Here is a 57018-nt window from a genome sequence, read left to right on the forward strand (position 1 = left end):
CCTAAGCTTGACACACCTGCAGACCAGTAAGGGGGTGGAGGGCCCAGAAAGTTTTCTCTGCCAAGGCAGGAGACACCGAAGGGCACGTCCAATGCCACAGGAACAGTGAGCAGCACACCCTGTGCAGCGCTAGTCCATTATTTATTGTCACTATTTGTATTTTACTAGAGGTGAGCGCGGACAAGACATATAGCTGGGAACAAGGATGGCATTGTGCTTGGTACATGCCACCATTAATGGATTTGGCTGGCAAGGCGCTGGAAAACAATTCATCAATAATCCCCATCACCGTCATCCTTGGCCAGCTCTAATGACTATATTACTATAGCATAAAGAGCAATAGCATCGATGCGTGATATATGAAGTACAGAATGTGTTTTCCTAAACATCTGCGAGGCAGGCAAACAACAAATTAACTTGTTGTAATTAAGTCTGATAATGCGATGATTTAAGCACGACCTTTTTTTTGCCCTTTTTACAAAGTCTACCATCACTCATTAATGTTAATAAAGCAGTTGTGTCCTTTACTAAATAGATGTCCATCAACGCTACACTGGTAAATTGCTACACAGGTAGCTTTAATTAGTGCCTAGCAGGGCAGAGCACGCAAGGTTTCGGCTACGTAGAGAAGAAGAGTTCAGTCTCTGTGGTATGAACGCCAGCCAGGCGCTCGGTACTGTACTGAGCTGGCTCTGTAATCCACAACACCCACTAGGTCAAGCAGATTGTCTCAGAGCATCTTTACTCTCAGCCTTATAAATGATGGATTTCGTCCTTCTCTAATGCAGCAGGGAAAACTCAGGTTTTGCCTGTACGAGGTTCATAAATGATGCATCACTGCGATTCGTGATTCGCTTCTACACACCTTTCACACACCTGCCCGCCGCACCCAGCGCTGCCAGGCGCAGGAGCCGTACACACACGCGTACGTACCTGCATGCAGCCTCTCCAAGGAGTCCCCTGGGACTCCAAAGGTTGGGCAGCACAAACCACGCGGCAGCTTTGCCCTGGGAGCTTGTTCTTCCCTGCAGAGCCGTAACCCCAGCGCGCTGAGCATGGAGCAAAGGCGCAGTTTCCCAGCCCAGAGCTCAGACGCAGCTGCCCCAAAGCTCTGGCCCCAGCTCCCCCCACACAGACGTTGCCAGCCCAGGTGTTTGGGGCTAAGGGGCAACAGCTGTGACAGCTGCCGGGTAAATTATGCCACCTTTACATCAGCAGCATGTGAAGGGCATGCACGTCTGCATCGAGCTTTCCTCTCTCTTGCTGCCTTCCTGGAGAGCTGTAGACAGGACCCACACCATGAGTGTGTTTCAGGCTTGACCTCACTTGCCGGTATGACCAGCTTCCGTCTTACAAGCAAACCTAGACAAAACACCACACGAAGGGAGGGGAGGGGAAGGGAGGGATGCTCGCAGCTCCTCACAGCCCAGCCATGGCTCTGGATGCTCGATGATTGTTGGAACGTGGACCCAAGTAAGCCATTTCTGCAGGAAAGATAGGCCTACATAATTATTGCCCTTGCACTGCCGGGCAATGTATATTAAAATGTTTGAATAGTGAACATGGCAATGAGTCCAGTTTCCATTTATTTTTTGCCTTCCGGAAGGTGTGAAAAATAGAAGCGAATACAATAACCAAAAAAAAAAAAAAAAAAAGATAAAAATTCTCATCTTCCTTCTTTTAAATTGAAGTTTACCTAAGTTACACAAATGCTGCATTTTAGCAGCACCTTTTACACTTCAAAGGGTTTCTATGTTTATATTAAAACCTTGATCAGTGGAATTTGTTATTTAACTAATTCCACTTGCAGGAACTACCCCAACATACAGCAGCCTGCATTTCAGTGAGCTTCTCTTTATACAATGTTTTCTGCTTGGCAGCAGGGAGGAAGGGAAAGCACCCGCCACCGAGCCCTGGGGTTTGTTTGATCGCAGCCACAGGCTCTGATGGAGGGTGGTCAGTACCGCGCCGCTCCCTGCATCCCACCCTGAGAAATGCAAGTGCTAAAACTACAGAGCCTGCAGTGTCCGGCACCCGGCCTGGCTCACGCAGCAGGGCACGGCAGCCAGCTGCTGCAGCAGTTTGGGCTTTGAGACTCAGGAAATATCCATGGCTACGTGTGGATCCCCGACCACCGTGGCAGCACACGGCTGCACAGGGCAGCACCCACACCGGCCGGTCTCCGCCTTGCGGCAGCGAGGACCAACAGGACCGTCCCAATCCATCAGAAAACAGGCGTCACTTGGAAAGGATGTTTTAAAAGACAAAACAAAGGGTGTCTTAGTGTGAAATCGATTCCTGGAGAGGCCTCAGAGCGCGCGGAGCAGCCCTGCGGCTCCTGCCTTCCCGCAGAGGTGTGCTGGCGTGCGTCCCCTTCGTTGTTAACAAACGTTTCCCTTGTCCTTGAGATCTTCCCATTAAGCACGCCCCTGACTCCCGCAGAATGCAAGCTCGACCATTTCTATTGAATTAAGAGCCAATTTAGTGCATATTTTAAACTCATAATGAGATCAAAAGCGATAATGCCAGGATGACCTGGAGATCAGCCCAAGACACGAGAGGTAATTGTTCCTTAATTGTGATTCCTGCACTGAGCACCTCACGCCCTCCGCGCACTGGGACGAGGTGCAGGCGGCTCTGTGCCCCAGAGCTGTGACAGAGCCGACCCCTCGCTGCCGGCGGGGGGCTCAGCCCTGCACCCCTACACCCAGACGGCATGAAAGGACGGGCAGTTACCACTGCACGGACCCAGGACCGCAGGGAGAAGGGGGATATTTCGGGACAGGGAGGGCAATTTGCAGCGTGAGGCTTCCCGAGGGCCGCCGGGCTGCATGCGCCGCAGTGCTTCCCTGGCTCCGTCCCGCTCCTCGCTTGCTGTGGCAGAAGGAAAAACTTAACTTCTGTTTTCCCAAAATGCATATTTTCAAAGGCAATTCTGCACAACTTGTCCTGGTTCTTCCATAACATCAGTATACTTGAAACAAAATGATAATAACACATGAACCGATGAACTGCTACCAAAACCCCACTGGGCTCAGATCCACACGGCACAGCCCCAGGGGGCAGATCGACACTTCTGGGTGGTGGCCAGGGTCCCACCACGAGGCTGGCAGCACAGTTGTCCCCACCCAGCCCCAGCTAAGAAATTGGCTTTCCCACTGTAATCACCCCGGGCGTCTCTGGGCGTGCTGGCTAATTCGGACATACAATCTCTGCTGCACCTCCAGAACAGCAAGTCATTATTTACAAGGGGAAAAAAAAATAATTTAGTTTGAAGCTCCCCCCAAAATACAGATCGCATCACTGTATCCATTTCCTATGAGAAAAGCAATCATCTCACCGAAGGCTGCAGGCGTTTGCACATCATCACCTGAGCACGGGCTCTAAACTGCAAATCCCTCCCACAGGCGACCCCAGACCCAGGCTCTCCCCCTTTCCTCATTCAACCTCTGCTTCCTCGTTTGTCCCCCTGCACATCGCCAGGTGCCCGCAGGACAGGCGGCCCGCGGGGCAGCACCCGGCCCCGCCAGGTCTCTGCCCCTGCCCCTGCCCCGCGTGGGGCTGCGAGCGCCGCTGCAGGGCGGGTGACAGCCGCTGCTTCTCGCTCCCGTCCTCTGTCAGCGGCCACTTGCCAGCCGACCGAAGCAAAGTGGTGACTCGAAACCATTCACAGCAGACGATTAGCTAATACTTGTTGAGCCAGCAGTATAAAAATTGGATGAATCAGCCTCATATGGAAGTCAACTCTCTAATCAATGTGCTTTAGTTCGTGCGATTCATACTGAATTCCTAAGCACAGCGTTAACTGGTGAGGATTATGGTTCCGTACCTGAGCTCACAACAGCCCTACAGTAACAGAGCTGGGGATTGAATAGCCTTTTAAATGCAGCCCACTGCTATCCTTCTTAAGGAGTGAAGTGGCTGTGAGGAGGTCATTATTTTTAATCCGTGATACCTATTAACGATCTGCAGCACAGCAGGCATGCCGTGATGAACCACTCATCCTGGATGAACTGTTCTCTCCTGTCAGGGAGAGCAGGGACCACGCTCACCCCACAGCCTTTTCCTAAAACCTCACATTCCAGAGGCTTGTCGCAATTCATGGGGTGATGTGAATGACTTGGCCTCTCCCAAAATCCTGGCTTTCATTGACCAAATGTCCTGAGAGTGAAGCACGCACCCCAAAGACCTCTGGTGCCTGCTTTGGCTGTAAGCAGGCACTGAGCATTACTGCAGAGCCCTGAACGACATTAAAACCTTTGGACCTCGTCCCAGCTGGGTTCATCAAGAGTTTCCTCCAGCGGCAGAGCACAGAACAGCATCCTTATCAGGTGCCTGGTGGTGACTGCTCTGAGGTCCAAGGGGCTGCCAGTACTGAAGCAATCCTTTTGCAGAGGGAGCAGGAACATCCTTTTTGCTTCCAGGGCAGAAACACCTATCTCCCTAACCCACTCCCATTTTCCCTGTACAGACAGAAAGCAAAACTCCAGCTGGTTTCAACATTCACTGTGACAAGCGGCTGCTCCTGCCCAAACTTTCTCTTAATGGTGCCCAGGGAAGAGCACAAGCCTCCTGCGGGCACCCCGGCTGCCGTCACTCCCGGCGGGTGACGGTGACACCACCACGGCCGTAGGGGCAGCAAGGGGAAGGGAACACTTCCCGCAGCCAGCTTCACCTCCGCCCTCCACACTCAGCGCAGCCTGCTGCGTAAGGTGGGTACAGACACTGATATGCTTATAAATAATGTATAAAAAGCTGTGTAATAAGTGGTTAAAGATTTAGGGTTGTTATAAACATGGGCAAATGTGAGCAGAGTTCATTTCATATAGTTTGTAATAGCTATCAAGTGGGTACAGCTTTTATTATAAATAGCTTGCTGATTTGCTGAGTTCTCTTACCTGCAAAAACAATTGATCATTTAATAAAAACATTAATGTGAAGTGCAACTGCAAGCTATTAACCCGAATATGAAAAAGAATTCAAACCAAATAAGAAAGCCTAATTAAAGACAGAGGAGACATAAGAGCACGTTGCTTTATTTTCAGCGTAGGCGATGCAAACACCAAAGGATTAAAAGATAGCACCAAAACAACTAACGTGCAAACTCTTGCACAGAGCAGGCTCCAAGCTCACCCTGGCCAGAGGCCAGCTCAAACCTACAAAAACACATCAGAGCACACCTCGGCAAGGGCCTGGCCCCAGGTGGAGGCAAGTAACTGCATATACTTGTCCTGATGGTGGTGGGGCGCTGGGGGATGAAGGCTCGGGTGGAAGTTGCGGGGTCAGGTACAGCCCTGCTGGGAGCCCGGCGTCCCTGGGCTGGGTGGGGAGAGCCGGGGGTGTTTTTTTTGAGAACACAGCCATAAAGAGCTTATTCTGAGTAACTTAGTGTCCTGCAACCCCGCCGGCAGCTGGCCCATGGAAGCGCCAGCTTAGGAAATACTAACGAAAAATTTGTTTCCTCCCCTCGCCCTGGGCTCGCACAGCGCAGCATCTCTGGAAGCAGACATGGCCTCGCATCCTCCTTGTTTCCATGGTGCTGTCGCCCTGCAGAGCAGCAATGCGGTCGGCTCGAGGGAAGGCAGCAGCGCAGGAGCCACCGGCCGGCAGCACGGCGTTACGGGGCGAAGCGAGCCCCCGGGCAGGTGCGGCACAGCCCAGAGCATCACTGTGCTGTCAGAGCTGGGAGAGCTCCCCCGAGCAGCCCCCTGGGCTGACTGCCCCGCTACACGTCACGCTTCACAAGTGCATGAAATACATCTGTAAACTGGAAGCCAGAGGTGCACGAGGTTTCCCCTCCGTAGCCAGAACGGTGCTTTTATGCCTTTCCTCTAGCCAGAAGATGGTTGCACGCACGCTGCAGGGGGAGCACACACACCCGTGCGGGTTTTACCTTCCCACCCACGCCCGCTAATGAGAAACCGTTCGGATGGAAACAACGAGATTGTGTCTCACAGCTAACCGCGCGAGTGGCAGGGAGCACAGAAATATTGAATAATAAACCCGGAAGCAAGGTACAAAGAAGGATGAATATCAAGTAAATTAAAGGTTTTGCGGGAGGCTGACCAGAAAAAAAAAAAAGAAAAAAAAAACAACACTCAATTATCCTCAAAAAAATCCCCAGAGCCTCTCTCTGAAGTCCAGCTTCAGCAACGGAAGATGAAATCAAAGCACAAGGCAAGATCAGTGGGTGTAAATGGTGGAGAAATCCATTACAAATCAGATAACGAGGCCGATGTCCCCAGGAGGATGCTGTGTGCTAGTTCACCTGCCGCCAGGAGGGAATGATTGCTCCGGACGAGGTCGATGCCGAGCGCTCAGACGATGCCGCCTGTGTCACCACGTGGAGCCGCGCGCCCCACAGCCAGCACCAGGGGAGCCGGGATGTCCCCAGTAGGGCTCAGGCACCTGCTGTCAGGTCACTGCTCGATGGCACCGACGCCGCTGCTCCTGCACAGCAAAAGGCAACTTCAGGCTTTGGCCCTCCTTCCTACAACAGCACGTATAAAGGCACGAGGACTGAAAACGAACGCCCCCAGCACAGGGAAGATGTGCGGCTGTAGCAGTCGTGCGTGCACGTCTGTGGTCACAGACTCTGTCTTTGCTTTTGCAATGACACAAGAAAAAATGCATTTTTCAGTGGTTTTGAATGCTTTATTCCTAGTGTATAAACTAGCATACACACTCCTGTCCCCGTGCAATCATTTAAACAAGTCTTCTCACTCCACAGAGGACCAGCTCCAGCCAAGTCTCCTAAGACCTAAGCTTCTTCATTGATCCCACTGTGTTACAAATAATTTCCATAGAAACTGGAAATATTCCCTAAACCAACAGAGACCTCCTTATTTCCAGCAATTATCTTAAGGTCTGATTTGCATTTTAAATGTCACCTGTATAAATTAAAACTGTTTACTGCTAACACTGTCATTATTCTGAGTCATTTGGCAATAGCCAGCTACAGGCTTTTTTTTGTTTCCTCCAGAAAGCTCCACGACACATCCCCAAAACGCTCATGGGAACCCTCTCCTCCAGACTCCAGCGCCCAGCCCTCTCGGCAGGCAGCTCGGCGATCAAACGCGCCATTTTTCACGGGTCTCCTGCTGGTTCTGGCAGTACTGCTGTCAGAATATTGCTTCGGATACATTTTTAAGCTGTTGCTGCAGATTATACAGCAATCTTCACTGCTGAACAGACTTAAAGGGAAATACAGACGCAGGTACTCTCAGCCGCTGGTTTGGATTTTCCTACCCTCTTTTCTTTTTTTTAATGAAGTCATTTGTTCACTTATTTTTCCTGCTACTGTTCTGTAACAACAAGCAGCTTGCAAAGTTTGAAAACCAATTAAAATAAGCTAGGCACCCAAGCAGCTTTGCTCCTAATGGACCACTGTCAAACTGGCTGGCTCCCAGTTCAGACTGGGAGCCCCCAGCTGACCCACAGTGCAGGTAGGTTCACTAATCCCCGAGTTATGCTCACGTTCCTTGCCCTCGTGGCTTCTGTACCACAGTTCGTGCCCCCAGGTTGGGCTCCGTGACGGTGTTGCTTTGAACTTCAAACACTAAAATCAGCGAAAGGCGAATCGTGCATTGAAATCCAAAAATAAATAAATAAATAAAATCATCTGCAGACCTGAAAGAGCTTTGTAAAAATGAGAACATCCTGCCACATCCCTCACAGAGCAGGGGAAGGCCAGAAACGCAAAGCCTGGCTGCCCGCAAAGACCCCCTGAGCATTAGCTGTTAATCACGTTCCCCCTGATTCTTGTCGTATCATTGTAATGACCTGCAACATTTTCACCATTCTGTTTTTTCCACCCTTCAGGCAAGCTCCGACAGTTTTACCCATCGCACACAGGACTGAACACCGAGCAGGAGCTGCTAAAACAACAAGTCCTTACGCTCACTGGAAATTAAATACTGGGAAGCAAAACGCGCTGTCCTGAAGCATTCTCAAACCAACCCTTCCAGCCCCTCGCAGCACAAGTGTCGGAGACCTGGGGACCCAGCCAGGCCAATGCAGCGAGGTGGATCCTTCCCCCCCCTCGCCCCCAAAAGCCCAGGGCTGCACCTTCCCCTCCCTCCCCTCCGCACCGGGGTCCCCCAGGGTCAGGGGCTGGTGCCCTTCAGCATAAAAGCTCAGGGAAATTATTATTCTAAGGGAGTTTATGGAATGATTATTTTGTCCAACTCTCCGGTTCAGCTTAGAGATCAATCTAGGTGAACTAATTTCTTCTCCCTAATGATTAAATGCTTCATATTAATATAACCCTGAGGAGGCAAGTTCAAGAAGGCTGTGTTTCCATTCCCTGGAATAATTATATCTTGAGAATAATTTTGTACCTCCTTGGCTTTCTCCAAATTCATTATTTCTTAAAAAGCTTTCCTTCACCTTCTGTTCCCATCTGTCCTAACAGGCAAAACAGCATTGTAACTCTGCCGAGCAAAAGCAGGCGTGGCTTTGCAGCCCAAATAAACCAGGTGAGCAAGGAGCAGCTGACCTACAGGGCTGGGAGATGCTCACAAACACAGCCCGCTCCTCAGCGGCCACTTAGCACCAAAATCAGGGTGGATTGCTTTGCCATGAAAACCATCAAGAGGAACACATTTCATTTCCCAGTACCTGCAAGGGCCCAAAGTACAGTAAAGTTCAAATACACATTGATGCTTGTAGAAGATCGTGGGACTAAATAAATGTGAAATTGTGCCAAAATTCACGAAGCTCCTGTAAGGAGCTGGAGGCTCTGGGACCCAATGCAGAGCCTCTCCAGTCACAAACGCCATGCAGGGAGGTGGCCTCGTGGACTGCTTTAGTTGATACAAGAGGACTTCGTGCAAAGCCCTAGCCCAAAACAAGTCCAGTCACAGCCATTTATTCCCCTTTTCCTGAAGCTTACACTGTCACTTTGCACCACAAAGTCTCCGAATTTTCCTTCTTGGGAAGGATTTAGCCGTGGTTGTGGCAGGGGACTCTGCTGCGGATGAAGAACATTGTGTAAGGGCTGATTTGACTCAATTCTTCAATTCTTTGTCGCTCCCATTCCTTCCAGCACCTTAGTCATAAGGGAGAAACGCAGTTTTAGGTAAGAAAGCTGAGAAAAGGGCGGTTACTTCAGCACAGCACTTTTTAGTTTTCTTTTTAAGCTATTAGAACTGATACAGCAGAAGTTAATTACGTCTTTGTTTCCTTGGAGGGCTCTCGGCTCAGTTAATTCATATAACGCCCCGAGGCTCCAGCTCCACGTTAACAGCGAGGCCTCGCCTCACGTACCCCGACTCCCGCCAGCCCTTCGCTTTGAGGCCTGACCAGGAGGGAGCAGGCCCCACGCGGCCCTGCCCTGCCCCGGGGGCTCTGTGGGGGCTCCTGGCCATGGCCACGGCACCAGGCCCACCCCGTGCTGAGCCCCACGGCTCGCAGAGCCCGGCCACGGGAGTCAGCACCCGCTGCTTGGCTTTCGGCAGCGCTGGGACTCGGTCCGTGTGGGGCACAGCCGGGCAGGAGCCCCAGCCCTCACACCAATCGCCGCGTTTCTTCACCGTCTGTAGGGCAAGGACTTAGGGTATGTTGGTCGTTAGGGGTTCAGCCTGGTTTGGTTTTGGTTTGTTTGTCATAAAGCCGGGCTCACAAGCTCGTTACAGACCCTGCTTAGGCCTTGCTGTAAAGCTAATTAGGTTTGTGTTCATTGAGTTTTGCCGAATGATTAATATAAACCAGGATTTGCACGAATTGCGGGAGTCGGGGGTCAGAGCAGCCCTATCGATTGCAGACTTAGCGATAAAACATGGTTTCACACAGACATACCCCGGCCACCCCCCACAGTGGGTACCAGCTCCAGGCTGCACCCCAGCAGCGCTCCTGACCCTATAACACCCTACAACGCTCAGGGACCGCCTGGGTCAGACGGGATCTGCTCCTGCAAACCCCAGCACTTGCGCTTCCGCACGAGGAGCTCATCCCAACCTGCAGCCACAGCTGAATAACAGAGAGGTGAATACCTCTCTGTTTCAGCACAACGTGCCCTAATACGTTTTTGTTTAATTTACCTTTCATTTTTACTATTATTACAAAGCAATGCAACTTTCATAACCGTGCATTCATTATCATTTGAGTTATCCCTCCAGGAAATTACACTGGAGTATCTGAGAACCAAAGATAAATTACACATTGTAATTATACTGGCAGGCTCCCTGCTACAATATCTGGAAGTTGCAACAGGGAAGCTATAAAACAGAAGTAGGTTAGTGCTGCTCACAGCCAAGGAAAAACAGGATCAGACCCCGAAACCTCACTGACAGGAAAACAGAAACAGAGCAGCAACAGCCCAACACAAGTCAGAGAACTGCACTGGAAAGGATTACAGTTCTCCTCTCTCTCCAAACAGGATTTCACGTAAACAGATTAAATTGAAATTGCTGTCAAGTATTTACTCCAAAGGCCACTCTCGTCTGTTTGCATAGGATCCTTCAGTGCAACTGAAATAATTCCCAGGGATCAGATTTTACCTTATTTTCTCAAGGTTCAAGCAAAGCATAATGGCACATTGTGGCGTTGTCTAAAACTCCGGGAGGCTGCAGCCTGCCCACCAATGCCCGGAGCAGCAGCCCCTCGGGCACCAGCACGTTCCCCGTCCGCACCCAGACCATGAAAGTAACAGCCGCACTTTGACGTGTAGAGAGGCATAAGCTTACCCCTAAAGCCTTCCCAGCTTCTTCCCAAGAAAATAAAATCTCCTGCTTTAAAGCTCTGCTTGATATTTAGAAGGCAAAAGAAAAAAGGCCCCGGACTCAGAGGCTGGTGCGGGACAGCTTTCGGAGCAGGACAAGCGTCAGTAGGCAGGCCTCGGGGCACAGAGCTCAAACAACTCCTTAATCTAAGAGCAAGTTTTAGAATGGCATCTAAAAACCATAACCTCTAAATTAAAAAGGTAAGTGTACACAGCCTCTGGTATTGATTAACCACCCCCCAGCTTTATCACCACATAATTGCTCCAAGGTCATTTTTTGGCAGCACAAGCCAGCCCAAAACTTCCTGAATAAGAATTTTAATTTCAGGGCACCACTAATTTATTGTGCCCGCTACTGTTACGTTACAGAAGCCGATGCGATGTCTCTGCAGGTGTGACATTTTTCTTCTTGGCTTCAGCTTGATTCATTCCTCCATTTCAAAGGGAAAAAAAACTTGCATTTTCTTCTATCTGTGGTGCACTCCTGCATTTCTGATCACCACCTTTCCAAAAGCCCGGGGAAAGCTGCTCATTACACAGGGTTACCAGAATGCCTCCGGCCACAGCCTGTTTAAAATTAAAAACAGCAGACAAAATCCTTGCTTGTTGCTCTATCAGAAATTCTTTATGTTTAAAGAAGTCTGTACCGACATTTTATTTGTGGTAGTTCTGTGGTCACTTGTGGCACAATTTCAATAATTTATAACACACTGAGAGGTTTAATCATTATTTCACAGTCATTTACCTTTATTTTAGTACTAAGAACGCTCTCCAAAGATAATTACTCAGAAATGCCAAGCTGCCTGATGACTTTTTCTTATATTATTTTCCTTATGTGCAGCACTAAGGGTCACATCCAGGACCCAGCAGCCCTCTGCCACCATTCGCTTCAGACTGCTTCCAAGAAAACCAGGTCACAAATTTCCTTGGATTAATGCGAGTGCCGTGAATCCCACAATGGTCAGTTTGAGGCAGCTTTAAAGTCAGCGGACGGCAATAAGCAGGGCTATTAATGTCATTCCTCTGCCGTGAAGGGCTGCCATTAGAACGGACTTCTAATGGGGCTGGAACATTTCTTACATTTCCTAGTTTTCTCTGCCTTCTATTGTTTTCATTTATCTAATTTTTGTTAATGTTGAATCCACTTATATCTTTCTAATTATGTTTTAAACAGAGCTTAGAGTCTCCTCCTTTTCTCAGAACGATAACTTACCGCAGGCTCTTGCTCCAGAAGTCGGCCAAACCTCGGGCACTAATCTAATGGTGTCCCCACAACGTGTCCCCATCCCCATGTGCCGGACTGCACCGCCTGCTGCCGTCTCCAAAAGGCCTCCAAACACTCAAGCTTTGTCCATAAACGTTTTGACGTGAGAGGGTGAAATAGGTGAGAAAAGATCCTCTGGATTCTTTCAGTATTAAAGCCTCAAAATTGCTCCTGCAGTGAAGTTGCTGAACTTTTATCACAGCAAATCCCAATGAAATCCCTGGCCCTAGGCACGGGAAAGGAAAAGGATAAGTCAATAAACTGGAAAACAAAGCAAAAACTGCTTTATCGCATCTCTCGCCCAACACGTGAGCCAGCACCATCCCACCCAGCCCTGACCCGCTCCTGGGAGCCGAGACGTCCCTGAACCAAAATAACCACACACCAGAGAGCACAGGGGTGGGGGCAAACATACTGAGATTGGGTTTGCTCTTCATACTACGTTTCTTTCTGCACATATCTTTTTGGCCGGCCCCGCTGCCCTCCTGGCTGAACTCACCCCCAGCCCTCCCCGCTGCGATGGCCCAGCCGAGGGCATCTCCTCGGAGCGCGAGCAGAGGCTGCTGACGAGCACCTGTAACCTAAACCATGGCAAAAATGCAGGATTTGGGGCAGCCTGTCAACGGTCCCATAGCGTTTCTGCTTTTGTTCTGTGAGAACTGGTATACGGTCTATCAGATTGGATTTTTTTAAGAGTAATACAAAGTGCCTGGAACAAATTGATTTTGCTGCTCCTGCGTTTATTATGCAGGAAGAGTTCTCCCTAATTAGATAATACTAGATTTCTGGGCCCACACAAAGTAATTTAGAAATAAGACTCTCATCATTAATGGGACATACCATACAAAGAAACCAAGCAGGGTTTAATAATGCAGAAAAATATTAAATAGAGAAAGGTTTTAATTCTTAATAAGTAGATCCATGGGTTTCATTAACCGCTGTTGAGGGTTGTTTTTTTTTTTAGGGTCGGTTTTATTACCTAATTAATTAAAGCCTGACCAATAAGATACATTAATCTAATGGAGTTGCATCTTGTATTAACAGCAGTACTAATTAATCACCAAACTGAAACATTGCTCAGTGCTGAAATCTTTCCAGCATTAAGCTAGTGAGATCACTGAAAAGGGAAGGGAGAGGATGGGAGAGGACGGGAGAGGACAGGCTGAGCGCCCATTTCTGCCCTGCCCCATGGTCTGGGGGAATCTGCAGCTCTCAGAGCACGTGGGGTACAACCCACCCTGCCCCTACCGCCGCTGGACGAACCCGGCCAGCCGGCCTGACACAGAAACCAAACCTCAGGGTTTTAGCGGTGTCCCCAGGGACACCAAAACCCAGGGTTTTGGTTATTAGCCGAGAAACACAAAGCTACGCAGACAAACAGGCGGGTGGAAGGGTGCCGGTGGTCCCTGGGGAGCACCTCGAGTCTCACCAGGTCGCCTCTGCATCCGACCGCCCGGCCCTACAGAAGCCGTGTGCTTGTTTTGCTGACGGGCAGGGGACCAAAATGTAAATGTGCGTTCAGCTCCTGAGTCATCACGATCAAATTACAGCACAGGTCAGCCATGAAATTGCAACCGTATATTTTTAAGGCCATTACATGCTAACAGACAAGGCCTATTTGTTTTTCTTTACCATAGCACGGGATTACTAAATCACTTCCTTGGTTCAAAAAGTTCTGATATTCATTCAAGTTGCGTCAGTAGCAAAACAACTTCAGGTACAGTAATCCTCAAACACCTAATAATTGTATGTCAACAGAAGTGAAAAGCTACATTTTTCACATTATGAATAATACATTTTTAATAGCGTTTCCATTTCGGAAGTTTTACGCACATCACCTTAACCCCCTTTACGCCGTGCCAGCCTTGCTCTACCCGCAGGTTTCAGTGCAGAAGCGTGCTCAGGTTGAAGGGAGCTGTGGATTAACCCACAGGTGCTGAGCTCAGGGCACGCCGTGGCTTCATCTCTGTGGTCTCACGCCACAAAAAGAACAGCCTGAACTCAGTCAGTCTCAAAGTCAACATCGCAGACCCTCCTTTCCTTCTCCTCACCGCACGTTTTCAGCCCGTGCCAGCTGCTGAGATCCCAGGATTTTTAAGAGAACCATTTCAGCAGCTGAGGAGCTGTTAACCATATCAAAGCATGCCCCACAAAGAGCTGCTGTACAGCAACCGCAGCACCACGACACCTGTTACTTGGATTTTAGCGATCACAGCAAATTGTGAAGGATTTGGATGGCTGCAGTCTGGGCCCCCCCATGCCCAAGGGGAGCACCAGGAGGCAGAGCCGACCCCTTGGCACACAGGCACCGCTCGCTGCAGCTCCTGCGGCCGCTGCAAACCCCGGAGGGCCCGGCCAGAGGGGCACGATTTCGGGCTCCTGGCTGGGGCCCGGGATGCTGCTGTCACTTCAGCTCCACTGGAGTTTGGCAGGTTAAGGTCCGAGGAGAGGTTTGGGGAGGCTGCCCTCCTGGCTCCCCACAGGCCGGAATAAACAGAACCTTCCACCCACCCTGAAGCACAACCGTGTCTGTGGCGTAATTTCACTGCTCCCAGGAATGCAGCCCATTTCAAATGAAAGGCATCAATCCTGGTACCCTTAATGAGCTTGGCTCAGTATTTTTATTTTTGTGGCAAGCGGGTGCCCGCCGGCTGTGGCTGGGAGAGGCACCGCTGGACGGCACATCGCTCCCACGCAGCCCCGCGGGCACGGGGGCTTCCCCAGCCAAGCCTGGGGCAGGAGGGGACAACTCCAGAGCCTCCCATTTCCAGATGCCCGCCAGCATCTCTCCTCTCGCTGTCTCAGAGATCAGCCACCAGCCTCGGTGACCCAGCAAGCATAAAACTCCCATCAAAATGTCACTTGCTATTATCACAGCCTTTATAATATCACGCAACCTGCTCGGCCCCTCCAGGCAGCAAAGCAGCTCAGCCCATCACTCTTCAGTCACTGTGCAATCGGGTGCAAAACACGCTGGCTGAGGCTTATAGAGGGCAAAAATAATAATAATAGAAAAAAAAAAAGTTGGCAAAAAGAAAATGAAGCCGGTTGGATGCGATTTTTCTTTTGGTGAATTATGGATTAATTATTCTTAGTACTCTCCACAAAGTACCTCACTGCTTAATAACAGCATATTAAAATGGCAAAAAGCCTGTTGATGTGCATAAAAATGCAGATCCGTGCTCTGCTGTGGTGTATCTGTGCTGCACTCATCTGCAGGAATGGAAGCAAAAGGAAAGGAGGAGAAGTCATTTTCAAACAAATAAATAAATCTGTATCTACTGCGTAGTTTGTTTTTTCATAAGCAGCATCTGAGGGTAAGGGGATATTTGTTCTATTAAAAATGCTTATTTAAAAACTCCTTTTTATTCTTCCTCCTGAAGGCTGCTTTAAAAATCAATCTCCTCTGTAAGAGAAGAGGCAAAAGCAGTGCTTTTTTCAAAACAGAATTTTATATTTCATCTGAAGTTAAGGTAACACAGCTCCTTGACAGAACGACGTAACTCCAGACTGCTAACACTACCTTCATGTGATGAAGATAATTGATTCAAGGTACTTTTCAAGAACTGTTAATGTTAAGAATTACTTATTCCACCAAATGAACACTTTAAAAAATTAATAGTGTGCAGATTTCCATTACTGCGAAGGCCTCTGGGCCTTACAGGGCAAGTAGTTTCAATCATTTAAATATATTAATAAAGGAAAAAAATTTTTTATAATTTTTCTAATGTCTTTTTTCACAGTTTTAGAGCATCTGCCTCACATCACGGGGGCAAATGCCACTGTGTTTTGTGCTCTACCTCCGGAGCTGTGCAACGACAACGTCCTCAGGGACAGGCCCACAGGCAGGTCCGTGCTGCCAGCGGGGGAGGCCCTGGGCCACCAGCTGCTCCCTGGGGAGACCGAAGCACTCTGCCAAGCAGCCGAGGGCCCCGTAAGTTCGTTTACACATTATTTCATTTGAAACCGTGGGTTAAATCGTTTGAATTTAAGCATCCGCTCGCTGAACACGTACGCGGAGATGGCAGCAGGGCCGGATGCAGATTTCAGTCAGGTTCACGCTGTCAGACGGGACGGAGAGGCAGAGCTGCCCCTCTGGGCACCGAACAGGAGATGGACCCGGAGAGGGGTGGGCAGGGGGCAGAGAGACCTGGGCCTCCCCCGGCCCCAATAAATCCACGGCGGGATCGCAGCCTTCAGCCCTGCCAGAGGTGCCCGCAGGAGGCCGAGAGCTCAGCACCCGCTGGCAGAGGGGTGGGAATGGCAGAGCTGTGACTTGGTTTCACAAGGCCTTCGCCTTCCTGCTCTCGGCAGGGCGTTTGTGCCCCCCGTGCTGGCCGCGGCCCAGGGCGCCTGCAAGTCCAGAGCCGCCCCGAGGAGCTCCGAAGGCTCCCTGAAAGCTGCCTGCTGTCGGCATGCCCACAGCACGGACGTGTCTCCAGGCACAAGTAATTGCCCCTTTTTTTGGCCACCAGGCCTACAGTGCTGGCTGCAGGGACCCAGTAACGGGACAGGCTCAGGAAGCCATTTAGCTGAAGGCACCCCTCAGCACCAACACCCCCACCCACCGTGTTTCAGGAGTGGTCATAAACACACCAGGATCATTTTCACAGCGGTTTCGTTCCATTTCTCCGAAGCACCCAGTTCAAAACAACACAGCTAAGACAGACCGCATCCCTTCCCCGTAAATTGCTCCGCTGAGCGCAACAGCACGCAGCTCCCTGCAGAATTCAGCAAGCTCGTCTCTGGATCGCGGCTCTCCCTTCAACAACCCCCATTCTGCCAGCCCCTTCTATCAGACCACAAGCCACGAGACGGCGTTCTGCAGAACCGGGGGATTTTTTTCCTATTTATTAGCACTATCTAAATAATAAATGACTTTACAGAACTTCACAGAGTTACTAATCAAACCCCGTCTCCTCTGGGAGCGACCAGTTCGTGTCGCTGCAATGCCGAGTTGTGCCAGCGAGGCTCAAGCGGCAATCCCAAGCTGTCCTTTTCTACAGCCAGGCAAAAATTTAAGGCAACAGAAATTGAATTACCTTTGAAAAAAGCTGCTTTTCAATGTGAAGGCCAAACGACCTTCTCATCTACTTCAGTTAAGTGGGGGACAAAGCGAACATAGTACAAAGCAGCTTTTAGTGAACACGTGCTTATCTTTTTCAGTGAATAAATTACAGAAGTGGTGATCAGTGAAACAAAAATTCTCTCTAAAAGAAATTTCAAGCAAGGACACAGATAAACGCCTCTGAATTAGGAAAAACGATTTTTGTCCTGAGCTGAGCTGCTGGGACAATCTGCCGGCAGCGGGACACGTTGGCGCTTTTCTCTCATCTTTCCTCAATGCTTTGCAGCTCCACCTGAAGGAGAAGCGGCGCTCACCAAAGCTATAAAGCTACATTTCCAAACACTCCGCCTACAAGATATTACTTCTGTTTCACAGCTCCAGAGCAGACATTTCAAACAGTGGCACAAGAGTGGTCTCTTGTGGAAGCAGATCAGACCTACACCACTCTCACCCAAGGCACGGGAATCCAAACCTGCCAGAAGTGAGAATGGGAATAGAAGCTTTTTGGAGTTATTTTAATAAACATGGACTTCAGAGAAACTACGATCAAAACAGTTCCGTTTCAGAGGCGTAACAGTCACTTTCCAACCCACCGACTTTCCGACAGCAGATAAGAGGGAAAACGAGATAAGGCACGTGGTAAATAGGGACAGCAAACAGTTGCTCGGGGCAGTGACACCACCAGTAAATGGGCAACTGCAGTGAAGGACGTTAGGGCTCTGGTTCTTCAAAGGCAGGACTTCAGCCCACTGAAGGTACTAAGGAACTGTCAGTCTGAAGCCAGCAAAAGCACCAGTAGAAAGCAAAAATCTCATCATAAAAAAAAAAAAAAAAAAAAAACAGGAAAAAAATGTAAAACCACTACAAAAATCCAGTCTATACAATCAGTAATGGTCAACAGGCATTTCCTCGTAACTTGGGGTTTGATCAAGAGCCAAAGACAGACAATGAAATGTCCTTTCAGCTCCAGCAGCCCTTGAATCGGGACTACAAAACATACAACAGAACAGATGTCAGTCAGAGAAAACAAATACAGAAAAAAAAAATCAAAGTGATGATCAAATACTTTGTTTTCACAGCCCTGTTTTAAATACCCTGTGAGCTCATTAGCGTACAGTTCTCCCAAGCCCTGAGAGAGCCCAGCAAGGCTGTCGGTGCAGAACTCCCACGTGCACTGCGCTCTTCATGGACCCACCTGCAGACAGTGGCATTGAGAGACACCAGCAGGTCGCTCACCTCTCGCTCAGTTATCTGCTCCCCAGGTGACAGCTCGATGCCACGCTTCCTTTCCTCATTCCACATCAAATCCCTGCTTCAGCACCGGCTGCCCCTTGAGTCACTGCACAAGTGGCAGGGAAGGGGCAGAGGGAGGCTTTTTGTGCTGCAGGTGAGGGTGTGGGGTTTTTTTGTTTTGTTTTCCTGCAATATGGAGCCATCCCTTGTTCCCAGCTAGATGAAAATCCAGCACGTAAATATCTTACGGCTAGTGACAAAGGCAGATGAAGTTGCCAAGAAACCCCTCACCAGACAGCAAATGCTTCTCCAAACCCACTTATTGCGTGTTGCTGCAAGGATGCGGTTGAGAAGTCTCTCTAATCTCCCGCAGGGAAAGTAAATGCTATTTCTTACACACCTCAATTATGTGCTCCTGTGCTAAACAGGTCCAACGCAGAGACAGAGACAAGTTATCCTTGGAGGAAAAGAATTGTCAGGTTGTGGGTTAAGCAGTCTTTTCCTTCCTCCCCCAAAATACCCAGCGGTATGCTCGATCTCTAAGGGCTGTAACACGGCATTTGCTGTAACAGACAGGAATGCTCTTGGCGGTGACAGCTCCTCATGGCTGGGGATAGCTCATTAAAAAAAAAGTGAATTCCCAGCCTACTCTGTGTGGCACACAGGTGGAGACTTGCATTCTTCACACACAGGGCTGCCCTACACACCCACAACAGCACTGGAGAACTGATTTAGGCCTTGGGTCGCTGTGTTGAAGTGAGAGGTCTCCAGCTCTTCAGATAGGCCAAGCCCAGGGAAATATTAGTAAGAGCCACAGATGTGCTCCAACACAGACGTCAGGTATGCCTTCCCTTACTCACCGCCACTCCCAGATCACCCTCACCTCCCAAAGCCTTCCTGTCTGATGACTGGTAAAGATGAGTTTGGGTGCGTATACCTCGTTTTTTCCTCTCCCTTTGGGAGATCACCTGTAAGATTCACGATGACCTTACAAAAACTACACCAGAAGAAAACCACAAGTGCTCAAATACACGATTTTTAATGCAAAACTTTAAAATTTAAGCTCAGTTTTGAAAATTTAGGACATTTCATGAAAGCACATTTGGTCCCCTTACAAGTTTCCCACCCCCAATTAAATACTGTTGAAAAACAACAATTAAGCATACATTGCATTTTTAATTAGGAAAAAATTATATTGCACATTATACTGAGAAATACAAAAGTCTGTTTCAGTAAGTTATTCCAGCAGTGTTATCAATTTCATTTTGATACCATTGACTTAGACAAAAATTTCCATTTTAGTGCATAGCATGTGCCCTGTCATTGCAGAGTAAAAACTTATCAGTATTTTTAAAACAAAGGAAAGTTGGCTCCTTAAGGAATACAAAGCCTTTCAGCAAGTAGCCAGTACCAGTCTCCTAGCAGACTGAACCCGCTCCTACGGGATGATAACTGTTGGATCACCTTGGCAACACGAATTTCAGCACAGTTTCTAATGAGAAGCTGACCACAAACTATTTGGCACTGTAATGGTCCGAGCCACTAAGGGCTGAAAGGCAGTAATACTCGCCTGTACTGTTCCCACTGTACAGCCACCTTCCACTGTTTCTGGCAATACACACGAAGTGAAAAAGCAAGGTGTAGAACACTTGTGCAACTTCATTACAGTCATGTAATTCTCTGAGGAAAACTCTGAAACAGATTTCTGTGCATAACACTCAGCTGGAACCCTTACCAGAGCTCAGGTTTTTTTTGTTTTTAGAAGGCACAAAACACAGAGGCAATTGCAAGATGCATAAATGCACATTCGGAGAGCTGAACTGCAAGTCGGGGAAAAATCATTACCAGAAGCATCCACAAACACACCTAGGGCAATGTTTGTGTTGGCATCTGCACACCGTGACTTTACATGGCCTGTACCAGAATGCTGGGTTTTGCTTCCACGTTACCAAGCACTTCTAATTTCAGAGTTAAAATCAGAAGATCTGACCCAGCAAGAGCATTTCAGAAACCCCAGACATTTCTGCTTTCTCCCTCCCGCAGCAGGCAGAACGCGCTCCCTTGCTGCGTCCTCCCACGCTCCTGTAGGTGTTTACAGACTGAAGTGTGCCAGCATGCCCAGTCAGTGTTTACAGGCAACTAACACATTCTAGGAAAAGATTTGCAAAGGCAATTCTAAAAGAGTTCAAATTGCCAGCTACCTCAAATAGCAAGGCAATTGATCCTATTGCAACATTTTGGGAAATCTTAACATATTCCCCTCCCCTACCTTTCAAACCCCTTGTTAAAACACATACATTAAGACTAGGAAGACAGGATATATTTTTTTGCCTGAATATAAGATTCTACTATCAAGAAATAGAAGATTCTATAATGAAGTCCCTGAGATGCATCTGTATGCTAAAGATTCAAGCAATAACCTCTTAAGCACTAACTTCATATTTATTAGAAATGTTCCAAGTTGCAACATATGGCTTATGAAAACCAATGTTTATGAAAACCAGTATTATCATAGAAGGTGAAAATACAGCAGATCAAGTTTGCCCTTACATTTAAGCCCTAATTTAAAAATAATGAACCCAATAACAACGTTTAACTACTTCAACTGCAGCCAGAAGTAAAGAGCATGTAAGCAACAGGCAGCCACTGAAAAAACAGAGTAAGCTGTCTGGCCTCAGTTTTTCATCCCTCACGACAGCGCTGCCTGAACTCAAATGCTTTTTTCCTGGAAGTTCATATATAGTTACTCCTCAAACATATCTGAGCTGCACTTTATGATGCTGGGAAGAGACAACAGCAGTTTTTCATCATTCCTTACTGGAACCAAAAGGCACAGTTTGCAGTTAGATTATAGCACTACTGTCAACATCAATAGTTTCTGCAGGCATGATCCCGTTATGCTGGCATAGACCAAACTGTCCTGTAACAGAAGGAAATTAGTGCACTGCAAGCTCAGATCTCTTACCAGCTCCTTCCCTAGGATGACGCAGAGACAGCCCCTGTCCTAATTACACTGACAAAGAGAATAAACCAGCTCGTAAGTATTCTCTGGGAGGGGCACAGCTGTTGATATTCTTGCATCATTTAAAAAAAATGAAGAGTTGTCTCACATGTAAGTTACTTCATATGTTACTTTGGGACCCACCGTATATTTTAACTAGCTATTCAAAAATACTTCATCCCTCCTCCCAAGTAAGCTCAGCTTTTCCTACAAGTGAAGAAAATGCAAGGCACTAACACATTAATGCTGTAAGGAATATGAAACAGTTTGTTCTTCATATACTTGTACACCAGTTCTTTTCTTAGCAGCATCTGTCCTGAAGAGGCACTAGATACATGGGCAGACAACGTAACTCTTCAAACTTCTGCTCAGCTGAGCTATATCAAGTTAGCTGCTTCAACAGCTGAGTGGCTTTGTAATTCACTCCCCCTTCCCTTACAAAAAAAGGCACCTAATTTGTTTTATTACTGGTTTCTGTAGCTACAGGCCCTTTTGACTGTGCAGTTCTATACAATTGTGTACATGAGAGAACTCATGACTCTACTGATAGCTTCTTGTATGATCAAGAGTTATCTTTTCAGGATACTATTCTAAATAGAGCATTTTTGTTTCAGCAAGAACCCACTACCAGTGGGTTGCTACCTGAGAAGTACTTAAGATTGTGTATTGCTAGTCAGAATAACTCAATAATTAACCTTGGTGTAAGAAATTGCACTTTCCCATTCCTTCCCCAATCCCAAGATCATTTCAAATTAAATACCTGACCCTTTTCCAAAGGGAAATCTGTAATGCAGCTACAAAGAGGTAGCTAAGTGGCACGTGCCAATTTTCTCTTTTTTTTTTCCTTTTTTTTTTTTTAAAGTATATCCAACCTTCATTTGCAACATTTTTCACTGGAAGTCTTAAAACAAGAAATCTCTATTCATGTGGCACATGGAGTTACCATAGTTCAGAAGACTGAACTCGTAAGAGAACAAAATCTCCCTTCAGGTCCATAATCAAAAACTAACAAGCATTGGGGATACCCAAGTGACTCAGCATATGCAGATGTGTGCTGAAGAGGAATGTCTAGAGCCAAATCCCATACTCCTCCAGACATACGATAGAAGTTACTCTGAAGAACCATTCAGATCAAGCCCACCATTCGATCAATCTGCCTCATGTAGTTGCTCTTCAGCGGCAGTAAATACCTCCTCTCATCAGGAACTCTGTTACACTGTTAACAAAACAAGAATATTTTTAAGAACTCAAATCTGGAAACGGTCCATCCCATATCCTATTTAACATAGCTGGCATTTCGGTATCAGTGACCACAGACTTCTTCCCAGTGCAGAAAATTGTAACCAACAGCACTTTTGGTCCCTACTCTCCCTCACCCTTTGCAAACTTAGAGCACAAACAGTATCAGTGAACAGCAAGTGTTTCCTTAGTGGGGGCTGTACGATTCCAAATACAAGCCAAACTACTGCAGCTTGTTATTCAACGGAGACTCCCCTCACTATGACAACTGTGAATTATTATTTTTTAAATAATGCTCTTTTTCTACAGGACTTTTCCACTTTTCTTTTTCCACTGCCTAGCCTAAGCCAACATACATTCCTTTTCCAGAAGCCCAAGCACACGTGGTCTGTGTATTCCTTACATTAGAACTGAAGTTGACTGCCTTTAATTCATTAGGTTTAACTTTTTCTGCGCGGTCCTCTTCTCCAGGGAGGATGTCTTGCCACAGTGAGTTCCGGAAGCGTTCATCCACAGACACGATATGTCCCTCAGTAGTAAACATGTATTTGTTTCCAGACTTATGCACTGGATTGTCTTCATCAAACAACTAAACAAGAGACACGAGAGACAGATCTGAATTAAGTGTGCAACATTTTTCAAGTCCCCCTCATCAAGAAGTGAAGCACATGGATGCATTTGAAGGATCACACGAAAAGCACACCTTTTCGTCCTAAATGGCCAACTACTATTAACGCAAATGGAAATAAACAACTTTAATGCAAGTGATTTATTTTAGCAGTTAAAAGAGGAGATCAAAAGAAAAAACTTCTCACGCTACTTAAAGCAACCTTCTCTTTGTATGCTGCACTATGCAGGCATTTCTAGGCTGGCATCCACTGCTGCTATTCAGTCACAGGTTTTTTTTTTTTTCCTCCCCTTCCACCCCCCCTTTCTTCTTCTCTCTACTAAAGGAAATTGAGAAGAGTAGCTTAAGCAGTGTTGGCTCAAATGCTTTCTCCTGTGACTGCCAAAGCTCGATGGGGAGTAATTGGAGGCTGCTGCTATTCAGGCAAAATGGCTACAGCAATTTAACTTACAGCTGAGCCGTACCTCCCCTCCAGTCTCGCTCCCTCTCCTTTCAGCTTTCCCCTGAAAGAGCTGCCAGCTCTTCCATTTCAGGACAAGCAGCTCAGGCAGCTGCCCAAACCTCCAAGATTAGGGTGGGGGCAAAGAAAGAAGAGCACACTCTCCAATACTCTGATACGTAAACACCTCTGCTCCCCACAGCCCAGCACAGTTTCTAACAGCACCTGCTTCCTTGTGCCATCTTTGTGCACAAGACTTGCAATAGTATTTTTGAAATGAAGAACATTTACATACCAGGTACAAATATTTACAAGTTTCACTGAGAAAAAAGCTCTCCATTCGATCTTCTTTTGTCTTCTCTACAACATGGTGTAATGTAGCATAGCCACACCTGAAAGATATAAGGTTAAGTTTGGGCTTAGTTCCCACAAATTCTGATCTTGAAGAACTCCCTAAATTTCCCTCAACTTCAGACCATTCCAGTTCACTAGGGGTGAGGTTAAAAAGAAAAGTCTCTTTTACATGGAAGCATCGATTATTGATTCCTGGTATCCTGATGAGACTGTAATCATTGGAATAGCCCAACCACAGTGTCATTGTACGGACGTATTGAAAGAGTCTTTCAGAGAAGCAAGATGCTCTCAAGTCACGCTGCATGCACAGGTAATTTCCCCATAGCGAGCACACGAGAGACCCAGGTCTGGAAGCCTGCTCTCACACAAATGTTTTTTCCCAAGCTAGCAACTACTCTCCCCTCCCACTGACCCTTACAAATGCTGAAGCTAAAATATACTTGGAATGCACTTGGAATTATTTCAGTCACACCCCGATACTGCATCTGAATCCCATTTAACTGCAGAACAGCACCATTTTATACTGCCCTGTAGTTAATAGAGACTTGTCTATGAAAGCAAATTCCAACAGTTGAATTAAAATCTGCTATCTTCCCTCTGAGTCTTGCAAGAAGTTCATATATGTACTATTAAAGTCAGGATTCATAGTTACTGTCTTGGGAAGAAAGCTGATATGCAGCAGAGTCTAGCTTGGAGGCCATCCCCTCAGTTTAGCTGAATACCACGAGTCCATGAGGTTTTAATTATTCTTGCAGGAGCCACAGGGAAAAAAAATAACCTTACCAGTTTTTGCCACCTGATCATGAACAAACCCTTTTTAAAATGTTATAAAATTCTGAAGACATAAATTTGTCACTGGACAATAAATTTCATTTTCAAATTAGAAAAATAATTGTTCAATAAATAAATCATCACTTGTGGCTTTCTGGTTTACCTACAGACTGGGTTTCCTGATTTACCTACATTTGGCAGATAGGTTTGTATAGAGCATTTATATAAAAATATACGTATATAGCAGTGACAGAAAGCAAAGAACACTGAAGACTGACTTTGCTTTTGTGTATTTTTCCAAACTCTGTAGAATATCCATTCCCACGTGAAGATAAAATGGGTTCTTTGTGGCCTGGATAAGGGAAAAAGAGAACAGGTAGAGCCAGCAATTTGGAAATTTTGTAAAAATAACACTTATAGCAAAGGCGCAGTAGTATCAGATTCTCATGTGTCACAGTAAACTTACCTTTACAGGAACATGACTTAGATTACTCTGAGCAAGAACCTAGTAAAAGTTGTAATAAATTCAAGCTCTGATAGCTTCCTTGCAGTCAGAAATTTATTTTAGTTTACCGCATCTGCTGCCAGTCAGAGACTGTACCTGGACAATATAGCAAAGAAAGCTATTACACTTACTTCAATGATTTCTATTAAGTCACAAGTCTCTACTGTGTAAAAATCTGCCAGCCATTTTTCAACAGGTTGTTTAGTCTCACTTTTGCCTGTCCTATAAAAAGGGCTATTTTCAAAGCAAGCAACATAGCAACTACATTACATAAGTCAACTGCTTATACAGAGACCTCTATATAAGAGCATCCAGACACGGAGGCACTAAGCTTTAACGGTCCACCAGTGACCCAAGGACATGGCAGGAAGTAGGGGTGTAAAAAGTGACTTTCTGAGAGTCAAGTACCTGATAAAGAAGATATGTGGATTCCACTAACTCCGGCCTCAGCGGATAAAAGGGAACATCCGGAGCTTGCAGTTGCCAGTTGTACCTCTCTGGGAGAGCTCCGTATCGTTTCCATATGGCATAATAAAAAGCATGGAGACAAATAGCATCTTCCACATCTCCTATCAGTACCTGGGTGTAACAACAGCCATAAACACGTATGCTTAACACTGCAGGCCAGCAAGTTACTTTCTACTCTGTACTAAGACCATATCACATAGCAAAACACTCCCCCCACAACATGGTATACAAATGCTGAGGTTAAATGAGGTAAGTGAGAAGTATCTCAAGTTCCATACAAAGCACGCCGAGACACCCAGTATCGCTATGCTGAACTGAAGCACTGCTACCCTGACACAGACACTGAACTGCCCTAAGCCTCTCTCACCAGAACAGCCAGGTGTAAGCCTGCAAGTTAAAACTCATCTCCTTCACGTTCATGTGAAGGCTATGATTAGAACGAGCCTCTCTGAGAACCCCTCCACTGTGTCATTCAGTCTTTAACAAAACCAAAGTTTACTTTACCTGTAGTCCTGGAAAAAAGGCTTGCAAGGAGTCAATCCAAGTGTTCATCAGCTGCCCAGTGAACATGTTTACATTAACATACAAAGGCGGGTCACCTTCACCTTCGTTGCAAGCTTCTCGACTGCCAAATGACAATAAGCATGAGTAAACATTCCCTGGTTTAGAACACGATGCTTGTTCCATTTTACAGACATTTTACTGCCACCAGCAAAGAGAACAAGTTGCAGTTCTGTCAGTGTTAGGCCACTTCAAAGCCATTTCAAAAGGAACCAAGAAGTCCATTCAGCTCTCAGAAAAACAATCCATAAAGGCATGCACACCTTATCCTTCACGTATGTCAGCAAGATGCCTGCCAAAAAGTCGCACTAGGTAAGATGAGGCCTTAAGAAGTATTAAGTTAGCCGGCGTAGCGCATTTCCTTCACAGCCCTACAGCTTTCTCTCAGCCTAGCATTTACGAATTTGGACAGTAACCAGTTCAGCTTCTTTGCACCAATAATGCCATCTACATCAGCTGACTAAGGAGTGAAGAGAATGTTAAAATTTCTTTCCACAGTGACTAACACAGAAATAAGTTTTTTTTCTTTTTTAAAGAACAAAAGAGAACAAATTTTCCAGAAGGTGACCAAAACACTCCACAACCTGTCGTAACTTGCTGGAGTATTTATATGTTTCAGGAATCGATACTCATGTGAAATAACTTACCCTCTCCTTAAGTGGTTCTGAATGTTCCGATAAGCATCATTGAACATCTCCAAGTCTTCCTGTTCTCCAAAGAGGATGTAAGACTTCAGAAGATATTCGTAGAATGAATCTGACCCTGCTCCCAAGCCACTTTGCTTTCCAACCCAATGGCCAGTTTGGATATTCACAACATTCCCTTTTAGAACAGACAAAAGGTTTAGTCTGAAGTAGCTGAGTACATCAGAGAGAAAAAGAAAACATTCAAGAGATAGAACTTAAAACTATTAAATTTTCAAAGTCTTAAAAATCTTTTTTTTGTTCCCACTTATCAATGTGGGTGTTACAGTGCATTCATCCACGGAACTAGGATACACCTGCAGTCATTTTAAGTACTTTTAGCCATCTGCCAGTCTAAATCATATTAATGGGAATACGAATACAAGCACTTCAGGTTCATTTCCCAGTTTAATGAAAAATTTGTCTTTGGAAAGCTGTGCCCTAAGGAGTCATTCAGGTAATCCATTTTTCTTATGAAATTAGAAAGTGCCATTTGTTCAACGGAAAGCACAAGTACACGAGGAGAGCACAAGTCCACAGCTGCAGGGGAAGCAGATCAACAAAGTTTCTGATACGCCAAAGAAACCTGTAGAGTGAGGGTATTCTGCTACAGGAGACTGAGGCAGCATAAAGCACAGAGCCAGTCAATGCAGCACCACCCCAGAGGAGATTACCTAGCAGTCCAGTGTTATTGCTCCTGAGACTCCAGAGCGCTTTGACAGCTCTCCTGGCCACCCATTCGAATGTGGAATCACCCAGCAGCCTGCTCAGAATACCAAACTCCACCAACAAGGAACCAGCTCCTGCAGTACAGGTTTCATTATTGCTGTTTGGAGGTACTCCCTTCTTCAGATTGACCTGTAAAGCAGAGAGTGCTAACAGCAAGGAGGCAGGCTGCTCCTCATACAGTTGTGCTCTAATCCAGTGTCTTATATTTATTAGAAAGCTTTTTTTCCATTAGTTTTTGCAATGCATTGAAAACCAGAATATTTCTGCTTGGTCAAAAAACTTTGCTAAAAAATCCTGAAATTCATCTTCTGAATTTATAACATCACTCTCAAGGTGAGAAATCCTCACTTTGTTACTCTTACACTTGATAATCCTTCCAAATTTCAATCCGCTTTTTCGTCTTTTTTACTAACCATTCAGGTTCTTGCAGGGTGACACGAGCACTGCTTCCCCTAGTTTAGGGCTCCCAAAATCAAGAGCTTCACCAGCAAATGCTCTTCAACTTCCCCATGGTGCAAAACGCTCAAGGGAAGTTGCGCCACCTTCAGCTGCTTTACTGCGCTCTGAGCAGAAGTGAAAGCTCCTGTGTCTACAGCCCGACACGTCTGGAAGTACAGCAGTGCTGCACAGCATCCCCAGAAACTCAAAGCAGTCAGGGAAGTGCTAATTAGTTTTGTGGTTTAGAGTTCTTCCCCTAGAATTTATGCCCCTCTCCTTATCCACTGCATGTTTAAAACCAGGGGACGCAGCATTCAAGAATACCGCGGTGTTCTGGAGTGCTTACTGAGCAGCACTCGAGACAATGACAAATACCAAGCCCAACGTGACAATTATTTCAGACCGGTTTTATTTTGTCACCACAACGATATTAGTACCAAGTCACCAACACAGGTACTTGCTTAAACTATTTGCCTTCGCAGTATTTCTGGTTAACCTTCTTGCTGCCAGCACTGTTTGTTAGCATACGACACAGACGTGGAAAGCATGGGGCAGGGCACGTTCTAGCCAACCAGCATGGAAGCAAACAACTACTGACCCACAGGGAGCAATATATACGGGGTGAGGAAACAGCCTACAGAAAACGGTTACTGCACACCAGGAGCAACTCACACGTCGCCCATTTCACCACAACTTTGTGCAGTTCCCCCCCCACACCCCATTTCAGTGTAACAGGCTCATTGCCCCAGGTGCACGCAGAAATGTGGACGCAGAATTTGAGCTGTAGGGCAGGAGAGTCACTACTTTTAGATTCTTGCCGCACCGTGCCGATGTGCTCACTTACCCGAGGATAGGGGATTCCAGTTTTGGTGTTCTCAAAGGCTGGAAGTAGTCTCACTGCCAGGTCGTGAGCCATGTGCAACAGTTCGTTATCGTAATCCTTAATGGTCATATCACCAAAGGGCTGTTTGGTATCTGTAATTATTATGTGGGCAGAAAGCAGGCTTCCCAAAACCCTATTGAAAAAGAAAAAGATATCCAGGTTTTAATTCTAACTTGAACCTAGTTCTTCAGCTAACCCCTTACCACTATCATGTTTAACAAGCATTGCTTTGTGCATCTTACAGGCACTACAGAAAGAGATCTCCTTTTTTCCCCACCATTAGTGAAAACATCCAGAAGTCGTTTTTTGTTACCCACAGAAACCTCAAGATCCTGTTCTGCAAAATTTACCTAACTTAGTAGCTCCTTTTAACATACCGAGCCTATTTATGAGCAAAGACTACATTCCCCCACCTTTTCTTGCAGTCATTTTACTGCTACAAACGACATTAAGTTTATGTAACAAATTTAGCATTCCCAAAAAAAGAAATCCTAGCAGGTTTACAGTTTAAGACAGTTATTCAAATAACGAAGCCATTTAATACTAGACAACATCTTCAACTCATCTCTAAGACCGACAGGCCTGTTTTTCATCTAGAACAAAAGTGAAAGCAAGCAGAAGGTCCGTGGCAAACAACCAAGACAAGGAAAACCTGTCAGCAGGGTTGTTTGTTGTGCACAGATCTGTGTCTCTGCTGCAGGAGCAGCAACAAAAACGTAGCAGTCTGCAACCCAGAGAGAGCTGAGACTGCCATTGTACCACCGCATCAAATCCCATGACTCATTAAAATCATTTTAAATATGAAAAGATGCAATCCTTTCATAGCAGGGTTAAAAAAAAACCTTAGTCAAGGAACATTCATGGCATAAAACCCACCAGAGATATCTTTATCAATGATTTTACTTTGGATCTCCCACATACACACAGCGAGCCTTTAACCTTGTCACTGTTTTAACGACGGAAACTCAGGGCTACCTACCTGATCGTTGCCTCAAACACTTGAACAGTTGAGTCTTTGTCAAATGAGACCGTATCAATCACCAACTTCACTGCTTTCTGGAATTCCGAGGAATTTCCCATTACCTTTTATACAAGAAAAAAAATAAAGTCTAATTACTGCTTCAGAAGAGGAGGGAAAACAAGAGAATGGCCAGCCCACATTTTAGACCAACAGTCATACGCACTAGATCTCAAACAAGTACTTCGAGCTCCTGGTAACAGACTTTCCAGGAAGTTAACCATACCACTGACATGAAAAACTGCATTTAAATACATATATATAATGTTAAAACAGGGAAATCCTGATGTATTTTTGTCCTTTTCACAAGTCTATGCACTCCCGTTCACCCAAGGTCACCATTGTGGGTGATCTCTTAGCCCACGAGCCTAAGATCTCTTAAGATCAGCATACTGAACATTTACCTGCTTTGCTATACACACACATCAGCTTAAGAGTTAAGTTTAGCTTAAAAGGTAACACGACCTGAAGAACAATGAAGTCTGATTTGACATTTACCTGACCAGGGCATCCAACGTCTTGGGCTTTTGACTTTTTTTTTTTTAACAACACTCACTGCACGCTGTGCCCAGGACAAAGGGTGCCGGGTTTGTACAGGTGTACCTCAGCCAGTCCCCACCAGATCCAGAGACCGAGGCAAACTCAGCTCCAGGTTCAGGGAAGCAGGAATGCGGAAGGAGAGCACAGATCCCTTGCATAAGTTCACGATAAGGCCGGGCGTACAGCTCTTTAACCATCAGAGCACCGGTGCCAGCCAGCCTGCTCTTTCCAACACCCAGACCTAGTGGGAAGCATTCACACGCTTGATCTGAGGGGATGAAGAACAAAACAGCTTTCTCCCCACAGGAGCTTCTGAAGCAGAAGAGACTCCAGAAACCAGAAGTTTTATATTGGAGAAGTCAAACACTGTCCCCCGAGGCACAGACAGGACATGGAGCCCCCGGTGAAGGAGGACAGGAAGGCACCGTTTAACCAGCACGCGGCCAGGCGCACAGCTCACATCCCCGGCTGCTGCTTCAGTTAAAACCAGCGTTTCCTCACTTCCTGCTTTCAGTTCTGCTCCTGACCGCCACGCTCAGAGCAGCAGCTGAGACCCCTTCAGGCAGAGCTGCGCTCCCATTTCAGCAGCTGGAGGCACCGTATAACCCGGCGTCCTCGCACACACCTCCACCTCCAGACGAGAGAAGTGCTGCAGGGATCCTGCGCGTGGACGGGCCCCGGTCCCTCTCCAGAAGGCGTAAGGAGTTCAAGGAGGGGATGCTTCTCCACGGTGCCACGCTACTGGTACTACTAACGTAAAACTGAGCCGCTTATCACTTTACCGTCAAATTTCACCAGAAATGCATGTGACAGGCTACTGTGGCAGCTTTACAGCCTTTCCCCCCTTTCCTTTCACCACACTCCGTAAGGATTTACACACCCATCAGGCCCTCCCAGCCCAGCAGCACGATCAGAGCTCTTACCGCGTTCCTGAGTAAGACGAACTCTCCTCACACCATCTCAGCACCCAGGCAAACTGCAGTTCAAACCCACCCCTCCTGAACACCAGCACAACAGGAGTACGCCAAAAGAGATCTCATCTGGGCGCTGGGGAAAACCACTGAAACTGCCTCCATCTCTTCCGGAGATCTCTCTTGATCTTAGAACATCCCGAGCTGGAGGGACCCACGAGGATCCTCGAGCCCAACTCGACGCCCAAGCACGCTCGCCCTTCCCTGTGTTCCCAGCACCCTGCTCGCTCATGCTCCAGCTGCTACACACCCAGCACCTCCGCCTCCCCGGGAGGGACGGGCTGAGCCTCGCTCCTACAGAACACTGGGCACTTCCAGTTCGTGCTGCTCAACCTCCTGACAGGTTTTCATCACTCCTCACAAGGACATTTCACCTTCTCTTCACGTTAAGTACTGATCTCCATTTCTGTCAGCAACTTAGTGTGAAACATCAGCATTTTTGCATTAAAAACACAAAGACTAAACGGCGCCTGTTCTGTGGCAGGCCCTCGGAACATGCCACGGACCAGCTCCCTTCCATTTAACACTTTTCGTTGCTGCCTTCCTTCAATTTCTCAACAAGTTTCTTTTACGTTCTCTCCTCTTCTTCAGCTCCACTAGCTTGCTTTTGGTGTTTGTTGGAGGGGGTGGGAGGCATTGGGTGCTTTCTGCTGTGGTTTGGGTGCTGCTGTTTGGCTTTCTTTTGTATTTGTTTTGGTTTGTGGTTTTTTTTTTTTCCTGTTGTTGTTCTGCTGCGGTCTAAGTTCAACCTCAGAGCAAAGGACAACATCAGAATTGTTCTGTAACAGGGCTGATGAACTTTGCATGACCCATCTTCAAGAAGACACCAAGTAAATCGATGCTCCCCGTTCTCCCCTTTACCTTCTTCTTTCAGAGTCTGTTCTGAGACGCTACCTAGCAGAAGTTTAGTTCGCAGCCGTACTTCTACCTCGACTCGAGCTGTCCTGCAGCTGAGGCCCGAGTTTCACACGCCTTCTAAAAGAAGCCCCGTGCCAGAGTTCTGGTTCTAGGTTTCCCACACCTGGGTCCAAACTAAACCAACAAACGTGACAGCCTCCCCCTTTCCTAGCCTCGTTTCCGCTGCTAACAACCAGACCAAGAGAACAACCGAGACACCCGTGCCTTCAGAGCACCTGGTGTTTCTCACGTCTCTCAAACCCCTCGCGCAGCTGACTTCATCCTCTCAGACATTCACGGCCATATCCTGTTAAGACACGGCCTTTACATTTTAATTAGCCAAATAATTACTCTTCGGCATTACATCCCAGCTACCTTAGCGTACCTTTAAACTAATTTGTAAAATCAGTTTGTTCCTTTCAGCCTCTCACGCTGACCTTTCTCAACTTCCTTCCTGAGCTTCTGATTGAATTTCGCAGCGGCTGGGCAGTAATTCCGAGGCTTTATCGTGCAGCAGGAGCAGGGTCACTGAGGTCGGGCCGATTAAAGCCTTCTTTAAGGAGGACTGACTTTGGAGCTTGGCTGTTCCGTGATTTTAAGGCTCGGTAGCTACCCACAGGGCAGGGAGGATTTCACAGCACCCTTTTAGCTTCTCCCTGCAGGTGACGGGGCGCCGATACCCCTCCTCCCCAGGACACCACGACCCTTATAACTACTGATTCCTGTTCGGGACAGCGTGTGTTATTCCCAAAAAGGAAAGTGGGAAGGAGACCCAAAGCGTCCCGGCGACTCACCGCTAGGGTGTCCAGGGCATCTATCAGCGTCAGCGAGTAGTTGCCCAAAACATCGTTGATGTTCAGGTTTGTGCTGGAAAATAAACACACAGCTCGGTGTCGGGGCAGAGAAACACACGGCTCCGCGTTAGGGCTCGGCAAAGTCACCGGGGTGGGATTTGGGGCCGGGGCTCTGCGATCTTGGGGGCTGAGGGGTTGGAATTTGGGCCCAGGGCTTTGGGGATTTCGGGACAGGGCTCTGCGATTTTTGGGGCTGAGGGGCTGGGATTTGGGGCCAGGGCTTTGGGGATTTCAGGCCGCGGGGCTAGGATTTGGGAAGCTGGGATTTTGGATTTGGGGCCAGGATATAGGATATTTGGATATAGGGCCAGGGCCCTGGGATTCAGGATTTAGGGCCAGGGCTTTGGGGCCAGGGCTCCAGGATTTGGGGCCAGAGCTCAGGGATTTGGGGGGTTGGAATTTTGGATTTGAGGCTGGGGGGCTGGGATTTGGGGCTGGGGCTCTGGGATTCAGGATTGAGGACTGGGGCTTTGGGGCCTGGGATTTAAGGGGTTGGGATTTGGGGCTGGGGCTCTGGGATTCGGGATTTCGGGCCAGGGCTGTGGGATTTGGGGATTTGGGATTTTGGGTCATGGCGCTGGGATTTGCGGTTTAGGATTTGGGATTTAGGGCCAGGGGGTGAGGATTTGGGGTTTGGGGCCAAAGCTCTGGGATTTGGGGCCAAGGAATTTGGGGAGTTGGGCTTTGGGATTTGGGGCCAGGACTTTGGAGTTTGAGGTGTTGGGATTTGGGGCTGGGGCTCTGGGATTCAGCATTTAGGACTGGGGGGTTGGGATTTGGGGCTGGGGCTCTGGGATTCAGGATTTCGGGTCGGGGCTCTGGGGTTTGGGGGATTGGGATTTGGGGATGTGGCTCTGGGATCTGCAGTTTAGGATCTGGGATTTAGAGCCGGGGGGGGGGCTGGGATTTGGGGCCGGGACTTTGGGATTTGAGATTTGGGGCTTGAGATTTGGGGCCAGGGCTCTGGGATTTGGGGCTGGGGAATTTGGGATTTGGGGAGGCAAACTTTGGGATTTGGGGGATTGGGCTTTGGGGCCAGGGAATTTGGGATTTGGGGGTCGGGCTCTGGGATTTGGGGCCAAGGCTCTGGGATTTGGGGGCAGGGGATTTGGGGGGGTCAGGCTTTGGGATTTGGGGCGTCGGGCTTTGGGATTCGGGTCTGAGAGGTGGGGATTTGGGCCTAGGGCTCTGGGATTCGGGGCTTTTGGGGTCGTGTCGTGTCGCGTCCCCCCCGCCCCCCCCCGGCCCTCTCCTCACGGGTCGTCGCGGTCGGGCCCTCGGCCGCAGCAGTGCAGGGGGTCGAGCTCGTCGCTGGGGAAGGCGTGCCGCATGTAGCTGTCGTAGCCGAAGGCGAACATGCCGCGGGCGGCGTCGCGCAGGCGGGCGCGGAGCTGCGGGGGGAAGGCCCCGCTGTAGCGCGCCTCATACTCGTCCTCCCCCCCCCCGCCGCCTCCCTCCCCCTCCCCAGCGGCCGCCCCCTCCCCGCCGGGCCGCGGCCGCGAGCCCCAGAGCGCCGCCGGCACCCAGAGCGCGCGGCCGGGCGGCGCCTCGCTGCCGCGGCCGGGCGCGGGGGCGCGCGGCGGGAAGGGGAAGGGGAAGGGCAGGCGGCGGCGCACGCAGAGGCCCGGCGCCAGCGCGGGCAGCAGCGCCAGCAGCGCGTGCAGGCCCAGCCTCAGCAGCAGCAGCCCCAGCAGCAGCGAGCGCCATTGCATGGTGCCCCCCGCGCCGCGCGCATCGTTCACGGGCGGCCCGCGCTCCGCTCCGACTGCACCCCCCCCACACACAGCGGGCAGCGGCGCCTTTAAGCGAGGAAGTGGAAACGGCGCGGGGAGTCCCGCCCCGCGCGGCGCTCATTGGGTGGGGAGCGCGGGGAGGAGGGGGAGGCGTTCGCGGATAGGCGCGTTGTGGCGTCAGTCAAGAGGGGAGGGGAGGCGGGGGTTTAAAGGGGCGGGAGGGGCGGGGCGGGGCGGCGGGGGCTGTCGTGGCACGGCCCGGAAGGAGGCGGCGGGGCCCGGCCTCGCCCCGGGGAGGGCACGGCCCTGACCCGGCCCCGGCCCGTCTGTGACTGAAAGCTGCTGGGTTCCTGACTGAGAGCTGATAGACGCGGCTTAAAATCGAGTCTAGTTCAGAAATAAGGCTCGTCCCACGCTACAGCCCCGACCACCAGTTTATGGCAGCCTCTAAAATGTGAAATTTCCTCATCAGGCCCCAAAAGAGTTGGTGAAGGTGCCTCACGCTCCTCTCGCAGCTTGAAAGCAGCCCCAGACCCCACCAGGGCTGCCCCAAGGAGCTCGCGCTCCCCAGAACTGACGAAGAGCTGCGATGGGTTAGCTGGGTGCAGCGTTCTCCATAACTCAGTCCCTATTTCTAACAAAACAGCCGTGCGGCTACAAATGAACACGCCAAAGAAGGGTTTTCAACAACACTTTTATTGAAGCACTTCAAAATGTTCACAATGATAGACGTTGCCTTTAACAGAATAAAACCTGTAATGTCTTAATTGAAAGGCACTGATCCTGGCACAAAGGTCTACTTACCCACCTTCCACTGTGAGGGAGACAAAAACACCAAACTTTCACTTCTCCTTTAAAGGAGTACGAGCACACCCCTCCGAGTGCCATACTGCGTTTAAGCGACATGTGAAAGAAGTCCCTGATGTTTCACCAGGGCGTACTTTGACTTTCAGCATGCGTAGTAGTTCTAAAGCAACAGACAGTTTTTAGCAGGTTTATGATTTCATGAGAAAAGTCATTCTGAACTCACATTTTTGGAACAAAAGTCCCGGAGCATTTACCAGTCTTAAATATTCACACATCACTTCTCCTTTAACATGATTTACTGGTTTGCCGTTCACATACTTGGCAGCACACCACTCTTAGCAAGGTAGCTTAAATAATCTGATTTATACCCGCTGTCAAGTACTCATACAGCTCGCTCTAGCGTATGGGTCAGTGCAAGAACAAGGCAGCAGGGAGCAGAGCTGAGGCATGCTACCCGGGAAGAAGAACATTTCTTTAACATTCATTAAACACACACCAAGCAAATCGTGACATGCCAGTACACCCATTGCACAGTCAGAGTAACTATAAAATCAAACGTTAGAAAAGTTAAAAACTTGATAATCTAGCTAAGTCATACTTCTCTTATTGTAGACCCTTGCACGACGCTCGTTAATTTAACCAGAAAGACTGTTTAAGGCATTTCCTTTGGCCTCTTTTCTTCCACCAGAAAGTGAAAATAATGCAGTTTTTTTTTTTAATCTGAGCATCCGAAAAGGACGGTCTTCCCAACTTGTTTCCGTGAAGAAGTGAAAACAAAAAACTGCTAAGAACCTAGGCTATTAGTTCCACAGACCATGAAACAGCTCCATGTGTGCATTTTTCATGTTGTGATAGGGCAGAATTGCCTGTGCAGCTGCTAAGACACTGGGCTGCGCTAGGGGGTGATGATGCGCACTGTGCCGCACTGCAAGAAGCCACCAGCCACGCACAACATCACATAAACCACCCGATGGGCCATAAACACTTCCCAAGGAAAACTTGCACACAGCCCAGTGCTGTGGGCGCACGCACCATCGGTTCTTCCCAGGCTAGCCTAGAGACTTGGTGCTCCGTGATCGGTGAGGGATCACGTAGCACTGAACAAAATCAACAAGCGCTTGGGGCTGACAGCTACTGCAAACCGTAAGAACACCATACAAGACTAACACACCACAAGGCCATACAGGTATGACTGACGTCTAACTTGTGTGCATATTGATGATCACATGCATATTCATGACCAAGAGTTGTCTCTGGCTCAATATTTGCCTTTTCACAAGACTCAGTTCTCTTAATATGATAACGGTCTAGGCCTACTGCAGGTACATCAGAAGAGAGCTTGCTCACTACGGAGCCTGAGTCAAGTAATCTGAGAGATTAGATTGACCCGACAGATTTCTAGAAGCAGAACACTACTACAGCAACCAAGTTCAGCAACAACACTGCTAATACCTTCAGCTCTCCATTTTTTTTTTTTATTTTTTTTAGAACAGAAAAGGTTTAACCTTGGACTTAAGTCATGCCAGAAGAGCAGAGTCTTTTTCAGTCCAAGGCAGAAAGGTGGAGAGAAACAGCCTCACTTCTCTAGAAAGACTTACTACACTTCCATTCCATCTCAAAATGAAGGTAACTGGCAAGTCCAACGAGCCCTCAAAAAAAGAGCATAATCCTCAGCATTAGATTCAGATAGTCACTTTGAGGTCTACATTTCTGCCACGTAACTAACTAAGGGCATCTGCAAGAACAGTACAAGAATAGCTGTGGAAACTTAAGCAGAGTCATTTTGTGAGTAACACAAATGTACAGTTTGAAATATGTACATTACAGGTGGCCAGTGTAGTCTTCCTTGCTATTAAGTAGAAGTAGCAACTGACCATTATTTAAATACCACCTCAAGCAATCAGCTGTTGGCCAAGTTTACACTGCAGCTTATTTGAGTGACCTGCCAGGGTGACAGATCACACACACGGCAGTAACAGCATTTTGAGACTGTCACAACGCAGTTTTGCTTTGAGTATTAGCTCCAGGTAGCTAATTTTGCATGCAGTAAACTCCTGTCAACTGAAGAAATAGGCATATGATGTTTCACTCAACAGTTCTTACTCCTTCCCCCAAGCCTGTGGGGATGCTAACTGATGTGAAGGATGCTAACCGACCAGTATTCAGGCCTAAGAACTAACCTGCTACAGTTCAGGGAGTTTGAAGGCTTATATGGAGGCAGACTGCATAGAAGACATCTAACTTGTTACCATTACTTGGAAGATGTTGACATATGGTCCTACAGGTCAGTCAGTCACCTAAGAAATAAATAAATCAGTGTTTGGGAGCCACAGTCAGTGCAGTTTCAGACTGAAAAAATAATCACAAGAAAGGATTTTGTTTAAGACCTTAGTCAATGAAAGCCTCACCTCTCCAGTGAGACAAAAATCTCTACGCTTTAATTGGCAGCGAATGATCTGCTAGATCTGATATTTGTGCTAGGAAAGCAAGGACTTTAGGCGTGATGACAAGAAACAAGCTTTTAGATGCATGCATTTTTCTCCCCAAAAACAGAACTCCAGAAGGCTGACCTGCTCACAACCCTTCAGCTGACTAATCAGTGCCTTTCATAGGCGTAAAAAGCACTGAGCACTGAGGTTGACTCTAGCTAAACCTGCTCTTTCTGCTGAGAAAGCCCCATGGCTTGTGAAAGGTAGTTTTAGGAGCACTTCGCTTTAATAGTTTAACCGCAGAACATAAAGCAGCTCAGGTATTTATACTCAGCCTTCTTCACCCATTTTAATTTTATCAGAGGAGACAGACAGCCCACAGTGCAGCGCCATGAGTTAAGCCACTCAACTCAAGTCAGGCAGTTAAGTGTCAATACAACCCTCAAAACATAAGTTTATTGAATAAAGCTGAAGAGCAGTAAACCAACATATGCATCCACCTAAATAAAAAAATCCACATATTTACAAAGTTCAGTAATTGTATAAGTTGTTCACATGCAGAGAATAATGCACAGGTTAACAATTGGTAGTGTTTGGATGCCATTAATGCTGAAAGCAGTGAAGTATATAAACACCAAACACATCAAGTTTAGCTATAGGCCAGTTAACTAAACAGTGACCTGGTCCCCCACAAAGATCCACACATTCTAGTTTAGTTTCCATATTTTAGGCACAAGCAAGTTTGCTAAATAAAAGTACCTGTAGCAGTTCACGGTGAACTAGGGACTACAGTAGCAAGTTAATACACCCTCTCCTCTACAGCACCAGAGTATGAATTAATTGAAATCATGCTTCAGAGAACTGAAAGGGGACAAAAAGTTAAATGCAAGTTCAGACTGAATGCAGGCAGCATGTAGTGTCTGTGCAACGGTGCGACAGTTGGTACAGAACAGTAAGGCCATGGCAGTCCAAATTAAAACTGGTTTGTCACAACTGATACGGACTAAACAGTGTTTGCAACCGAGGACCCCAGAGTAACGCAAACTCCACAGTTAGGTAAGGAAGAATCACACACAGTGTGAGGCAACACAAGCAGGTGTACCATGTATTTGTATACACTAGCAAGCTACACTGACATTACTGTATGAACAAACCAGTCTTAACAAGTCTGTCCCTTTAAATATATTGAAGTCATTGAGAAAGTAAAGCTACAAAAACATTACAATCTTTAGTTTATACATACTTCCCTATACTGTAGAAGCTAGTCAAGAAATAGGATCGATTCGTTGGCTCTCTTGTGCTTTGACACAGTTGAACATTTCATCTTGCAACTTACAGACTTTGCACATGGTTACATCAAGAAAGCAGGCAGGTCTAGAGTTGTCACAATAGCCGAGATGTTTCATAGCACCAGGTGAAACTGTGCCCAGCTATTTCATGAGCAGGAGAGACACTAGACAATTACATAGATATTGTGCTAAAGGCCAACACCTGACTCTCTACAAAAACATCAGTAATTTAAGTGTCATGCAGCCGCTCAGAATGTATATTCTGGTTTCAGATAGAGATCACTAGTATCTGGAGACAGAAAAATGTGTTTGGACAAAGTCTGATGTTCCTAGCAGTTTGTTTTCATGCTGGAATACTCCAATTTTTGAAAGCTTAATAGAACAGTCCATTCCTATCCCCCAGACAAATGTTAAACAGAAGCAACAAAATGAATTTAAACAGTCGGCTCCCCTAATTCATGATAAGAGTTTTGTTTTGTTTTGTTTTTAAGTGACAGGGTAAGATCTCAGCTGTAGATTAGTGATGCTGATCTGTGTCTTGTGCTCCCCTCTGCAAACAGTTTCCATTTCTCTGCTAACATACACACATCACATGCATTTGTGAGACAGATTAGTATCCCACAACTCACGCTTAAATGTTTTCTAACTACTGTATGTGGCATCTTACAGAATTTCAATGCTGTCAGGCGTCAGCATCTTCAAGCCACTAAACACTAGAAATAAAACACTTGCTGAAAATCATATAAAAACCTGGCCCTGAAAAACCAGAACAGTGTACCATCATAGTTAACATGGTAGAGATCTTTTTTTTTTTAAAAAGCCCCCCCCCCCAACCCTCCCACCATAGATGGTTGTAAAATAAATATTTGTGCTGACTTTATGACAACTCTAGTTGTTTTGTGACATAATAGGAATACAAGTCTTCAGCAGTGCACATGAGAAATGAACTGTGAAAAGGCAGATTCTCATTACAGGATTTTTGGGTAATATCTCGTTATGGAGGGAAGTGGACAATTGAGATTATGGCCAACTGGTACTGGAGATTCCAGGAAGACTTCAGCTTCTTCTAGATTTTGAATGCTGAATAAGCCACTGAAGCGTGATATCTGGAGAGAGAAGAGAAGTTCCATATTCAAGTGTTGATTTGTATTTGCATAACCAGCACCACTTTGGTATGCTCATGTCCTCAAACACATAAGAGTAGACAGCCTTTCTCTACAGGCTGATCCAAGATGGATTAAGAATCATTTTTTGAAGGCTTGCTGTCTGTACTTTGGTCCTCTAACTGCCCAGAGTCCTGTGAGCAACATGTGAAGGAACTGCCTCAGACATCCACGTTCCTCAGTCAACCACACTTCTAAGAGACTTCCATTAATCTGATGCCTCGGTCTCGCTCTCATGCTCACTTGTCATCAACATCGCTACATTTACACCAGCCTGACAGCCTGTGCTGCCTATCCTCACCTGGTGGAAACAATGTTAGTGGGCATCAAGCTTCTCCCTTCTTGGAAGAGGTTCTCTAAAGGCAGTGAAATGCGCAAACATCACACCAGCATAATGCTTGCAGCAACAGCTCCCCTATAGCACCAGTGAGGCTTAGCTGTGCTGTAAGCCTTGTGTGGGAGATATGACGGAAGGAAACATCCCCTTCTCCTATCCCCCTTGTTTGCATCTCTAACTGAAGGCAAAGTGACAGGGGTTTCTTGAATAAGAAACCGTAAGAGCTCCACAGGCTGTTCATTTTTCCTGGTCAGAAGTCAAGTTCTTGACACGAAGCAGTTCTGGTATCCTGTACAGTTTGTTCTTGTGACCACTAGACTGAAGATTTCCTCATCAGCAAATTCACGTTAGGCAGCCAGTGAACCAGTGTTAATTTCATGGCAGGCATATGAAGGCACCAGGAGAAGGACAGCAGGTGTGAAGTGCTTTCATTCAGTTGAGATTATTCAGTATAACAAGTACTTGACACTAGTATTTGTAATTACATAGTAGCATGGTTTCTGCCTTTGAATTCCACAAATTCTAAAGCAATTGACATCAGCACCAGAAAAATCTATTATTTGGCTGCCTGGAGTAGTGACTAGCACAGGCCACTACGTGACCATCTTCGATAAACCAGAGAGGGAAGATGATTATTTCATGAGAATGACTGATGAGGAAAAGCTTGCTGCAAGGGCTTGCTAGCACCTACAGCCTCCAAGCAAAGCCAAGTTAAGAGTACCTGATAGAAGGATAAAATTTAGGGCAAGCTAGTCGTGAGACTAGTCAGGTATTTCCTGCAAACTAATTAAAGGCAGCAGGTGTCAGAGTAGGCTATGATATGCTTTGCTAACTACAGCCCCTTCACAAACTAACACCAGTCAAGCTTCCTCGCTGCCATCAGGAGTCATACCACATTTAACCAGTGCATTTAAGTGTTGCTGTCGGATTTGTTACCACTTTCCTGAAGCAAGAACACTTATGTTTAAGAAGTTACAATCCCCCAATCCGTTCTGATGGTCTTTATAACACACAACATTTTAGGTTAATAGTTACCTATATTATCTTTCTCTTTGCATGAAATTGAGTAGCAGCAGATTTCTCTGTCCTGAATAGCAGCAAGGTTCCTACAAAAGAGAGAAAATTTAAACACACGCTCCCCTTACAACAAGTACTCTTTCACAAAGAATCTAAACTACTCCCACTTCATCTTCTCCACGTAACTTGTTTCTGTACAATGTTTCAGTTACCACCTGTTGCTGTGTTTTCTACTTATAATACAAGTTTTTGATCTAACATCCCTATGTACATCAATTCCTTTATCGAGTTAAGGTAGCTTTTCTCAGGAAGGGTTAGACTTACATCTTTTCAATTAGTTGTTTCTCATCCAAAGCGTTAGGAAGGTCTCTCTTGTTTCCAAGTACTAGAACCTGAAATCCAAATCAGAAGAAAACAGTTGCACCTTTTTTTTTTTAAAAAAAAAGTTTCAGGAGAGCCTGACGAGCAGTCAACACTCGACTTAAATCCAAGGGATTAAGACATTTAATAGTAAACGAGGTCAAGAGGGAAGATTTACCTAGTCATAGGAAAAGGGGGCATCCAAATAAACTCTTGTGAACTGATGTGTTCTCATGCTTGCTTTTTGCGCATGTGTGAACAATTCCAATAAACTTTCAGCTGAAGTTTCCCAAACTTACGTGGTATTTCTGTACTACCTGATTAACAGGTACTATAGTAACTAGAAGAGCACAAGCCCATATGGTAGAATACGGTTCTCTACATTACTGCTCTACTTTTTTTTTTTGTGGGTACTGAACAAATATTATCACTGAAGGAACGATCAAGGTCAACAATTGTATTTAAGGCACTAGGGAGAGGTATTGCTTACAGTGCTTACACTGGACTTAAAGAGGTCAAGACACTCTTCAGATGCACTAAACTACGTATATTTCTCAAGAAAGTTTAATAGTGATGTGAGACAATAATACTTACAGGGATTCCTTGTAACTGTGGCTTATCTAGAAGATTGTGCAGCTCATTCCGAGAGGCTTCTATTTTTTCACGATCTGCAGCATCTACCATGTAGCTTTAAGGAGAATTTAAGGTTAGTTCAGCAGGACTCAACTACTTCAGAAACAGCAGTCTTTGCTTTAAACTGTCAGGTCTGAGCACATTCAAAGCTTTAAACAAAGCTAGGTCTTCTGAGCAAGGAATTCGGTTCTTTTCAAAGAAATTCCCCACAATCAGAGAAGTGGGAAAATTCTTTCCGTTAGACTACTCTGCCTTCCAAGTCAAACTGAAAGTAGTTAGTACTCAGGATTAGACACTGATGAGAAAATAACACATCCTGAGCCCTGAACTTGAGGGTACAGAAGTTACTTAATACGGTTGCAGAACAGTTTCAGAATTAACACGAGCATACCAAGTCCATTGTGTACTACTACACTAGATACAGAAGAGAAGCAAATCTGCAGTTAAACATAAGCCTAAGGAAAATGACACTTACACAATAGCATTAACTCCTCTGCAGTATCGTTCCCACATGCTTCGGAATCGTGGTTGCCCTCCTATATCCCAAATCTGAAGTGGAAGGAAAAAAGACAGTTTAGCCACACACTATTTAAGCATGTCATACATACAAGACGAGAAGTCAAAACAGTTTTCTTCTTTCCTTATGCTAGCTGCAGGACCTTTCACTTATTAGAATGGAAATAATCTCTGCAAGCAGTGAAAATACAGCTGCTCAAATCTCACAGGCCCAATAGTGTAAGATATAAACTAGAACATCTTATATCAGATGCATGAAAACCTGTGTATTAAGTTTTCTCAGAAGCATACTGTAGAATGCACAAAAATACAATGTACCAACTTCACACACTGGTTTTGACTTAAGCTTTGAGCAATACTGAAGAGCAGAAGAAGAACAGGAGAAATGTGAAAATTAACTCAGATTAAAGCCAGACATCATTATTAAAGCACTGCTTTAACTAGTCCAAGAATCTGGAAATCACACACTTTTTCTCATTTAAGAAACTCTGTAAATAAACATAACTGTATTCTTACACTATTTTACAGATTTAGTGGAGCCTGTTCAGTTTGCTATACTTGTCCCAATAGTGGGAACAAAACAGATTAAGTGTACAATTTTTAAACTAGAACTTGAAGACAATTTAGTATGGGTTTAAAAAGAAAGACTGTCAATGTTAACATACCTTTATTGTAACATTACCCTTTGTAACTTTTCTCATGTTGAAGCCCACAGTAGGAATCATATCTTCACTGAATTGACCTGACTGGAAAAAAAAATAAAAGAAAGTTAAGTCTAGCACTTCTCATACAACTAGTTTATGTGGTAAAATACCACAAGCCTTCCAGTTGAAGGCCTTATAGCCAGGAAGTCACAGGTATTACACTGATGGGTGTTGAAGCTTGCACTGGCAGTCACAGCATTTCTTAAAAGCACTTAAATAATCTTTCAAGCCTTGAGGGAGTCAGAGACACAAAGTTACTTATAGAGCAGTGCTTTACACAGCTTAACAGATGGACAGCCAGAAGTATAGGACGAAAGCCATTCACCTACTTCTGCTGGAGCCAAGTTCTGTGCTTCAGGATCTGCGAGTCTCCTGGAAGCTCTAAATAGCCAGCTGTTCCTCTGATGCAAGCTACTCTATGGGCAACATTTGCAGTAATAAATCACTCTTGTGGAGTAAGCCTTCAACCCACAGGTATGGTTAGCACCTGAGGAGCCTTAAAAGGCTGGCAAGTGGAAGGACCTGCCCGGGCTGCTTCCTGTGTGGCTACAGTGTCCAACTCGTTCAGCAGTGCAAGAGGTGACCAAAACAAGTGGAGAGCGTTTCCTCCTGCTTCTACCAGTTCAGCATCACTTTAAGCTCTGGTATAACTGCTGCCAAACAGTGATGCATTAGGGAGGCTCTCTAATGGCAGATGTTTTACTATCAGTTACACTTTTATCTGTAACAGCCTGAAAGCCAAGTTCACAGCTATCTCTGGTAGCTAGCCCAGCAGTCACAACACGTGTTATCAACAGCAGTACAGATTTCTCCCATGCAACCTTGGCTATCTGGCAGAAGGTGAATCTCAACCACGGCGGGCATTATGCATCTCACTACATCCACTGCATTTAACAGAACCAGACAGATTTGGAAAAAAAAGGTCAATTCAGATGCATTCAGTTGTTTAATTAGTGCTCGATATCACAGCAGGAGGAAGCCTGCTTCTCTCCCCCCAAGCTGCACAGAGAAGGCAGCCTGAATGAAAAGCCCCTTTACAACAGCTGAAGCAGACATCACATCACCCTACAAGTTAGGGCCCAGCTGCTCACGAGCTGGAAGTACTGGCTTAGTCTGACTGGACGTGCTTTGACTACATGCTTTTCAGAGTCTGCAACCAGAAGTTTGTAATATCAGTGCGCTGTCATTCAGCTCTTGACCTAAAAACCCCATGCTTTCATAGGTTTGTTCCCCTCCCCAGCAGAACTGCGAACCTCCACTAGCAAACCAAAGCCAGAAGCTTCACACAATACACAATATGACACTAAAATACATTGAAAACATATGGATGACAATCTCATTTTTGTTTATCTGGCCAAACTGAAACTCTTCAGCTGAAAAGCTAAGCGGCACATTGTTCTGGGTGACCTCCAAAACAAATATATCCAGAGCTTGAACACGAAGGCAGCAGCCCCCTGAAACGGTGGTGGTTTGTCACATTTAAGATCTGCTTCCCAGTTGTACAGTTATACAGACAGTCTTAAGAGGCGTTTGAAAATAACTAAGTCCTTGAATCTGAGGAATGTAACTAAAAACAGTGATGACCTAAAAATGAACAACTTAAGCCTCTTTAAGCAGATGTTTTGCATTTCCATTTAAATGGAGTTTCAGCTGCCTAGACTACACAGAAGAACACGCAGCAGTCTCACGCAGCGCCGCTTCAGGAACTGCTCAAACCTTTCTGCCAAGCTCAGCGAGGTAGGTGCGCAACCTGAACGCCTCCTTATTAGCTTCCCGTTACGGCCCTGAAAGCCTAGTGCCCAGCTTGGCCGTTTCAGCCCGTTTGATTGTGTGTAATTCAACAGCAGAAGGGTAAGCATTGTTTCCACGTTTGATGCAGCTTAGCTCAAAGCATGCACTGCCAGTCTTGCCTTTGAAGGGTCAGCTTGCCACGGTTGCTCAAGAACCACTGCATTCCTCCCTCTGCAGTCACACCCTACACCCACATCTTCTAACCAAGCGTCTCCTGAACACTCCCTGAACCTCCACTTCTGTGCTACTTCACAGTACCCCACATGCTGTTAGCTGTTCCTACTCACAGCTACTTCCAGATCCTTCAACAGAGAGCTGTTCCCATCGATAGCTTATGCTCTCCCACCGCACCTTTAGAACACAGATTCCTTCAGATAAGAGGAACTCCTCATCTGCACACAGTTCTGTTTGAGTTGGGCTTCTCCCCTGCCTCCCCCCATACGAACACAAAGCAAATTACTCAGCCCTATCCCTCGTTTTCACAATATGATGCTTTCTCCTCCTAAAATAGGCATCGGCTTCAAAACAAGTTTGATAAGCACAGAAATATTGTCAATCCCCAGCCTGAAAGTACTTGGCTGTTGTCACACATTGCTCAAACGCTCAAGGACAGCAGAGTAGCTGCTTGCAAACCTAGCCACAGCATCTGTTTTCAGCACCCGTGAACACCCCGACAGGCAGACACTGCGCTTCATTCAGGCCTCCCGGATCAGCCTTGTGCCCTGCAAGGGGTTGTGAATTCAGCCCGTAGCTCTGAGGTCACACAGACCACACAGCACTAACAGAAGCTGTTCACTGAAGGTCACAAAACAGAGTTAGTAACCTCGCGTCCATAAGTGAAAGATAAGAGGGAGACTAAACGGACTGAATTCCAGAGACCGCAGAAAGAACCTGCAGGATTAGTCTTTAAGCCTCTGGGTTTAAGAGATGCTCCCTTTACAATATTCCGTGCTCCTGGAAAACCCAAGCACGTGATGTATCAGAAGTTTAGTGTCATCCAGTTCCTAAGGTCAGGCACATCAGCAGGCAGTTCCACAGCATTTATATTAAGGTATTTGAATATTAGAATTAAACCTATAACCTGTTTAACAGAAGACAGTACCAGCCCCTGCAGCAGTGACGGAGATGAGCTAGAAGTGCCCTCTGGTACCTGTTCCTCACGTATCTGGACACTATATTCCCTTCACACTTGGTATGTCATGGATAATGGGCAAACAACAACCCTTTTGAAACCCTCACATCTGCCTACAGTCATCCCACTATTAACTGGGCCCTGGTGCACAAAACCATGAGGCTGAAGTCCCAGCAACACAGGGAAGCTCAGTGTGGAACTGCCCAGTGAAGACCACCTCGACCCAACAGTTCTTATATTCCAGGTCAGGCAAAAAATCACACCCAGCGCCAGACCTTAAGCGCTTTAAGAGGACAGGGGTTACTAGCTAGCTACACAGGCAGCAAACAAACCAGCCTTGCGCCATGCTTGCCCACTCCGAGAGACAGTTCTCGTAACGAGCTGGCAGGTGAGATACAGGTAACCTTCTCCCGCAGGGCACTACGCACCCCTTACCTGCCCAAGTATCAGCCTGCCTTGGATAAGGGTTACTGAGAGAAGCAAAACTGCTTCTAGGCTGGACTAAGTAATTTAGGAGTACAGGGCAGACATCAGTTTGGACTCAGCTCCCCTGTGACTAGCACAGCCAGTTCCAACCCTTGCACAGACCGCGGCACTCACGAACGCTCTCCACACCAACCTGGTCCGCCTGTTACACACCAGCTAATGCTAGCTTTGGTTTGGGGCTGCACTGCGCTGAACTTCACCGTACAGTTCCTTGTTACAGGGAAGCAACAGGCACCCGAGCGGTTTGCTGGGCGCCCTCACACCGCTCATCAGCCCAGGCTCTGCACTGCTGCCACGGTCGGCTCCTCGGTTTGCACCCGCTTTAACGGGGTCTTGCGGCCGCTGTGTGCCCTGAAACACAACCAAACGTGTTAAAGTACAACCACATGCACTGCTTTCTACCTTGAACTCTGCCAGAGTGCCTTCCTGGGTCTGCACTGCTCTCCCGCAGCCCTGGTCTCTTTTGTTCAGCCCACCGGCAGCCCCGAGGCAGCCTTGCCAGCCAGCATCCCCAGAGTTTTCCCTCAGGAACAAGACTGCGGTGTGCCAGTTACAGCTACACTTCGTATTGCAGGAGGGGAGGATATGAGTGCTCTAGACAAGCATTTAGCCTAGCATCATCTAGCTTTTGAAAAGTATACACAGGATGCTGTTTTTTTCTTTAAATACATAGCATTGAAACAAGCTGCTTACTAGCTGTACCATTTTCAGCTGTCTCGAGTCAAAAGAACAAAGCAAGAGAGACTCCAGCTCCCGCCCGCCTTTCTGTAGCCACAAGCTACAGCCAGAGGACTGCCGGCTTCCAGAAAGGTACCCTTACCGGGCTGGCAGCATAAATGCCAAAGCAACTCAAGCAAGTAACTAAGCTTAAGACTGGAGCTCCTGTTTCCTGTACCTTCCCTAAAGATTCTTTAAAATGTTAAGGATGCTGAAACAATTAAGAGGCAGAACTCGAGTTGCAGCAGTAAAGCTCGCATTCCTTCCTCTTTCCTTCTGGCTAGTGTGGCAGCTTTCTTGCTGGCACCAGAAACCACATCTACAATGGCTCATCCACCTGGTCCTCGGTGACCAGCTACAAGATCACCATTCCGCTGCCTGCACGAGGGGATTCTTTATAGCAACAGGGAGTGGTAGGGCTGACCTTGGTTTGCATCTCAAAGCTAACGTGATTTATTACTGCTATAGGACAGATTTCTTCACATAAGTTTTGTTACTGCACAAAGACTCCAGCCAGGACACTCCTAGTCCACCTGAATGAGAACACCATCGTAAGTCCCGCTGTTTGCCCCTAGATTTCTGCCTACACTATGAAAAAAGCTGCATCTTACAAGTTCTTTTCAAAAAGCAGTCACTTTAGCATTATATAAAGCTACCCGTACACTATGCCTCTTCTGCAGCACTGATGGCCTCAACCACGGGCGTGCATCACACAAGGACAAGTCGGCTCCATGGTTCCTGCAGTCACCTTCCTCTTGAAGTACTTCAGCATTTCAGCTACTTGTGATCACGTTCAGAAGCTTGAACACAAGTTCACAAGCTACGTGAGAACTCAAGACCGTGACAACAGAGAAACATTTCTATCTCAGACCACTTGGGGTACAGCAAGCAGGACCTCAAAGACAGTATTAACTGAACATGAGTCACTTGGTGTTGCCCTGTTACCTAATGAAGTGAGGCAATCCATTTCAATAGACTCCTGCAACTAAGGAGCACTTCACTTAAAGATGTATCGCACTTCTCACTGAAGTGCTACCGAGCGTCAACGTATACTCTTTACAGCCTACCTGGGTGCTTCAGAAGGCACTAAGCCAGCGCTGAAGCTGGTTGGAACAATGCTTTTCCATGCTCCTCCAGGACAACTCTAAGACAAAGTTACGTGTAACAGTCACAAGGACTGAAGGAAGCCACGGCTGCTGCTGCCCAGCGGAGCCGTTCATTCCGAGGAGCTTCGTTTGGTGTTGTCTCTTTCCAGGGACCAAAGCCTCACTCAAAGGCTTGTCAGACACGCCACAGTTAGAGAAAACACACACTGCTTCAGGCCTTGACAGAAATCCTAAAAAGAGATCTTATTTATCCTATCAGCACGCACAGAACAGATTAAGTTTAGCTCTTAAACCCGACAACCACACCAGGGCAGCCTGCCTCCCTCGCAGCTCCCTTCTCCTGCCCGCTGCATCCCAGACCCTGAAGCTGCAGCGTTGCAGACGCCTGGGTCGAGGATCGCTGCACGGCGCTGCAGGCAAGGTTGCCAACAGGGCGCAGCGCCCCTCCACGGAGCACCTTCCTGCCGCGGAAGCAGCCCTGCTGCCTGGAAGCGGCCCGTTTATTCGAGTCATGTTGCAGCTGCGCCACGTGACGGAGCTCGGTTGCCTGTCCTGCCTCCCGCGGCAGCGTGGCTGTGACTTGCAGCTCTGACAGCAGGTCTGATGAAAGCCCGTGGACAGGCGCTGGCTGCAGAGAGGCGAGCGACAGAAGATGCTGCAGACTCCAGAATATAATGGTCACTTCCAGCCCTCGGATAAGGAGCCTGCCGTGCCCGATGCGATGCTGGATGACATGCAGTTTCTCTGAAAGGAGCCACAGGCCATCTACTTTATGGAAATTAGGAGCAGAAGGAAATGATATCCTCCCTTGTGAGCAAGTTTACTCACGCACACGGAAAACTTATGCTAAATATCTAATTAGAGGCCGTGACTAATATGGAGCCAACAGCAAAGCAGAAGCTGCATCCAGCTGCGAGCAGATCTCACTGCTGAGGCTGCTAAGCCCCCTAGTCAAACGAAGTTTGGTCTGGTTACAAACTAACTCCTTGTTCAGACTAGAAAGATAAATACAGCCCAAACCAGCTCACTGCCTACAAACGCTGCTCTAGAACTGGACTGTTTGCCTCTCGTGGCATTTCCACCTCAGCGGTCATCCAGGAGTTGTATCGAGCCTCCAACGTAATGGGCTCAAGCTTTCCCTCTGGTTACATGTGCCGGATCGTAGCGGGGACCCATGCCAGACACAAGACTACGCTAGAGACTCACATTAAACTCACTGCTGTCAGGAGACTGGTAACAGCCCCTTGCTAGGCAGAATGCAACCTTAAGCTACATCCTGGCACGTAATCCAGCTTTTAAAGCTATCTACAGGACTAGCATCTTGCTGTGTCATTCCTCTCATTTCAGTTTTATGGAATCCCAGTGCTTGACAGCTACTTCCACCCAAAGCATTAACTGGCCTGCAGAGAGCAGTTATTCTTTTCCAGCACTAATTTCCCTGCGCACGCTCTGAACTAAAGACAAGACAACACCTGACAAGAGGTTAGCTCTGCACGCCACGGACTGCATTGTGCTGACAACTAAAGCTCACGCTATTTTTCTTAAGCCAATAATAAAAACCTAAGCAAGTTTCCCTCACTCTGCTTTTCTTAAAGAGGCACTAGATTTCCTAATTAAAAGCCTCAGAAATGTGCCTTACTGCTTCCAGACTTGAAGCAGTAAATGATCCTGTGTCTTATGCATAATGACTTCCTTATTTCAGTCAGTTTTGCAAGCCTATTTGAATGACACTTACTCAGATAAATTTCTGGGTGTGATCCTAATGAGCAGTCAAAACCTTGCAAGATTCAACCTCTAGCAAAGCAAGCTGGACGCAGTTGCCAGCTTTACTTCCAGTGCTTTTACCACCTGGGACAATCTAGATGGACGAAAATGCTGTGTGACCACTGCAGCTATCCTGTGGTACTCCACGTTACCTGCAGCAGTTTCACCTAACTCCTTGAAGGAGCTGTGCTTCAAGGCACAGATGAGCAGTACTTCAACACGTGCAGTCGCCATCTGGGATGACATAAGGGGAGAAACCTGCAGAGTAATCCCAATTACTCAAATTCAGTTGCAAGAACGCACCAAGCAGTATCAGTTCAGGGCCCCCACATTGAGGTTGTTCAGTGGCTCATGAGTTCCACTTGCAGAAATCCAGGAGCAGAGGAAGCTGCAGCCACTGGCGTGTGAGAGGAAAGGCTTCTGGAGCCCTCAGGTGAGTCCAGCAACTTTTCCTTAACCAGGCCGAGGAAGGGTCACCTTTTAACTAAGGCAGACCCACTTCACGTGGGTATCGTGAAGACCATTAAGACTAAGATTCAGCTGCACAAGAGCTTTGTTAGGTTTTGACACTGTCCCTGTAACAAGAACCATGTGTAACTGCAGAAGAATGAGTCTTTTTCCCTATCCAGTTTTTCAATCAACTGTGGCACTTAAATAAATACATTCATAAGAACACTCAGAAACATTAAGATGCCACCTCATAGAAGAGGCTGAAGGTCTGTTTGGGCCTGAAGTTGCGGACAATTCTAGGTGCGCTAGACTCAGGCCAGTCCCGGTCCCTGCAGAGCACCAAGGCCCCCTGCCTGCCCCCGTCAGCCCCCCCTTCTGAACTCGCCCCCTCGGTCGTTCTGTGGCGTGGATCCGCCGGGCAGGGCGCTGAAGAAGCCGAACAAGCCATTTAAGCACGCCACTCTTGCTCTCGTTCGACAGCGGGAGAGCTCCGTGTGGGAGGATTCCCACACCCTTCCCTCATCTGCTCCAGGCGGCTATCAGACAAGTAGGCCCGGGCTCGGCAGGCTGCTGCCGGGCTCAGCGCACACCTCCAGAGCGAGGAGGCAATGGGCGCGGGCCTCGGCGGCCACGAGAGGCAAAACCGGGAGCGCAGCTGCGAGGGGGGGAACCCCGAAACTGCGGCCGGGCAGGAGGGAGGGAGGGAGGGAGGGGACGGCGGGTGGCGGCCCCGTGCTGGGCCGGGGGGGAGCCCCGGGAAGGCCGCACGATGAGGCCGGGCCGGGCAGGGCCCCCTCAGTGCTGCCGCCCCCCGGCCCAGCACCGCGCCCGGCCGCACCCCCGGGCCGCATCGCCCCCCTCAGCCCGGTCCCTGCCGCTCACCGCGATGACGTTGACGAAGGTGGTCTTGCCCGAGTACTGCAGCCCCACCAGGGTCAGCTCCATCTCCTCCTTCCAGAAGAGCGAGCGGAACCAGTCCAGCAGCCGGGACAGCAGCGCCAGCATGGCTGCGGCCGGGCCCTCGCTGACGGGACGGGGACGGGGACGGCGGCGGGCAGCGCTCCGGCGGCTCTCGGGCACCCGCGCTGCCGGCTCGCCCCCGCGCCGCCCTCATGTGACGCCGCGGCCCGGCCGCCGCCGCCACCACCCCCCGGCCGCCCGCCGCAGCGCCCCCTGCCGGCCGCCGCCCGCACGGCGCCCCGGGAGGACCGGCAGGGAGAGGGGCGGCGCCGCCATCTTGGGCGGGAGCGCGGCGGGGGGGGGGGGCGGGCCGCGCCGCCATCTTGGGGCGCCCCCGGGTGGGCGCTGGGGAAGGCGGGCAGGGGATGGGGAGTGAGGGGCGGTGGTGCCGCGGTGTGAGCGGGACCCGCCGGTGTCAAACGAGTGAAACACAAAGGAAGGCGTGCTCGCGGGGAATCCAGACACAGGCTCAGCTTCACAACTGGCCGTTCTTGCACGCCTGCTCGCTGTCCAGTTTCTGCCCTGCATTTTGTGTAGAGCTTTTCAGGGAACTTGCCCTGGGCACTGCATCTCCACCAGTCACGGACCTGAAGCTGGTTATTTTCCTCCCCAGCCAAGATAACCCTGGTTCCGTACAGAAGAGCCAATAGCAGGTGGAGGGAGATCAGAAATCCCTAACTCTGTTAAAGAACAGCAGAAAAAGAACACGAACCAGTGCACACACCTAAGCAAAGGTGGCAGGAGCAGTGCAAAGTTACACACTGGACACCTTCACCTACATAGCAAACACCACTCCTCTAAACAACCTGTCTGTTTTAGAGCCAGCTCCACAGAGTTCAACTGTGGCACCTGCTGAGGGAGGCCAAGGCAGGAGGGATGTGAGCTGAGCATGTGGAGGCAGAGATGAAAAACGGACGTAGGAGGGTCCCTGAGGTGCCCAAGGGAGGAGAACCATGTCCCTTCACCTGAAGTGCACTCTTTTTTCCTCAGGATTTCTTACGATGAAGAAAAATTGTTATCACTCGAATTCCCTCCATTAAGAGTTATTAGTGGATTGTATAATCATAGAATATCCTGAGTTGGAAGGGACCCACAAGAGTCATCAGGTCCAGCTCCTGGCTCCACACAGGACCACCCAAAAATCAGGCCGTGTGTCTGAGAGCGCTCTCCAACCGCTTCTTGAACTCCAGCAGGCTTGGTGCCATGGCCACGTCCCTGGGGAGCCCGTTCCAGTGCCCAACCACCCTCTCAAATGAATATGTAACAGGATCTGTTTGTCGCAGGATCACAGAGTCCCAGACCAGATAAGGCTGGAGACACCTGCGGGTGCCTCCGGTGCTCTAGGCTGTGCCCACTGCCCCTGGTCCTGGCACCAGGCACTGCCGAGCGCAGCCAGGCTCCGTCTTCCCCACACCTTCCTTCAGGTGCTTACAGACATGGGGGAGCCTCCCCGGAGCCTCCTCTCGTGCAGGCTGAGCAGCCCCAACTCTCCCAGCCCCTCCTCGCAGCAGAGGTGCTGCAGCCCCTCCACCACCTTGGCGACCCTACCAGTATGCCCAGGTCTCTCTTGTACTGGGGGGCCCAGAACCAGACAGTGGCTCCCCTGCCTTGCCCTGTCAGCCCCCACACAGCTGGGGGGCCACCCCCTGCCCCAGCCCCACCACTGCTAGTACATCGCGCATCTGAGGACCTGGCAGCCCACAGTATTCTCTGTTTTTTGGCTAAAGCACAGAAGACTATCTTCCAAAGTCCCTTTCTGCCTGTGGTTTGCACAGGTATATGTTGAAGATTTTGCAGGAGCTGGAAGCTGTAGCACTCAGACTGAACGAGCCAGCTAAGGGCTGATCTGAGAGGCCGGTTGCTCCTGTGTGCCCGTCATTATTTCAAAGATAAAAGCTTCCTGAAGTGAGCATAGTAGCTCACTGGAAACAGATGTGGAACAGGCAATAGCACATTGTATACAGCAGTCATGTTTTCGATTAAATGATAAATGAATATTTTACTCCCGGGAGCCAATCCAATTTGCTAATTCACCAACTGGAACAAAATAGTGCGAGAGGTACCCAGCGCTTTTATAGCTGACAACAACAACACGATGCCCCCTCCCACTGTACTGCAAAGATATCAGAGAGACCTTCTGCATGGGCTGCAAATCCTTAGTAGAGGAAGTCTCTTCCCATTTGTGGCGTGTTTTCAGGCAACAGACTGTGATTTACTATCAGATACTTCCAGAGCCAGCAAATGGGGATGCTGCATCTGTTTTCTCGAGCCTAGGGAAGTTGCAGAGTATTTCAGGCATTTGCAGGTTCTGATGTGTCTGCGTTTGAACATTATGAATATTTCTCCCATTAAAATCCTGCTATAGTGTGCAGCATAACAAAAGCTATGTGTGTCTAAACGCAAAGGAATGATAAAATTCATTACACCGAGTTAATAGTACATTCTTGGCATTCACCTCAAATTATGGGGCTCTCCAAAATCCCTTTTGCTATGATCGGCAAGGCAGCACTGAGCACTAATCTGGGTACATAATTCTACTGACTGTTCCACACAGGGTTTCTCAGGTCTTTAGACTTTGACTCTGCTTCGCATTTCCACTGTCAGGCTGTCTGCATAAAGCACCCTGGGAATCTTTGCGCTCATTATTGCGGCAGTGCAGAGCACTTACAGCAATGCAATTACTGATGCCATGGCTTGCAGGATATTTCTGGCATTTGAGGAGGACCAGTCTGCAGATGGCCATATTAGAGGAAAAGAGCACATGAAAACAGAAGCCAGATTATCACTTTCTGTGTCTAGACATTTCCTGGAAATTCTCTGGAGGTTGCAAGGCACAAGAGGAGAGCCACTGGATTCACCCAGTGACACAACACATCATCCCAAATATATTTAGGATGGGTACACTTTGGTTGGCACTCATTTAAATTACACATTACCTAAATTGCCAAATTTCTGTCATAACATGAAATGGTAAATTGCTGTATCCTCAGGTGAAACATTGAAGTTCATAATGTTTGGATAATGCAAGAAAAAAAAATGCTGTGTAACTCCTACTAAGGACAAAGGCTTCAGATTTTTCCATGCATGTTCAGGAAAATATTGACATAATGAAAGGTAACACAGAGTATTACATCTCCGGTCAGCACTGCTCAGTGATGTACATGTGCCTGTGTGTATACAGATGTACTCCATTTCACCTGGTATCATTAGGGTCCCAAGGCATTACAGTGATCTCGTTGGGATCCTGCAGCCCATTGCTCCATCCCACTGTGGGACACCTGCTCATTCTCCTTCAGCATCACTGCTAGAAGGAAATTTTCTAAATAACACTACATTATTTTCCCAAGCCAACAGTTAAGAAAGGGAGGGAGGAAATCTACTCTTACAGACCGCTGTCAAACAGATGTAAAAAAGCAAACAGAATGAGGTTTGTGTAAAACCACTGGGCCTGCACACTCGGGCGTGACAGTCTGGCATCAGCGATGCCAGCCACATCAGGAGGATTCATGCTACATTTCCTACTGGCACCTCGTCCGCTTGGCAGCTCCACTGACCTTGCTGGGGGATCTGTATTAATTGGTTTCTCTCCGCACAGCGTTACGCAGGAGGAATGCTAAGTACCGCACGCAGAGAGAAAAGCCCATCCATCCACCTCCGCTGCAGAGATCCCACTGAGCCGGGCTGCACGGCGTGCTGTGCTGCCTTCGTGGAAGGTGCCTGCTATGAAACGAGACTGCTCTGCGGCACTGAAATTAGAAATTTCCCAGCTCCCCGGCGGCAGGGAAGGTGGCTGTGCATGTGCTTTCCCACCCCAAAACACGGCTTTTCTTTGTGTCCATAAAAAGCCAACTACTACACTCCTTCCAATTAAGCCGTGATATGAACTACACTTTGAAAGTTCTTAATCCATTTTATGGTTCATTAACTCAGAAAATTTTCTAGCCATGTCTAGCCGTATCAAAGAGGATGGAATGCCTGGCACCAATTAGTCCTAATAACGAGCTAAATTGTGCACAGATTTCTGAGTCTGTCATTAGCATGAGAAAATAGGACAGCTCCTCTCAAAATAGAATATCTTACTGGACATTTCTTTAATTTGTCTTCAGCTAAAGACTACTCCCACTGGCTGATGCAGACAAAGAAACTAATTGATTTGATTAGTTACAGAACCTCGCTGTGTGGCTCTTCCCCTGCTGCTGAACAAGCAACCTTGGCAAAATAACAGCATCAATATTGCTCTGAGATTTTACATTTCTGCTTGTTCATGTTTCATGCTTTAAGGAGGCAAGTATACACGCCTTGTTTGTGCCTTCTGCTCACTTGGGCACCGGTTTTCTTTCAAGAAGGATTTGCGAAATGT

The 57018-nt window shown here is 47.6% G+C and overlaps 2 protein-coding genes and 1 long non-coding RNA gene across 5 annotated transcripts; all 3 read right to left on the reverse strand.

Moving 5' to 3' along the window:
- Positions 1-6293: 6293 nt before the first annotated feature.
- On the reverse strand, positions 6294-16256 carry LOC106036722 (uncharacterized). Of its 3 annotated transcripts, none has more exons than XR_010833888.1 (4): positions 16000-16256; positions 11934-12210; positions 11088-11287; positions 6294-9049 (listed from the first exon to the last, which is right to left on the reverse strand). It is a non-coding gene; the product is annotated as an uncharacterized lncRNA (long non-coding RNA). The 3 variants fall into 3 exon arrangements; XR_001207587.3 differs by having other exon boundaries at positions 6294-6450; positions 8340-11287; XR_010833886.1 differs by having other exon boundaries at positions 6294-11287.
- A 3049-nt stretch (positions 16257-19305) lies between these two features.
- On the reverse strand, positions 19306-35075 carry EDEM1 (ER degradation enhancing alpha-mannosidase like protein 1). Its single transcript, XM_048070778.2, has 12 exons — positions 34522-35075; positions 33205-33277; positions 29964-30067; positions 28946-29117; positions 27609-27792; positions 26899-27073; positions 26195-26315; positions 25631-25801; positions 24996-25069; positions 23888-23984; positions 22929-23114; positions 19306-22502 (listed from the first exon to the last, which is right to left on the reverse strand). Exons 1-12 carry the CDS (start codon positions 34974-34976, stop codon positions 22413-22415), a joined length of 1902 nt encoding a protein of 633 aa, XP_047926735.2. The 5' UTR covers positions 34977-35075; the 3' UTR covers positions 19306-22412.
- A 596-nt stretch (positions 35076-35671) lies between these two features.
- Positions 35672-52827, reverse strand: ARL8B (ADP ribosylation factor like GTPase 8B). The gene is made up of 7 exons (XM_048070792.2): positions 52581-52827; positions 44214-44294; positions 43508-43581; positions 42994-43087; positions 42364-42431; positions 42058-42128; positions 35672-40628 (listed from the first exon to the last, which is right to left on the reverse strand). The coding sequence occupies exons 1-7, from the start codon at positions 52701-52703 to the stop codon at positions 40579-40581; spliced, it is 561 nt and encodes a 186-aa protein (XP_047926749.1). The 5' UTR covers positions 52704-52827; the 3' UTR covers positions 35672-40578.
- Between the last annotated feature and the right edge of the window lie 4191 nt (positions 52828-57018).

Source organism: Anser cygnoides, chromosome 10 (genome assembly GCF_040182565.1).
Source record: "Anser cygnoides isolate HZ-2024a breed goose chromosome 10, Taihu_goose_T2T_genome, whole genome shotgun sequence".
Lineage (NCBI taxonomy): Eukaryota > Metazoa > Chordata > Aves > Anseriformes > Anatidae > Anser > Anser cygnoides.

Coding starts and splice junctions, on each gene's coding strand:
- EDEM1 (XM_048070778.2), bottom strand. CDS start 34,976: ATGCAATGGCGCTCGCTGCTGCTGGGGCTGCTGCTGCTGAGGCTGGGC. Junction 26,316..26,898: donor CAGAACCACTTAAGGAGAGG/GTAAGTTATTTC, acceptor GTCATTTGGCAG/TCGAGAAGCTTGCAACGAAG. Junction 25,802..26,194: donor CCTTTTTTCCAGGACTACAG/GTAAAGTAAACT, acceptor TGTTACACCCAG/GTACTGATAGGAGATGTGGA.
- ARL8B (XM_048070792.2), bottom strand. CDS start 52,703: ATGCTGGCGCTGCTGTCCCGGCTGCTGGACTGGTTCCGCTCGCTCTTC. Junction 43,582..44,213: donor AGGGTAATGTTACAATAAAG/GTATGTTAACAT, acceptor CTTCCACTTCAG/ATTTGGGATATAGGAGGGCA. Junction 42,129..42,363: donor AAACAACTAATTGAAAAGAT/GTAAGTCTAACC, acceptor TCTCTTTTGTAG/GAACCTTGCTGCTATTCAGG.